Source organism: Diabrotica virgifera, chromosome 5, assembly GCF_917563875.1.
Source record: "Diabrotica virgifera virgifera chromosome 5, PGI_DIABVI_V3a".
Taxonomy (NCBI): domain Eukaryota; kingdom Metazoa; phylum Arthropoda; class Insecta; order Coleoptera; family Chrysomelidae; genus Diabrotica; species Diabrotica virgifera.
In genome coordinates, this window is record NC_065447.1 from 178,624,437 (window position 1) to 178,696,525 (window position 72,089).

General features: G+C 33.1%; 1 protein-coding gene across 1 annotated transcript; it reads right to left on the reverse strand.

Moving 5' to 3' along the window:
• Positions 1 to 43,004: 43,004 nt before the first annotated feature.
• On the reverse strand, positions 43,005 to 57,765 carry LOC114334098 (male accessory gland serine protease inhibitor-like). Its single transcript, XM_028284116.2, has 2 exons — positions 57,571 to 57,765; positions 43,005 to 43,254 (listed from the first exon to the last, which is right to left on the reverse strand). The coding sequence occupies exons 1-2, from the start codon at positions 57,653 to 57,655 to the stop codon at positions 43,034 to 43,036; spliced, it is 306 nt and encodes a 101-aa protein (XP_028139917.1). The 5' UTR covers positions 57,656 to 57,765; the 3' UTR covers positions 43,005 to 43,033.
• Between the last annotated feature and the right edge of the window lie 14,324 nt (positions 57,766 to 72,089).

A 72,089-nucleotide genomic window follows, 5' to 3' on the forward strand; every position in this document is an offset into this window, starting at 1 on the left:
AGGCAGCCAATCTCCTATTGAAATTGTTAAAGAATTCACATCTGATTTCCTTGGTCTCGTAAATTTGCTTACCGTCTCTTATCAATATATTCCAGACAGAGCCACAAAATATCGTTTTACAAGGCTAAAAACCCTACTGCTACGTTTTCTCGGTGAAGAAGCTACTACTGAGAGTGAACTCTCTTCAACTGAAACATAACATTCAACTCAATTTTACAGTGGAATGTTGATGGGCTTTTCCATCGCTTACCAATGCTCAATATCATTCAATCAGAACACTGTCCCGAAATTATATGTCTACAGGAAACTAATCCTGTATCTTCTAACCCATATTCGCAAATACATTTTACATGCTTTCGTAAAGACCGAACTAACACAGCTCGCGCAAGTGAGGGAGTTGCAATTTTAGTACCACTTATTTCGACTTTCCCGCAGTCGTTGGAGTTTCACTTATCTCAACAAAATGGTAGAATAGTCAACTTCATTTGGACTCCTTGGAAATGAAGATGCAGACTCAAGTGCGCGTAGTGCAGTGACTGGTGCGGATTCAGAAACGGTATTACAATATGCCCCTAAAGACTTGAAAGTGTTGTTAAAACAATATGTGTTAAATGACTGGCTCGATGAATGGCAAAACTCAAATTTAAAACTTAGACCAATTAAAGACACAGTAAAAAGAGTCAAAACAGTTTATAAAAGTTGTTATGAGCAAGCAGTTTTCAACCGCCTACGACTAAGCCATACCAGGCTTACTTACTCATATTTGTTCTCAAGATCTGAACCACCTATTTGTGAATCGTGTAACACACAAGTAACTGTCAAACATTGAATGCCAAAAATATACACAAGAACGTATTGATTTTAATATCGTATCAAATGTCTGTTCTGGGTGCCAATAATAAAGAACCAAAAATTTAATTGACTTTTTAAAAACAGTTGGTGTATTCAATAAAATATAACAAGTTTTTCTAGATAATGCATGTAACCTTACCATTGTACTATACTTATATTGTACCACATTTTTGTTTAACCTATGTATTGTTCCGTCGCTAATAACCATTAGGTGGATGCGACTTTTTCTTAATAAAAAAAAAAAATAATAATTATTCAGATATTACAGTATCTTATAAAATTGATAAGTAGAATTTTATTCTATATTTGAGTGTTCTATGCAGCAGCTTAATTTAACTTATTAAATTTCTTACCGTATTATGCAATTTGTAATTTTTTTAAATTTTGAAATATACTGTTATTGTTTTTGTTACACTATTTTTAAGTTATATTGATGATTTATATAATTTGAGTTAATTGTATTTGTTACTTGTCATTATTTTTATATTTGTTAGTTTTGTCTATAAAATTGTTAAATTTTCCATTACAATAAAGCATATTTCTATTGTATTCTATACTACCAAGTCAATTTCAAACCACCTAGTAACGTGCGGGACGAATTATACCCCAGGGGTCCTAGTGTATTCTTTTTGTGTAATTATATAAATTTATTGTTAAAATGATATAAAAATGGTTAAAACTATAGATTTCAAGGAAATATTGGAAATTTTATTCCACGTGCTTATGCAATATTTTTGTCCGTGAGTATATTTTCGAACTTTACTATTACTAACTCGTATTTCCCTGATACTAAGCGCACCACCTACTCATTAGTTACCTTTAATGAAGAATCAAATACAAACGAATGTGCATTGCTAATGCTAATTAGGATTTAGTACACACGTATTCCTTCTGACCCTTTCCCACGTCGACTCGCATTCCGAAGAACATGTTTCATTAAAAAGGGTTTGCGCAAAACGCTACCGGATACACCGTTTAATATTTGCAGAGCAACTTATGTGTGTGTTGTTAGAAAACTATTTTTATTTAATTTTAATCTTTTTATGGTTACACTGAAAAAATTAAGCAGCGGGAATTTTTCAAGCAAGCAAGCAAGCAATTTGATTTAACCCGACCTGTGAGAGATGTCCACCCTATCGAAAAAGTATATTCGGGTGTAACAATTCATTGGTGGGAGGTGTTTTAAACCCAAGTAAAAACAGGGATCACCCCACCTCGCTCCAATGTTCCAGGCTACCCCTTTTTCCCCTATAACACGCTGATGAGCGATAGGGGCACAACTATCGTAGCCAAATGCTCTTCACAATGGAATCCTGGGTAATAAGATTCCAATGTGGTGCCCTAATCGAATTCAAAACTGGGCCAGCGTGAAGCGCTCTATGCCTTTATCTTCTAGACACTTATCCGCGAACTAAAAATTGCTTGCTCGGGCCCCAAGTCATTGTACATAGCCCCGCTGGACTTGTATACGAGTATATAATAGCCAACGTATGTCAGTGTACCTTAACCCTTAACCACCGACATGCGGTATGTCATGCCTTGCCGAAAATATATATTTTTGTAAAACATGTTTTGTAAGAGATTTCTAGAACACCATAAATATGTGTACCTTCAAATACCTGCTCCCAACTGCTGCCATTTTTGGTATGGTATAGTCTTTCAGTTACGTTGACGAAAAGTTTTCTTGGGGTATCACGTACCGCTTGTCATGTATTCTTTCCAGCAAGTTCATCCAGTTGCTCTTCCTTCAAGTGGAAAACACTATTTTACCGGGTGTCCCAATAAGAATGGCTCTCAACCATATCTCAGGAACCGTTTATAATACAGCTTTGGGAAAAAAAAATTTATAACAAAAGTTGCCTCGAGAAAAGCCAGGAAATTATTTTCATATTTGTAAGTCCACCGCTAGAGGGCGTAATTGAATATCAAAAATTTAAAAATCAAAATTTTACAAAATTTACATAATGAAAGGGCACTGAAAATCCGATCATCGTATTCTTCGCAAAATTCTGCGAATATTTGATTTCACAAGTGTAACTCTACCTTTGCAAATAAGAGGTGGGGGTGAGTGGGAGCATTGTTATGAAAAATGGCTGTAAGTCCGGTTCTGCTTAATCGATTTTTGCAAACTTGATCTCGTTGAAAACAGATCTTTTTCGTTAATGTTAGAGTTGTAATTACGAAACAGCCCATTAAGTAATATGCCAGATAGGGGGCGCTATTTTATGTTTTTCCGAAATCTAGTTTTGTTTGGAAAATATTAAATACAAGTACGCACTTTTAACCGTGTATTAAAAAATTAGACCAAATTATCAACAGATTATCGAAAACCGCTTGTCGATATCTTTTTTCTATCTCTAGATATCTTAGGAAACGTATAAATTGTAAACAAACCGATAATGTCACCGGTAAACGAAGTTAAGGAAATCAAAGTGAAAACAGGTAGTGTGCGATGGAAACAAATTAGAGCGGGACACTTGCGGAGTGCCGACAGAAGTGAATATTTCTCATAGATTCAATTATATTCGGTTGGATTCAATTTGATTCCATTTAATTGGATTTAATTTTATTTATTATAATTATGCTTATAATTTAATATATTTAAAATATACCCAATTTAATACATAATATACAGGGTGAGGCAGATAAAGGGCCTATTAGAAATATCTCGAGAACTAAAAGTAAGAGAATCATGAAAATTGGAATAGAGGGGTTTTGAGGTATGAACTATTTAATGAAAAGATTTTGGTCTCTTTGCTACTTCCGGTTATACCGGATGTTGATTATAACTTCGTTTTTTTTAATGGGACACCCTAGATAATTTTACATTTCTAGATTCTGCTTAATGTCTTCTTTCTTAAAATATGAGGTTTTGTAATATTATACAGGGAAGTTTAAAATATAATTAAGGTTTTTTATAAATTTTGTAGCAAACTTCACACCCTGTAGAATTGTACTGATTTGATATGAAAAACTCCATTTATGTTCAAGTGATTTTTAATATAGTCTATTATTATTAAAAATTAATAATATAGCGAAATGTTAAATTTTAGTATACAGGGTTGGTTGAAACTCGGATTGAGTATTTTCTGAGTTTTCTTAAATAGAACACCCTGTATTTTTGTATTGTAATGAAATTATATTTTATAGTACTTTTCTATTTCTTAAGCATTCCCTATACCTAACTGCTTTAGTTTGTAAGTTATTCGTAGTTCTTTAAGTCAAACATTAATTGCAACAAAAATTACGTGAAATTTTATTAAGTTTGCCGTGAAAATATTTATTCATAAATAATTTTTCGAAAATAAACACATATTTCTCGACTGACCCTTAATTTATTAATACTGGTTGATATATCAAAATACCTACGTAGTTAAGATTGTTGGTGTGTTTAATATTAATAAAAACATAAAATTTTCTATCTACATACTTGGCTATGACTTTGACACTAAATATGCTTAAACTAAAATAGGCTTTGCTTAAACAATCTACTATTTTTGAAGTTCCAGTACCATTACTAATATGAATTTTTCTAATGAGGAACTGATTCAGATGTTTTTTTGTTCTAGGATAGCAGAACAAATGAAAATGTGCTAAGTACTAGCAATAAGAATTTATCATCAGCAATTCCATGATAAATGACAACCAAAAAGAGAAACTGTTCAAAATTTACTAGAGCGGTTTCAACGAACTGGACATTTAGATTACGAGAAATCTGATCTGATCGAACAAAAACTATTGTAAATGATTAAAATAATTAAATGTTAGTGTCACTGAGAATCTGCATATTAGTATGAACGTCCTCGTAATCTAAGTGTATATGGTTTGTTTTTAATGATTTAAGGATCATTCTAGATTAACGTGTATTTATTTTCAAAAAATTATTTATGATTGAATATTTTCACGGCTATCCTAATAAAATTTCACGTAATTTTTGTTGCAATTAATGTTTGGCTTAAAGAACTACGAATAACTTACAAATTAAAGCAGTTAGGTATTATAGTGAATGCTTAAGAAATAAAAAAGTACTATAAAATATCATTTCATTACAATACTAAAATACAGGGTGTTCCATTTAAGAAAACTCAGAAAATGATCATTCCGAGTTTCGACCCACCCTGTATACTAAAATTAAACAGTTCGCTATATGAATAATTTTTGATAATAAAAGATTATATTAAAAATCATTTGAACATAAATGGAGTTTTAAATAGCAAATCAGTACAATTCTACAGGGTGTGAAGTTTGCTACAAAATTTATAAAAAACCTTAATTATCTTTTAAACTACCCTGTATAATATTACAAAACCTCATATTTTAAGAAAGAAGACATCGAACAGAATCCAAAAATGTAAAAATATACAGGGTGTCCCATTAAAAAAAAACGAAGTTACAATCAACTTCCGGTATAACCGGAAGTAGCAAAGAGACCAAAATATTTTCATTAAATAGTTCATACCTCAAAACCCCGGTATTCGAATTTTCATAATTCTGTTACCTTTAGTTCTCGAGATGTTTCTAATAGGCCCTTTATCTGCCTCACCCTATATATGGTTTGTCAAACGTAGGAAAGAGTTTGAAAATCATACAATCGCCGAAATTTTTAAACTTTTTGCTACGTTTGACAAACTGTACTAGTGATTTTACCCATTAATTTTAGAATTAACAAACTTTCAAAAGAAGTTTTACCCCAAATTTGATAGTGAATTTAATTAATATTACAAAAAATAAATAGGATGTTTAAAAATACAATTTGAGGATAAGTAGGTTGAAAGGAATAATGTAATCAACAAATTTAAAAAAGTCACTTTTGTATAACGGCCTCCCTTTTAATGAGAGTATCTAATAATAAATGAATTCTTCCATGCATTATTTACGATTAAAATTTACACGAATAATTTACTATACTTCATCAGTAATTACATTTTTAAATTAAAAAATATCGGTTACATTATTAAGAAAAATAATAATTTAAAGATTTATGTATCTTTATATCTTATTAATCCTAATTTTAACGGGTAAAATCACTAGTATATAATATTATATATTAAATTAGGTATATATTATATATTTATATTAAATTATAGATATAATACATATATATATATATATATATATATATATATTAAAAAAATTAAATCTAATCGAATGGAATCTAATTGAATCAAACGAATATAATCGAATCTATAATAAGTATTCACTTCTGTCGGCATTCCGCAAGTGTCACGCTTTAATTTTTTTTCCACAGCACACTACTTGTTTCCACTTTGATTTCCGTAACTTCGTTTACAGGAGACATTATCAGTTATGTTTAAAAATTAACACGTTTCTTAAGATATCTCGAGATAGAAAAAAGGTATAGATATGCGGTTTTCGATATTCTGTTGATAATTTGGTCTAATTTTGTAATACAGGGTTAAAAGTGCATACTTGTATTTAATATTTTCCAAAGAAAACTAGATTTCTGAAAAACATAAAATAGCGCCCCCTAGCTGGCATATTACTTATTAGGCTGTTTCGTAATTATAACTCTTACATTAACGAAAAAGATCTGTTTTCAACGAGAACATGTTTACAAAAATCGATTAAGCAGAACCGGACTTACAGCCATTTTTCATAACAAGGTTCCCACTCACCCCCACCTCTTATTTGCAAAGGTAGAGTTACACTTGTGAAATCAAATATTCGCAGAATTTTGCGAAGAATACGATGATTGGATTTTTAGTGCCCTTTCATTATGTAAATTTTGTAAAATTTTGATTTTTAAATTTTTGACATTCAATTACGCCCTCTAGCGGTGGACTTACAAATATGAAAATAATTTCCAGGCTTTTCTCGAGGTAACTTTTGTTATAATTTTTTTTCCCCAAAGCTGTACTATAAACGGTTCCTGAGATATGGCCGAGAGCCATTCTTATTGGGACACCCGGTACAATTTTTGAGTTACTTACCAATACTGAAGTGTTTTTGTAATTCAGGTAATAAAGAATTTTGTAAGAGCCTCCACCATTTCTTTAATGTTGTGTATGCGTTCATAGTTTTCTTAAAAAAATAAAGTTTATTTTATTTGGGGCAGTATTTTATTCTACAGCAGTGTGAAAATTTATTCCGTAGTTGATGTAAAAAACAAACACAGTGATATAAGATAAATTTTATTAATGACAAAGAACAGTGGCGGCTCGTGGCTTTAGGGACAGGGTCGGCAAGGTTTTGTCTCCTCAGATAGGTATGCCATCTAATTAAAAGGCTTCAATTTCATAGAAGATTTTTGGTTTTTGTTTTTTTTTTATTTTTTTTTTGTTTTTTTTTTGGTAAACCTGTTTATAAATTAACTCTAGTCTATGTTGTTTCGAAGTAGCAAAATGGGTTATAACGTCATTGTAAAATTTATTATTGTTTTGGAGAGGTTTTAAAAGTTTTTTTCTATTGACATAATTTGAGACAAGTTTGACATTCTCTCTTGTTTCATGGTGTTTCGACAACACGTTTTGACTTTTTTGAGACAAGAGAAATCCATAGGGGTATATTTTATATTAATATAGAGGGAGCCTACCTTCCGCGCTTCCTGACGACAAGATCTCATGGACTGGTCTATACAGTGCTAGTCAAAAGTCCGTACCCCCCTCTTATCTTTTGAACGGTTATACCTATAATAGTCAAATTTGGAGGGAGGAAATAAACGGACGTAAGCTTCTTAAGTAGTCATGACAGGTGACGTAATAGTGACAGAGGACGTTACAGAGCCACTGTGACCGATAATTTTAAATGGGACCTTATGGCAAGTTATACCTCGTTTGAAAGGTATTCAAAATACCTATTCAGTCATACTAATTTTTTTGGGTGTAAGTTGATTTTGATTTTGGTGAATAAATTAAGTAAATATAATATTGTAGTTTCGCATTTAATTAATAAAAATTCAAATGTCCGTCTATGGTTTTTTTGTAAAAAAAGTTGACGTTTTTCAATTCCCTAGTAGTTATTACGACAACATCAACCTTTTTGACAAGTACTCATAGGCGGAATTTAGAATTTTTATTAATTAAATGCGAAACTACAATTTTATATTATTTCATGTATTCATCAAAATTAGCTTATACTCAAATGAAATTAGTATGTCTGAATAGGTCCTTTCAATACCTTTCAAACGATGTATCATTTGTCATAAGGTCCTATTTAAAATTATCTGTCACAGTGGCGCTGTAAAGTCATTTGTCACTATTACGTCACCTGTCATGACTAGTTAAGAAGCTTAGGTCCGTTTATTTCCCCCCTCCAAATGTCCCTATTATAGGTATAACCGTTCAATATATACGAGGGGGGTACGGACTTTTGACTAGCACTGTATTTACCTCTATGGAGAAATCCCGTTCACTTGAGGCAGAATTTGCCCACATTTGAGCACATTAATTTATAAAATTCGGGAACAGTTTGTTTGTTGTACCTAATGAATTGCAGTATATAAAATTAAACATATTTTGTAACTTATCCCACCTTCCGAAAATATTTAGATCAGCATATAAAACTGTTAATCCATTTTCTTTTATTTGAATAAAGAATGATGGATAATTTTTAATGAAGTTGTCTAATAGATATTTTGAAAATTACTTGTAAATAATAGTTGAGTTATCCTTCCGCTCAAAAAGGTCCGAAGCATTGTTTAAATAATCAAAATGTCAAAAAATTAAGAAAAACTTCGATTTTTTTCTTCGTTTTTTGATTTTAACTTTCAAAGTATTCACTTCTGAGAAAAGTTACACTAACATAAAAGTTGGGTAACTAAATTTCCTATAATATAGGACAGGAGCGGCCCGTCGGGGTAGGCAAGGTGGGCGCCGCCTACCCTCTTCAAATGTAGTACAATAATATAAATTATTAATATAAATTACTTATTTCAAAATTGTAATTTATAAATTTTGACACAATACCTACAATAAAATAGCAAAAATTATCCAAATTATTTGTAAAAATATCCAAAAAATTTTCTCCGTAGTTATAATTATTGTACGCTCCTTGTAGTATCAGTAGTACTGTATAAGATTCTATATTCTTCCTGGGTCAGGCACTTGAAAACGTAGCCTGAAATAGAACGACGCCAACACCGAATTAACGTGCGATCTCTCTCTCTCTCTCTGTTTACGCGAGCAGGCCTGCTGCAGGTCTCGCGTATTCTACGATTTTGAAAGGGCGCATAGGCACAGAGTCTTATAGCCGGACCTCCAAAATTTTATCAGTTGCTTCTCTTGTGTCTTGTGAAACTGTTTTAAATAATTTTGTTTTTTGATTTTGGCTGTTATTAGTAGGTTAAGTATTGAATAAAACTAGGTAGGACAAATTAAATTTGTTTATGAAAACTGAATAATAAACAGGTAAATTTGAGATCGGTCTATTGAAGGGCATTTTAATTTTATATTAATTTAGTAATAATTCACTAACGACAAATAAATCTGTGAACAGTTATTTGTCAGTCGTCCATTATATTTTACAGATATAGATAGAAGTGTTATTAGAATTTATAGATAATTAAAAATTTAAAGCGAGGTTAATTGTTAACTTATCAATTTATTCGAAGAGTAAATTATTATTTGATACAAAAATAAAATAAGTAATATTTGACGTTGTTGAAACGTAGGTGTGTTAGTTTTATTGGTGGAAAAACTTAAGTCATCGAATATGAATATTTTAAACGATGTAATATGCAGTTTGATCGAGACGCCTTATTCAAGGCGCCAAAATCAAGAAAGGTCAGAAATTGTTTCAATGGGCCGGCCTTTACCAAATTTAACAATTTTATCCACAGATAAGACAAAAGACAATCGACCATTTTCGAGATCGTTTAAAACAATATTGTATGAAAATCATAAATAGCTAAGCGGAAGTTATTTTAAAAATTCACTTTTCTGTTGGCCTTGTCTGTTGCTCTCAAATTTGAAGCAAAATGTTTGGGTGAGTCAGGGATATTCAGATTTGAAAAATTTATCAGCTAATGTAAAAAAACATGAATCTTCGAAAGAACATTTAAACAATTGCTTAGGTTTAAAACGGTTAGAAAAAAATAAACAAACTATTGACAGTGCTTTAGCTGGACAAATTTCTCTATCTAATAAAATATATAATGAAGAAATTGAAAAAGATTGAAGAAGTTGAAGAAATTGATGTTACAATTCTGTTAGTAAAACAAGAACCTGCATTTCGCGGTAGTGATGAGAGCCATAATTCTTTAAACATGAGTAATTTTAAAGAAATTTTTAATTTAGTAGTTAAACGCGATCAGGAAATCCAGGATCATGTTAAAAATAGAAGGGGTGTTCACGGGTTTGTCAAAAACAATACAAAATGATTAAATATATTGCCTTGCCGATTACGTAAAAAATGAAATTTCAACAGAAATTAATGAAAGTCAATTTTTTTCTATACTAGCGGACGATACTACTGATATAACCGAAAAATCACAGTGTACTTTAACAATCCGTTTTGTTAAAAAAGTTGGTCAGGTAACAGAAAGATTTTTAGGGTTTTTTGATGTTAGCGAGAATAGATCTGCAGACGCTCTATACAGTTTAATTTCAAACGTGCTTGAGCCATATGATTACAAAAATAAATTAATTGCTCAATTTTACGATGGTGCAAGTGTAATGGCTGGCTCTTTACACGGATTACAATCAAAAATTAAAGTAGGTGTTCCAAAAGCAATTGTGGCGCTCATAGATTACATTTAGTATTGCAAGACGGCTCAAAATGTATTACAAATTGTAGGATATTTTTTGTCGCCTACCCGAAGTATATGTGTAGCCTACCCGCATACTGAGGTCGCGAGCCGCCACTGATATAGGATTGGTTAAAAATTTTAAAAAGTGTCATCCTTGTTGAAATACAGCAATAATTACGAAAAAAACATAAAAAATAAGTTTTCTCATTTTATGTTTTTCAACCATTTATGCTAACACTTACGACCTTCATATTTTAACCAGAAAACCTTTATGATATAATAAAACAATACTGTAAATTTCATTAAGATCGATTCAAAACATTTTGCAAAATAAATTTTGCAATCTAGCTTTTGCAAAAAAAATTAATTTTTTAAAAATGTTCCAGTACTGACAATAAAGCAGATAGCAAGTTGAATTTTTTTACATATTTATAGAAGAAAGGTACAGTATTCTTCTATACGTAAAAATAAATTCAACTTGCTGTCTGCTTTATTTTCAGTTCTGCAACATTTTGAAAAAATTAATTTTTTTGCGAAAGCTGGATTGCAAAATTTATCTTTCAAAATCTATTGAACCGATCTTAATGAAATTCACAGTATTTTTTTATTATATGATATAGTTTTTCTGGATAAAATTATGAAGGTCTTAAGTTTAGCATAAACGGTTGAAAAACGTAAAATGCGAATACTGGTTTTTTATGATTTTTTCGCATTTACTGCTATTTTGCAACAAGGGTGACAATTTCAAAAAATTTTAGCTAATCCTGTATTGAATACTTTTAAAGTTATAATCAAAAAATGAAGAAAAAAATCAAATTTTCCTTTATTTTTTGACATTTTGATTATTTAAACAATGTTCCGGACCTTTTTGAATGGGAGGATAACTAAAATATTATTATATGAGTTATTTTCAAGCAATTTCTGCAAACAAATATGAGTCACCCCTCAACGTCCAAATTAAATCTTAACGTCCAAGTACGTGTTTTGTTGCCGTTTGCAGATCACCGCTGTGCTCGGCAGATTTAGTCTAAGAGCTAGTGAACCCTCCGACTAACGGTCGTCCTGTAAGGCTAAAATTTTTTCTAGTGATAATTCATAGCACACCAAGGCTAAAAACTGTGACCTGGCAGGCCTCAGCGGTGCACGTGTATCTACCAGGTGAATCGAAAAGTGCAAATTTAGGGGGTAAAATAAACTTTCTCCTGTAAGGTTTAAATTTAAGTATGTGTTTGAGTAAGTCATTTAGAAGAAATGTTTACAATGACAGGCGATTCTGAAGAGTATAAATAAGACCTTGCCAGGCGAGGGGAAAGATTAGGGGTTTTTCCTAAAATTATTCTTTGTGCATCGAACAAATTTTTTTTAGGTTTTTTGAATCATTTCAAACAGAAAACGTCTTTAGTAATTTTTCTCATAAGTTAATATTTTTTAAAGATTAAAAAGGGTTCAAGGCAGGTTTTGTTTATATTCGATTCAGAGTTGGACTACCATCTCCATATAGCAACTATTTCAGCATCCTTATGCATCATCAGTGAAGATTATGCAGTCACAACTCTGAAGGGAATATAAACATTCTGCCTCTTTTAAGGCAAAACATCGCGATGCAATGAACCCACCTTTTGAGACGCAAATCAACGACATCTCTCGTATTACGAGGAAAACAACGAAAAGCCCCAGATACAAAGTTTACTACTTTTTAAACAATTAGAATAATTGAAATAAAAATATAATAAACAATATTTTAAATCTAAGACTTTTCGTTAATAAACTGCTTTCTGGCTGCATCCCATATCTCCGGATTTTACAATATATAATCACGTAGAGACGACGAAAATAGCAGAAAGCAAATAGAGGACACTTAGGCCACGCATTTACCTTCTCTTCGTCTAGGAAAAGGACCGAAAGACAGTTTCTAAATACTCAAAAGCTGAGTAAAATGAAAAAGATTAGAAAGGGTTCAAGGCAGGTTTTGTTTATATTCGATTCAGAGTTGGACAACCATCTCCATATAGCAACTATTTCAGCATCCTTATGCATCATCAGTGAAGATTATGCAGTCACAACTCTGAAGGGAATATAAACATTCTGCCTCTTTTAAGGCAAAACATCGCGATGCAATGAACCCACCTTTTGAGACGCAAATCAGCGACATCTCTCGTATTACGAGGAAAACAACGAAAAGCCCCAGATACAAAGTTTACTACTTTTTAAACAATTAGAATAATTGAAATAAAAATATAATAAACAATATTTTAAATCTAAGACTTTTCGTTAATAAACTGCTTTCTGGCTGCATCCCATATCTCCGGATTTTACAATATATAATCACGTAGAGACGACGAAAATAGGAGAAAGCAAATAGAGGACACTTAGGCCACGCATTTACCTTCTCTTCGTCTAGGAAAAGGACCGAAAGACAGTTTCTAAATACTCAAAAACTGAGTAAAATGAAAAAGATTAAAAAGGGTTCAAGGCAGGTTTTGTTTATATTCGATTCAGAGTTGGACTACCATCTCCATATAGCAACTATTTCAGCATCCTTATGCATCATCAGTGAAGATTATGCAGTCACAACTCTGAAGGGAATATAAACATTCTGCCTCTTTTAAGGCAAAACATCGCGATGCAATGAACCCACCTTTTGAGACGCAAATCAGCGACATCTCTCGTATTACGAGGAAAACAACGAAAAGCCCCAGATACAAAGTTTACTACTTTTTAAACAATTAGAATAATTGAAATAAAAATATAATAAACAATATTTTAAATCTAAGACTTTTCGTTAATAAACTGCTTTCTGGCTGCATCCCATATCTCCGGATTTTACAATATATAATCACGTAGAGACGACGAAAATAGGAGAAAGCAAATAGAGGACACTTAGGCCACGCATTTACCTACTCTTCGTCTAGGAAAAGGACCGAAAGACAGTTTCTAAATACTCAAAAACTGAGTAAAATGAAAAAGATTAAAAAGGGTTCAAGGCAGGTTTTGTTTATATTGGATTCAGAGTTGGACTACATCTCCATATAGCAACTATTTCAGCATCCTTATGCATCATCAGTGAAGATTATGCAGTCACAACTCTGAAGGGAATATAAACATTCTGCCTCTTTTAAGGCAAAACATCGCGATGCAATGAACCCACCTTTTGAGACGCAAATCAGCGACATCTCTCGTATTACGAGGAAAACAACGAAAAGCCCCAGATACAAAGTTTACTACTTTTTAAACAATTGGAATAATTGAAATAAAAATATAATAAACAATATTTTAAATCTAAGACTTTTCGTTAATAAACTGCTTTCTGGCTGCATCCCATATCTCCGGATTTTACAATATATATAATCACGTAGAGACGACGAAAATAGGAGAAAGCAAATAGAGGACACTTAGGCCACGCATTTACCTTCTCTTCGTCTAGGAAAAGGACCGAAAGACAGTTTCTAAATACTCAAAAACTGAGTAAAATGAAAAAGATTAAAAAGGGTTCAAGGCAGGTTTTGTTTATATTCGATTCAGAGTTGGACTACCATCTCCATATAGCAACTATTTCAGCATCCTTATGCATCATCAGTGAAGATTATGCAGTCACAACTCTGAAGGGAATATAAACATTCTGCCTCTTTTAAGGCAAAACATCGCGATGCAATGAACCCACCTTTTGAGACGCAAATCAGCGACATCTCTCGTATTACGAGGAAAACAACGAAAAGCCCCAGATACAAAGTTTACTACTTTTTAAACAATTAGAACAATTGAAATAAAAATATAATAAACAATATTTTAAATCTAAGACTTTTCGTTAATAAACTGCTTTCTGGCTAATATTTTTTGTTATATGAGCGATTGAAAATTTTGAAAATTGAGAAATAGGCCATTTTTAACCCAAAATCGGACATTTATCTAAAAATTTCAATGTTTCCAAGATACGTAGATATTCTTTAAACATTGGCTGATGAAATCACGAAGAGTTTTTTTGCAATAAAATATCGAAAACCCCTTTGTTTTTTTAATTGCTAATCAAGTGAGGAAGTTTGACTTTGCATAAATTCATTATCGCGAGAATGGGCAAATTTCAAGAGAAATCCTCAGACAAGTCGATTTTTATTTTTGAATTAGGACTTTTTGGCATATCTATAATACTAGTGACGTCATCCATATGGGCGTGATGACGTAATCGATGATTTTTTAAATAAGAGTAGGGGTTGTGTGATAGCTCATTTGAAAGGTTATTTAATTCTCTATTCAGTAATATAATCATTAACATAATTATTGATACAGGGTGTACAAAAAATTTTTTTCTTCTATTTGTCAAATTTAATCAAAGTTAATTTAATAAAAAAAAATTTGTACACCCTGTATAAATAATTATGTTAATGTTTATATTAGTGAACAGAAAATTCAATAACTTTTCAAATGAGCTATCACACAACCCCTACTCTCATTTAAAAAAATCATCGATTACGTCATCACGCTCAGATGGATGACGTCACTAGTATTATATATATGCCAAAAAGTCCTAATTTAAAAATAAAAATCGACCTGCCTGAGGATTTCTCTTGAAATTTGCCCATTCTTGAGATAATGAATTTATGCAAACTCAAACGTCCTCACTTATACTACAGTGTCGCACCTGCTTGATTAGCAATTAAAAATACAAAGGGGTTTTCGATATTTTATTGCAAAAAACTCTTCGGGATTTCATCAATCAATGTTTAAAGAACATCTACGTATCTTGGCAACATTGAAATTTGTAGATAAATGTCCGATTTAGGGTTAAAAATGGCCGATTTCGCCATTTTCAAAATTTTCAATCGCTTATATAACAAAAACTATTAACTTAAGAGAAAAATCACTAAAGACGTTTTCTGTTTGGAATGGTTTAAAAAATCTAAAAAAAATTGGTTCGATGCAAAAAGAATAATTTTAGGAAAAACCCCTAATCTTTCCCTTCGCCAGGCAAGGTCTTATGCTCTTCAGAATCGCCTGTCATTGTACACATTTCTTCTGAATGACTTACTCAAAAACATACTTAAATTTAAACCTAACAGGAGAAAGTTTATTTTACCCCCTAAATTTGCACTTTTCGATTCACCTGGTAGATACACGTGCACCACTGAGGCCTGCCAGGTCATGGTTTTTAGCCTTGACGTGCTATGAATTATCACTAGAAAAATTTCTAGCCTTACAGGACGACCGTTAGTCGGAGGGTTCACTAGCTCTTGGACTAATTGTTTTTCTGCCGTACTTGTGATTCAAATAAATACGGGGAATGTATAATTGGTTGCCTATCGGCTAATATTCCATAGCGTCTTATTACAAGCAAATGCTCAACTGGGTACGGCTAGCCGAAGCGGGCCATGAATTCACAAAATCGCAGTCGATGGCTGGCTAGGATCCTTAATTTGAAAAGCGTTTTACGCACAGCGCACAGGGATCACTTAACGTATCAGATCGTTCGAATTCTTTTAAAAACAATGAATAAAATTTAGTCGGTATTATCTCACAGATATTTTTTTTATTTCACAGAAACGAATATCATCAACTCTGATTAACATATATATTTAAAAAAATCTATAATGTGTCCATAAATGTGTGGGTCGGCACTGCCGACCCTGCCGACCCTGACTAGCCGCCACTGACAAAGAAGAATAAGTAACAGTATGACCGCATGTCAGAGTCTGTGTTTTGAAATATTCACATGAATATATAGTTAAGGGTTAAATTTTACAAATTGAAAATATTAGAGTTAATAATAATATTTTGCAAAGGTTAGAGCCAAACTTATTTCTAAATTTTCAGAAACTTTAACAAATAAAACTTCTACACCGGTTTTTGTGCACATACGCTAAACTTTTCAATTTTCCAATATATATTCCATCAAATTCTTGCGGTAAAGTTGAACGTTGAATGTTCAGCAATAAGTATAGAGTATAAACCGATAAGTTTTCCAAATGGACCAGTTAGCGAAGTTATGAAGGCAAATTATACCTAAATACACGAAAACTTCTTTAAAACCAATCTGCTACAGTTACGTTTGTAAACTTCCTGTGGAGCCTTTATGTATACGGCCTTAACGAAACGTGTACCCGAAGATGATGTAAGATATTTAGTCGTAGCGATTATTCCAAAATAAAATATACCAAAATAGATTACAATCTCAATAGCTTAAAATAGATGTACGTTTTATTTCTACCAAAAATTTAAAAAGTTGTCAAAAATAAAAAATTAAATATTTGGTATTGTACTTAAACCATTATCGAAAATGGTTGGATATCGAAAATTTTGCATAATTTTAGAATAATATAATATGTAGAGAGCTGTAACATTCTTGTTATCTTTGAGAAAAATTTTTCACTTGTGTTCAAAATTTTTTTGATGGGTGAGAGGGGTGTGTAACCTTACAAACGTCACGTCTTTGTTATTTTATTTTTAGATAATTATTTTACTTAATTTACTTCTGTATTATCTTCTATTTAATATATCTCTTTTCATCTAACATCTAATTCATCATACTAAACGTACCCCGTATATTCTTACTCTGTAAGTATCTGTCTAAATACGGAACATGCCTACCTTTCTACAGTTCACGCTGTCATTTCAATTCTCAAAATGGTGGTGGTAATATTATAAAAGGTAATTACAGAGCTGATAATAGCTATCTATTTCCAAATCATATCTTCTCTTGGGGTAAGAATATTCATTATTATTTTTTCTTGTAATCACAGTTCAACATCTAACAGCTTTTTCTAATATTTTTTATATCTAACCTCCCATCTTACAGCATGTGTTCTGATATTTTAGTTTTAAATATATCTTTTTAACCTTTAACTACCCGCGCATCAAGTTATAACATAACTACACGCGTGGCGTACTTTATACGCCACAAGAAGATACACTTAAAAACAGCGAATTTGTTTATTTTTTGTTAAAAAAATACACTTAGTTATTTGTTATAAACCTTATTCGGCATCAGTGAATACTTGGAGTTCCTTCTCAGTAAGCCAATTGGGATTTATAACTGGAATCATGGAATAACTGGTTTCCATGATAAATAAAATAACTAATAAAAAATTTTTTGAAATGTGATTTTTGACAGGAGAAAAAGTATTGTTTATAAAGAAAAATATATTTTGTGCCATAATGACTAAAAAAAATTAAATATGTACTTATATTACGACTTATATTAATATAATCGTGACGTATATTGTCCACCACCGGAAACAACAAATAATAAACTGTAAATTACGATCTTCCCAGAACGCCGATTAAAACGAAACTAAAACCAAATTGCAAAGCACATTCCAGTGATAGGTTAGAGAGATATACCAGGTCAAAAATTAAATTTTTAAATATATTTGCAGTAGAATTCTTATATCTGGCGTACAAAATACGCCAGCGCGTGTAGTTAAAGGTTAACTTACATGTTATATGCTTTAAGTAATCAGATATTTAACTAGTCTCCTCATCTTAATTACATTTAATTTACGCCTTGCCATCTGCTACCCTTTAAATACTTTTTGGCAAAGGGCACCTTTCCTTCTTAATGTCAAAATTTATACACGTATTATTCTTCTAGTTTTTGGGATAAAGATCACCGTCCTCCCTCTGGGAGCTTCACGAATCCTCAAATCGCCGGCGATTTGAGGATGAACGAGGAAGAACGAGGGACATGTCATCCATACTGCAACCACCTCACCTAGACTGCAATGACCAACATCTATAGACCTGGTGGAGTACAGCCTTTAGAACCCCAGAACCAGTTGCAGAACCAACATCAGTACCATTCGACATCAAGAAGTTACCATCAGATACCAAAAGCCATAGGTATAATCCAGAATTGTTAGTTTTTGGCAAGGATTTGAATATATTTGATAAAGCATCTAATTAGTCATATTTTTATTATACCTTTATTAAACAATAAACATGATTAATTAAAAATACTGTTTTGTTTGCTTTCATTTTAAACTTTTATAATTCGTTTCTAAGATTAGGACAAGACGAACACACACCTGAGTGACTGAGCTAAGCTAAGGGTGTAGCGATGGCTATCTTGGATCTTCTTCTTCCTTCTTGTATGTAGGATTTAAAGCCTGTTTCTTCTTCAATATTATCCTCCTAAATTGTTTAGGTTATCGCACCACCTTTTTCATGGTCTGCCAATACTTCTTCGTCCATTTGGTGACTTTTCTCGTGCTATTCTTACTATCCTATCTTCTGCCATTCTACTAATGTGTTCGTTCCACTCCTGTTTCCGTTTTGTCGCCCATCCATTTATGTCTTCTATATTGCATGATCTTCTTATGTTTTCGCTCCTCCCCCTATCCAACAGACTTTTCCCTGATATTCGTCGGAGTATTTTCATCTCTGTTGTTTCTAGTAGTCGTCTCGTTTTAGATGTGTCAGGCCTTGTCTCCGCCGTGTATGTTAATATAGGTCTAATTGCTGTTTTATAGATTCTTGCTTTTGTGTCTTGCCTTAAGTGTTTGTTCTTCCAGATTGTGTCATTAAGAGATCCCGCCGCTTTACTTGCTTTTAAGCTTTGTTGTCGTAATTCCTCTTCAACATCTCCGTAACTGGTTATATCTATTCCCAGATATCTAAACCTTGCTTCCTGCTTTATTATTTTCTCATCAATTTCGATTTTACGTCGTAGTGGGTATTTAGATGTTGTCATACATTTGGTTTTTTCTGCTGATATTATCATATTGTATTTCTTGGCTGTTGTATTAAAGAAGTGTGTTAATCTTTGGAGATCGTCTTCTGTCTCGGCGATTAATGCGGCGTCGTCTGCATAACACAATACTTTGATTTCTTTATTCCCCATTCTCTAACCATGACCTTTACGTACTGCTTCTATTATTTTGTCCATTATTATATTAAAGAGCAGTGGGCTTAATGAGTCACCTTGTCTGACTCCACTTTGTACTGGTATAAACTGCGTTAGTTTTCCATTTATCTTTGCCTGTATTCGATTATGAAAGTAGATGTTTTCGATGGTTTGTATAATATTGATTGGTATGTTTCTTCTATACAGTAAATGTAAGACGTCTTTGACTTGGATGTGATCGAAAGCCTTTGTCAGGTCTATAAAACTTAGATATGCTGGTTTATTGTACTCAATGGCCTTTTCTGTGATTTGTCTCAGTACAAATACGGCGTCTACGCAGGATCTTCCGGATCTGAATCCTTGTTGTTCATCTGATAAAGTTGTTAGTTTATTGATTTTGTTGGTTAGGACTTTTGTGGTTAGCTTAAGTGCGGTTTTTAGTAGATTTATACCTCTATAATTGTTGGGGTCTTCTTGTCTCCTTTTTTGAACATTGGTATCATTATGCTGTTTCTCCATGCGTCTGGTATCTTGCAGTGCAATATTAGTTTTTGTATAAGTTTTTTCACCTCTAGGGTTATACTTTCTCCTCCGTATTTTAGAAGCTCGTTGGTTATTCCGTCTGGTCCTGGTGACTTCCTATTTTTGAGTGAATTTATGGCTACCCCTACTTCCTGAAAACTGATTTCAATTTCGTGTCTTAATTCAGGTAGGTTATTATTTTGATTATGATTTTCCTTTCCTTTAAACAGTTCCGTCAAGTATCTTTCCCATTCGTTTGCTGGTATGTTATTGTATTCCTTCAATTCTGCCCTTTCTTTCCGTTGGTTTCTTATGAATCTCCATATCTGTTTTTGTGTTCCGTAGAAGTCACTTTCCATCCTTTTTGTAAACTGTTTCCAGTGTTCATTTTTTGTTCTTCTTACCAATTGCTTTGTTTCGTTTCGTATTCTTCTATAGGTGTCTCTGGATTCTGGAGTGTTTGAGTTTTATACTTCATGTAGGCGTCTCTCTTCTCTTTACATTTCTCTTTTATTTCTTTTCTGAACCATGGTGTATTGCTGTTGTTTCTTTTGTTTAGTATGACTTTGCGTTTTCCTAGAGCTTCTGTTGCTGCCTCTTCAATATTGTTTTTAATTTTCTCCCAGCTCGCGTTTATATCTTCGATGTCGTCTATCTGCTTCAGCTGTATCTTCTGTGCTAGCCTCCTTTGGTACATTTCTTTGGTAGAATCGTTCCACAGTGATTCTACATTGAATTTTTCCTCGGTGATTTCCTGTGGAAAATGTTTTGGTGTTGGTTTCATTCTTATTTTTGCTAGGACTAATTTGTGTTCACTCCCTGCGTCTGCCGAGTTTAAAGTTCGAATATCTAGAATCTGCTCTGGGTGGATTTTTCTATTAGTGACTATAAAGTCAATCATAGATTTGTGCCCCCTGGAGTTTTCAAACGTATATTTATACTGAAGCTTATGGTCGAAAAATGTATTATTGATTCGCAGTTCGTTAAAAGCACAGAGATTAGCCATGAGTTCTCCATTTGAGTTGACATGGTTTTCATTGAATCTTTATTTTATTCCTGGAACTATTTTATTTCCGATTCGTGCATTAAAATCCCCCATAAGAATTAAGTGTTCTTCATGAGGTATGTCGTCCAGGATGGTTTGCAACTGTTCGTAGAATGCCTCTCGTTCCTTCTTAGGTTTGCAGTCCTCGGGGCTATAGATAGATATAACATTTAATTTTTGATAGTCCATTGTGATGTTCATATGTATTATTCTTTCGGAGATGTAACGGCAGTTATTTATGTTGTCTTTAAAATTTTTATGGACCAGTACACCTACGCCTGCTCGTGCTCGTTCTTCTTTTTTCACTCCACTACATGCTAAAATATATTGGTTATAGTCTCTTTGACCTTTACCTTTCTTCTTGGTTTCTTGGATTGCACGTTTATGTGTTTATGTGACACAGTCTATGTTTTTGTTTATCAGTTCTTCGATTATCCCTTGGTCTTTGTTGTTGAACGAAGTTATGTTCCATGTTGCTTATCTGATTGTTGGCTTCTTTTTCCTTCTCGTTTTCCTTTTCTTTGCGTGGTTCGTCATCTTAGGTTCCGTCGTGTTCCGAGGCTTTATATCGGTTCTTGAGCCTTGTTTTCTTTTATAATGGGTAGGATGCTAACCTGGCCCATCAACCCTCCTCTTTTTTCCGGGCTTGGGACCGGCTGTGAGTGTGAACGTGACTTCTGAGCTACTCAATCCACTCAGTCTTCGCGCTCACAACCCCCAGGCATAGTTGCTATCTTGGATGATTGAGGTAATATTTTCGAATATTATTTTAATTAGCTGGGGTAGTCCAGCGGGTAATATTTTCGAATATTATTTTAATTAGCTGGGGTAATCCATCGCCTTTTTTTTCCATTTTAGAGTATCAATTTTTACGTCACAACTTTAAAGGTACTAGCAAACCAAAATAATATCATGGACAGAACGTCAAAAACTAAGAGGTTCTGAGAAAGATGAATAAAGAAATGTAAGTCTTAAAAACAATCAAAACCAGAAAATTGAAATAAATATCTTGGAAATATTCAACTTGGAGAGAGATACAACTTGCTCCAATATATTATGCAGGAAAATATGAAAGGAAAAAGAAGCATAGGGAGACGCAGAATATCGTGGCTACACAACCTGAGAGAATTACATCAAATGAATTTTTCAGAGCAGCCGTCTGTAAAATCCGAATTCCTATGATGATTGCCGACCTCCGTCGCAGAGGTGGCACTTGAAGAAGATGAAGCAAACCATGACATATGCGAGTAGATAATGTGGAAGAAGAAAAATAGAAATAAAATTTCACAAGGAAAAAGTTTTCACTTGCCGTCTCACTTCCAACATGTGAACAAGTCATACCTAGCTCTCAGATGTTACCTAGGGCAAATTAGATAATATTTTAAACATCCAGGCTTAAGGTAGCATTTTAAACCAATGTTTCCTTGACGGGCTACTTTTACTGGGCTTTCACCCACATATTTTTGTATAATACTATCTTGGTTGTTAGCATGTACATTGCACGTAAGCATTGATGATGACTGGAAAACCAGTCGAAAACTAGTTATGTGATTTTGATGTGGCCCTTTTGAGGGTTTTTAAATAGTCCTTTTATACAGAATTTTACTGTTTTTTTTAAATAAAATAATTACATTGGTGACAGCAGTAAAGGGGTACACTCAAGGGGGAGAACTATCGCCCCTGCTTAGGTCTTTGGCCGTGAGTGACCTCCTTACTAAGTTGCATGATTCTCGTTTAACAACTTAAGTTTACGCAGCTGACCTAGTTTTTACAATTAGTGGCAACCATGAGTGCTCTTAGCGAAAATTAACGTTGATATTCAAAAGAGGCTTAAATGTCAACCCCAGCAAAACGACTTTGATACCATTCAAAAGGAGACGTAAATACAATCTACGAGTTCCAATTATGGATGTCATCACATTGGACTATTCCAAAGAAGGGTGTGACCCTAGATCAAAAACTCACCTGGAACAGTCATATTAGTGACAAGGCAGGTCCAACATGCCCTGATGACAAGTTGGATCTGCCGCAAGACATTTGGAAAGACTTATGGCCTAAAACTGAACATGACCCTCTGGTCAGATAAAACTATTATTAGACCTATGATCAAATACGCATCACTCGTATGGTGGCCAAAATTATAACAAAGAACAGCTGACTCCAAGCTGCACAACGTGCAGAGACTAGCTTGTCTAGGATTCATAGGGGCAATGTCAACATGCGCCACTGCAATTTTGGAGGCGATGTTGAATATTCCTCCCTTGCAGTTCTGAATAAGGAGGAAGGCAGTAGCCACCGCCTTAAAATTACGACAGACACAAATAGTTAAACCTGGAGATCTAGTGGGCCACCTAAAAATCTTGGAAAACATTTGATTGGATTCTATGGAACAGGACAACAGATGCCATGTCAGTAAAATTCGACTCGAAACACCCTTTGAGGTGCTCATAAAAAACGACCACATGGGTGAAAACGTTTAATCTAAACTGGAAAAAAGTTCTCTCGTATGGTATACAGATGTATTTAAGCTAGATAGAAGGGTAGAAGTGAGTCTTACTGAGCCCAATTTCAGGCTGTCCAAATCTCCGGAAACGCCCCAACTATCCTTCAAGCAGAAATACATGCGATAGATATTAGTACCCAAAAATTTCTCAACCGCAAGACAAAAGCATTTGTTTTATCAAAGAGCCAGGCCACAGTAAAGCCTATAAAGTCATTTACTTGTGAGTCAAAGTTGGTTTGGGTCTGTAAACGATTCCTCAGCAGGCGGAGAACAACAAAGTAATTTTAATGTGCTTGCCAAGTCACAAGAACATTTCAGGAAATGAGAAAGCTGACAGACTCGCAAAAGAAGAAGCTAATCCCTATTCCCAGATCCAGAACCCTTCTGTGGACTTTCAAAAAGCCACATCACAAAGGAACTCCGGAACTGGGAACTCAATGAACTACGACTATATTAGACTAACACACCAGTACAAAGGCAAGCAAAAAGGCTCATAAAGGTGTCACCTACTGCACCAAAGCGCCTTTTTGTAATGATTAAAACAAATATCAAAATCGTCACTTGCCTTCTCACTGGTCACTGCCCTCTGAGATATTATTTAAAAAATAATTAGCAAATCAGATAGTGCAAATTGTCGGTTCTGTGACAACAAAAAAGAAATGGTAAACAATATACTATGCAACTGCGTAACACTGTTCTGCAAACGACTAAAATTCCTAAATGAGGTAAGTTTAGCGCCCCCTAACATAGGAAGCAAGTCACCTATGAAGCTAATCAATTTCATCAGAAGTACAATTGCCCCATTCTAGATTTTAACTACATTAAGCTATGCATAAAAGATAGAAATAAGAAGAAAAAGATAACATAAGTTCAACTCAACATCAACCAAACCCCTGTAGAAAGAGTGAGGTAATATAAGTACCTCGGCGCCATAATAAATTAAGAATGGACCAGCAACCAAGAGACAAGAGAGAGCATATGAAGGGCTAGATCAACCTTTAACCGTATGGGGGCCTTTTTCAAGAGTCATGACTCTTTGTATAAAAGTAAGAAGGCTGAGATGCTACGTCTTCTCTCTTATTTTTTATGGTGTTGAATCATGGACCTTGAACAATGATATGTACCGAAATTGGAAGCATTTTAGATGTGGGTATATTGGAGAACTTTAAAAATCCCATGGACTGATCGGGTCACAAATGAGGAGGACCTCAGAAGAACGGGGAAGCAGCGAGAAGTACTAACTAATTACCATCAAATCTCGAAATTTGAAATACTTTGGACATATTATGCGAAATAAATCCAGATATGCCCTCCTACAAGCCATCCTGCAAGAAAAAATATTTGGAAAGCAAGGTTCAGGAAGAAGAAGAACATCCTCGTTAAAGAGCCTCAGAATCTGGTTTAGCACAACATCTCTGCAGCTTTTCCGCGTTGCTGCAGATAAAGTGAAGATTACCATGATTATCGCGAACATTCGTCACGAATAGGCACGGAGAGGCTACATGGCGTTATTAACGACCTCACATAATCTATATATCTATATTTATCATTGTTCAGATTTTCATTTACGATGAGACGTACCTAGCTACACCTGAGGGACAAAGCCAGTCGAAGTCTCAATAAATTATCACCCAATGATATAGTCAATTGTTCTCCTGTTATACATTGGTTGTTTAAATTTAAACGTAGTCCTCGTATATATTTATCATATAATGTCACTAATACTCACATACGCATAAGTCACTCATTGCTACCATCTTTTCAAGAAAGAACGTTAATAAACAAATTGACCAATTTAAAATTCATGCAGCGCTTTTGGTATTAAAGTTGAAAAAGACGCGTAGCCGCCAAGTCCCGGGACTACATAGGACGAAGGGATACACCGAAAGCTACGAATGTAAATTCGAATATTTCCTTTGAAGTGACTTAATAATAGCTGATTTATAATAATAATAAAGCTCATTTTAATCCATAAAAAGAGCACTAGTAAAGGGGAGCATTGAAGTGTCACTAATAAGTTAGTGAGATTCAGTCACTGCTAAAAACCAGAATCATGACAGCTATTATTGGGAAAGAATAAGTTCCCTTAAGGAGGAGGACTATCGCCCCTACTGAGGTCTTTGTTCATGTATGACCTCCTTGCTAAGTTGCAAAACCGACCGCTACGAATGTGAATTCGATATATCATTTAACACATTGCGTGCCACGTCGCTCATATATGAGAGACACAGATGTTTTGCCAGGGGCCATGTCGCTCATTTTTCACGTATGACTAACTTTCATGGCCGTGGATATCAGTGGCCCCTGAGAGTAGTATCCCAATTAAAGCGTGGCACGCAATATGTTAAAGCGTAACGGGTTTCATCCATTATATAAATGTCTGTATTTTTTGACCAAGCGGCCTTAAGAACGCTACTCGATGGTTAAACGACATAGTTGTGTACAGACTGCTTGCCTCCAACTCATTTCCGTCCAGATCTGTAGTTCTGCGCACATATGTAAGCTTCACAAACTAAAGCATCACACTTCCCTTCATTTTATCAAAGAATCTAATGATGCAGCTCGAAGGACCATCCTCCCTCTCTAATAAAAACGAAGATTTTTAAGAACGGCTGGAACTAAAGTATAAAAATGAACATGAAAAGATAGATGAAATGATAAAAAAATGCAAGCACGAAACATGGATTGGCAGAAAAGTGGTGAGCATATTTTGAGCACCGAATGTTGAGGATGCCATATGTAGATGAACAATCGCGTGCAATGCCGTTAATAAAGAAGAGGAGTTTCTCGTCCTCGCCGTTAGTAAGGAATTGACGTCTGTGTGAATGCGAATTAAAAATATTTTGAAACAAGCGTCGTATATATCATATATTATCTACTCACATATGCGTAAGTCAGTCATTGCTACCAATTTTCAAGAAAGAACGTAAATAAACAAATTGACCAATTTAAAATTCATGCAGCGCTTTTGGTATTAAAGTTGAAAAAGACGCGTGGCCGCCAAGTCCCGGGACTACATGGGACGAGGCGATACACCGAAAGCTACGAATGTAAATTCGAATATTTCCTTTGAAGCGACTTTGGCGTAAATTCTGGCATTCCAAAATTCAAGAGAGCGAAAGGAACAGACTCCGGAAGGAGTAGTCAATTTCCGTTCGGAGCCATTTACTATGTTGCAGAGGGACTTTCAAACTGCTGTCGATGCAAACTTGTTTTACCATTTTGAGACCAAGATTCCTTATAATTGATTAGAGAATGTAACTGGCTAATGAAACGTATAACTTCAAGTAAGCCTGTTGCAGTTTAGCCAAGTTTGTTAATGATATTAAATCATGAGGGTTACTGTATGCTCTATATTACGAGTATATTTCTGTTCGGGGTAAAAATAGCAATTAACCACAATTAAAAAAGATAGAAATTAATACACTAGTTTTGATCGTAAATAAACCACAATTTTACCAAAAAAAATTGATTTTATTAACGCTTCGATGTCCAAATTGGATGCCGTTGTCAAAACACAAAAAATATTAATGAATTAAACAAAAATATTGTTGCTTAGTAAAAAATTCTTCTAATAATTTATATCATCTGACTAATTTATATCGACAAATCAAACATATATATTATAAATTTTAAAGTAGAAGACCTTAAAATTATATTGCCAATATTTGTGAGTTGCATTCCTGGGACGCTTTTACTGAAAGATAGTTTATTCTATTACATGAAATCAACCTCAAATCAAAAATATCCATCACAAAAAAAATCATAACATACGATATGTCTTTAAAAAGACAACCATATGCAACGGTGACAGTGAAATTCTCGCGTTAGAGGTTCCAGAGTAAATCACAAGGGAACACCAGGAAAAACCTCCTGATACTATCTCGAAATCGTAAGTATTATATCTTACTTTGGTTTACTCTCAAAACTATTACTAAATTCAGACCTAAATGTACATAGGTATGTTATTTTAAATTAGAAATAATATTAATAATACATAGATATATAAATAATACTAAAATATAAATTATTTGGTATTTTCTTTCTATTGACTTCCTCTTTTAGTATGTGTAACCACATCCTACTGCATTCTACCGAGGAATTTGCGACACAATTGGTTTCATTTAGCATTATTAGGGTTGTTTTGACCGAGTTGTTAAAACACCAAAATTACATATATCAGCATCCAACAAAACGCTAATAGAAAATGACCTGAATAATCAGCTAAAGAATTCAACAAATGAAAACGATACAGAAATATGGAACACGTTTAAAGATCTCACCTGGAAAGTAATGGAAAAATATACAACACCGATGCAGAGGCACAAAAAACAACAATGGATGACTGATGAAATCCTGGAATTGATGGAGCAGAGAAGAAAACTGAAAGATAACAAAACAGAATACAAAGAAAAACAGAAACTAATTAAACAAAAGATAAAGGTAGCTAAAGAAAAATGGATGGAGGATAAATGCAAGGAGTTAGAAAAGTTGAATGAAAAACATGATACGTTTAACATGTTTAAAAAAGTTAGGGAAGTAGCTGGTCTTTATCATAAGAAAACTCCACATACTATAACCGATTCGTCGGGAAAAATAATAATAGACGAACACGAAATTCGAACTACCTGGTATAATTATATAAATGAACTGTATAATGATGATAGACCCGAAGAACTGGAGAATTTATATGAAGGTGAAGGAACAGAAATACTGAAATCAGAAATAGTACATGCTATAAAATTGGCAAAAAAAAGGAAAGCCGTTGGTCCCAATAACATACCTACAGAAATGTTAAAGCTCATAAATGAGGAAAACATTAGAATACTAGTGAAACTTTTCAATGATGTTTATTCGACTGGTGATATCCCTGAAGATTGGTTAAAGTCCGAATTCATAACCCTACCAAAAAAACAACGTCCAAAAAACTGTAGAGATTATAGAATGATAAGCCTTATGAGCCACACTTTGAAAATTTTCTACGTATCATTCATAGTAGAATCAGAGATAAATGTGAAGAAGACCAGGATGAAACACAATTTGGCTTCAGAAATGGACTGGGAACCCGGGACGCACTCTTTGCACTAAATGTGTTATTGCAGAAATGCCGGAGATCAAAGGAAATATGTCTTTGCTGTATTTATTGACTATGAGAAGGCCTTTGATCGAGTACAACATCACAAATTAATTAAAATATTAAAGGATAAAGGAGTTCATAGTCAAGATGTACGAATCATAGAAAAATTATACTGGCGTCAAACAGCGACAGCTTGCATAAATCGAAAATCAACAGAAATATGCAAAATACAAAGAGGTGTCAGACAGGGTTGTATACTGTCCCTACTGTTATTCAATTTATATTCAGATAGAATATTTAAGGAAGCGCTGCATAATTTGGAATGGGGTGTGAAAGTTAATGGAATTCTGATAAATACAATCAGATATGCAGACAATACAGTTATTTTAAGTAATGATATAAATGGATTACAACACCTTTTAAATGCCATTGATACAGTGGGAAGAGAGTTTGGCCTAAATATAAACTGTTCAAAAACAAAATACATGGTATTTAGCCGTTTGGCCCATCAAGATTCACGGTTATATGTTGATGGTCATATAATTCAAAGAGTACCCAGTTTTAAATATCTTGGTTGCCATATTACTGAACAACTAGATCCAGATAAAGAGATAATATGTAGAATCTAGTTAGCCCGCACGACATTTTTAAAAATGAGGTCATTCTTCTGTAATGATACCTTGCAATTTCAACTTCGAAAGCGCATGATTAAATGCTACATTTGGTCAGTCCTCTTGTATGGTGTCGAAGCATGGACATTAAAAATATCCACCATTAACCGTTTGGAGGCCTTTGAAATGTGGCTGCACAGACGTATACTGAAAATACCATGGACGGCTATGCTGACAAATGTGGCAGTCCTTAAGAGAGCAAATGCTACCCGCGAGCTGCTTGATAATATCAAATATAGAAAGATGGCCTATTTTGGACACGTAGTAAAGTGAGACCGGTATAATATTCTTCAACTTATTATGATGGGTAAAATCGAAGGACGCAGAGGAATTGGTAGAAAGCAGGCCTCTTGGTTGAAGAATATCCGGGAGTGGACAGGAATAAAGAAAGCAGAACACCTATTTAGAATAGCTCGAGACAGAGACAGTTTCGCCATGTTAATCGCCAACGTCAAGGGGACTTGATAGGGCACGTTAAGAAGAAGAGTTGTTTTACTATCTGTTTCTTTCAGGACTATACTTAAATATTTCCAATGAACTAATGTTCATTATCCCATGCGTGTTGACATATCTGAGTTCTATCAAATTCTCCATTTTTAAGTTTAAGTAATTTAAGTTTTTACAAAAAAATTATTATTATCAAAATTGAGGATATTAATAAAAAATCAAATAAACTCCTTACTAGAAAAACCTTTCAATGTTAACTAAAAGTAAGTTATAGGTAATTGAATGTATATTTCTTTCGTCGAGTACCCAAATCTAATTATTCAAGCTTAAATACCGGGAAAATGATGCATTTTGTAACATAAACTTATTAAACATTTGTAAAAGTTCATAGGAATAGCTATCAAATAAGCCCTCGAACAAGTTGATAGCATTAAAATTTATGCACCAAAAATGTTTCAAAATGTATCTTTTAAAAATTTTTTCAAAAAATGTTATTGTTGTTTTGTACATAACTCCGTTAATTTTTAAGATATCATCAAAATTGAAATTTTAAACGTTTCTATCTCGGTTATTGTTTACTCTACGGAAATAGTAAAATGGGTAAAGTACAGTAGAACCCCGATTATCCGTGCTCCTCGGGACCGGACGTTGGCACGGATAATTGAAAAGCACGGATAATCCGAACATTAATTTCTTATTGTAATACATATGTACGTATATCCATACATATATGTATGTATACACCGCTCTTAGGCATCAACGCCCTTCGGTAGGGATCTATGGAGGAGTATCACCAAGCCGGAAGCCCTTATCCCTTCCCGTACCGCTCCTCCATAGGCCGATCAGACGCCAGTTTATTCCAGACCAAGCCGTAGACTCTATTGAGTTTTATACTACGGCGTTGGCCTTTTATAAATTTCATGACCTAGCTGAGGCTCGAACCAGCGACCGCAAATCGCAAATCCACTAAACTTGTCGATCGACTGAGCCCCAGCTAACTGGACCGTCAAGACCGACTCCATACATATATCCCTACCATAAAAAGACAACAGAAAAAATAAATCTTTCATTATGTGTCTCCATCTCCGCATATAGAGTTTCCGTCGAGTGATTTACAGTGACACTATTTTGATAAAACCTCAAAAATGCAATTTAAGTAATATAAAATCATAACACGGATAATCCACAGCCCGGATAATCCGCACAGGGATAATCGGGGTTCTACTGTATTTGGAACAGAAAAAACTAAAATTTAGTTATATATCATTTTTACGTATATTGAGTATTCTTGGAGTTATTATCAAAAGAAATTGAAAAGTACGACAATTTTAATAATTCTGATTTTTTGAAATTATATTTTTTTTTTCAAAAATATGCATTCTAAACCGGTCAATAGCTCATAAATCAGCGATATCTGTTTTTCAATTTTTGCAAGGGGGGCAGCTCAACACGGGTCTAATGACGTTTAGTAGAAGTCTCTGTGATTTAGAGCTTCCGAAATATGATTTTTAAAATCGCCCCCGCTTTTAGCATTTTTTGGCTATTTTCCCCATTATTTCGCAATCATTGTTCTGTAAAAGACTAACTTTTCAATCTAATGGCACAAAAAGTAACATTAAAAATATTACTTCACATCCCACCAGATTGAAAACAATGGGAACCTTCTCTGATTACACCTCCGAGGCTTCTAAAGTTTGCAAGCCATAACGAATTCTGAGACTAAAGAAGATGACGCAATTTTACAATAATTTATAATTCACGTCCCATCTGCTCAGCGCGGTAAAGTTCCAACGAAATGGAAAAATGGTTATTCATTTTCGATTGTTCTGTAACTTTTCTCTACGCAGTTCTAGGTATATGCAATGATACATTTAGTAAGAAGAGAAACCAATTCCGAATTGTCTATTGTATATGGTTGTACGACTATATTATTTTTAGTCCTGTCGCCAGGGGGGGTACAACGGCCTCCTTAATTCAGATGGACTTACCCAAGTTTTTTTTTATATATTTTGACCCGCAGAATACGAATTTTTTGGGTAACAGTTGATCCGGATGTCGATAAGATTGTTATAGACAAAGAACTTGAGGAATTACATAACAGTGATTTCTCGCAAAACAAAACATCTTTTTGTATTTTTTGGGTCATTCTAGGCAAAAAATGTTCTGACAAGTTTTTTCATAGGATGCATAGTTTTCGAGATAACCGCGGTTGAACTTTCAAAAAATCGAAAAATTACAATTTTTGAACCCGAATAACTTTTGATTAAAAAATAAAGTAGCAATTCTGCTTACCGCATTTGAAAGTTTAAGTCAAATTATATCGGTTTTGATTATTTGCATTGCTAAAAATTTATTATTTTATTGTTAAACAAAGCTATAAACACCTAGTGCGTGAGTGATGTTTTCAATGATTTCTCATTTAAAATCTAACAAGTAGGTAGAGTAGATACAAGTGCAAGCGAGGCAATTTCTACGTAGCATGCGGTAAAACGCATGTATTAGGCACGGGAAACACTATGTGTTTATAGCTTTGTTTAACAATAAAAAAATTAATTTTTAGCAATGCAAATAATCAAAACCGATATAATTTGACTTAAACTTTCAAATGCGGTAAGCAGAATTGCTACTTTATTTTTTAATCAAAAGTTATTCGGGTTCAAAAATTGCAATTTTTCGATTTTTTTAAAGTTCAACCGCAGATATCTCGAAAACTATGCATTCTACGAAAAAATTTGTAGGAATATTTTTTGCTTAAAATGACCCAAAAAATACAATAAGATGTTTTGTTTTGCGAGAAATCGCTGTTATGTAGTTCCTCAAGTTCTTGGTCTATAACAATCTTATCGACATCCGGATCAACTGTTACCCAAAAAATTCGTATTCTACGGGTCAAAATATATAAAAAAAACTTGGGTAAGTCCATCTGAATTTAGGAGGCCGTTGTACCGCCCCTGGCGACAGGACTATTTAGCCAGATACGGTTTTTAAAAGTTTTATACTTTTATGGATTTTTTATTTTTTTACGATTATTTTTATGTTTCCAAGTATAACTTTTTTTTTTCTTTATTTAATGTAGACATTGCTGAATAAAAAAGAAAGCTTATTTCCTTTACTTTAAACTGGTGTACATATTGTAAAAGATTGTAAGGCTATTTTTAAACAAGTTATCTCTTGGATATCCAAGGGTATCCGTGAAAAATTTTTAAATTTTTTTTCCAATTAGGAGAATATAATAATTACATATTAGAACACAAGTTTTAATTCCAAATACATTTTTAATTTTCTTAATAACACTTTTCCATCTTGTGAAATATAGAGGTATATACTTTACCCTTGAGAGAAATTATGTAGCGAAATATAGTAGGTTATATGATGAGTTCTGGTTCGAATTTACTACAAATAGTCTGGAAACATTATAGGAGAATAGGCCATTTTTGGGAAAAGTTATTTACCAGCAATTTTATTGCTGAAATCGAATCCTATGATTGTAATATATTAATAATATAGGTATGCAAGTCCGCAGATAGTGTGCTACTTTTTTTATAAACAAAATGGCGCCCGAAAATCGTGTTTTTTTTTCAATATTTGCTCTATAACTCCAGAGATTTTAACTTTACACCAAATAAACTCAAATAAAAATTCACCATAATTAAATTCTGCATAGAGGCGTGCTTTTCTTGATTTACTTCGACGAAAATTTTCCCCGGAAAATGCGGGTTTCTCCAACAAAATCTTTAATTTTCAACTAAAATTTTAGATAAGTAATTGTTTATCAATAATTAAATAGCTTGGTAGTATAAAAGCTCTATTTGTATAGATTATAATTCCGGAAGCCAATGGAAATTGAGTGAACAGGTTAGCAACAATTGAATTGTTAATTAAAAATTTACGGTCGCCAAAATAACCCCAATAATTATGATATATAAGAATAACTATAATTTTTGAATAAAAAGACACTGTACCTATCTAATGTACTTTACAGAATTTAAATTGGACTATTTAGGCGGCCTCAGGAATATTTTAAAATTATAAACAATTTTTTGGCTTATAAACAAATAGAATATCTCGGGAAATGTTAAATTAAATTAAATTATAAAAACGCTATTGGAATAAAAGTGGCAGGATGCTTCTTGTAAAAGAAAAAACGTTTAATTGTGATAAGTGGTTTCTGAGAAACCACCGGTCAAATTTGACCGGCATTTACGGCAAATATATATATATATATATATATATGAATTAAATAAAAAGATTTCTCTGGTATACAGAAGAAATCTTTTCCGTAGCGGACGCGAAAATGTAAATTTCAAAGTCTTCATAAAAGACGATGAACGACAAAAGACGCCTCTTTGTGTCACAGATTTGTCTACAAAGCCACGTTATTCGCTACACATTCGTCAATAACGGAGAAAAACCGTGATATGAAAGGAAACGGCGATTGCATTTTATTTCACTTCGACCACCACCGATATTCTACACGACGTGTTTCGAGCTCATGTCAAGCTCTCGTCAGGAACATCTAGGTGGATGGTCGAGGTGTAAGAAAATGCTTTTGGCCTTTCTGGTAATAATAAAATAACCAGACTTCAGTACACTTGGTACGACATCTATATGAATTAAATGAAAAGATTTCTCTGGTATACAGAAGAAATCTTTTCCGTAGCGGACGCGAAAATGTAAATTTCAAAGTCTTCATAAAAGACGATGAACGACAAAAGACACCTCTTTGTGTCACAGATTTGTCTACAAAGCCACGTTATTCGCTACACATTCGTCAATAACGGAGAAAAACCGTGATATGAAAGGAAACGGCGATTGCATTTTATTTCACTTCGACCACCACCGATATTCTACACGACGTGTTTCGAGCTCATGTCAAGCTCTCGTCAGGAACATCTAGGTGGATGGTCGAGGTGTAAGAAAATGCTTTTGGCCTTTCTGGTAATAATAAAATAACCAGACTTCAGTACACTTGGTACGACATCTATATGAATTAAATGAAAAAATTTCTCTGGTATACAGAAGAAATCTTTTCCGTAGCGGACGCACCGTTATTGACGAATGTGTAGCGAATAACGTGGCTTTGTAGACAAATCTGTGACACAAAGAGGTGTCTTTTGTCGTTCATCGTCTTTTATGAAGACTTTGAAATTTACATTTTCGCGTCCGCTACGGAAAAGATTTCTTCTGTATACCAGAGAAATCTTTTCATTTAATTCATATAGATGTCGTACCAAGTGTACTGACGTCTGGTTATTTTATTATTACCAGAAAGGCCAAAAGCATTTTCTTACACCTCGACCATCCACCTAGATGTTCCTGACGAGAGCTTGACATGAGCTCGAAACACGTCGTGTAGAATATCGGTGGTGGTCGAAGTGAAATAAAATGCAATCGCCGTTTCCTTTCATATCACGGTTTTTCTCCGTTATTGACGAATGTGTAGCGAATAACGTGGCTTTGTAGACAAATCTGTGACACAAAGAGGTGTCTGTTGTCGTTCATCGTCTTTTATGAAGACTTTGAAATTTACATTTTCCAAAGATTTCTTCTGTATACCAGAGAAATCTTTTCATTTAATTCATATAGATGTCGTACCAAGTGTACTGAAGTCTGGTTATTTTATTATTACCAGAAAGGCTAAAAGCATTTTCTTACACCTCGACCATCCACCTAGATGTTCCTGACGAGAGCTTGACATGAGCTCGAAACACGTCGTGTAGAATATCGGTGGTGGTCGAAGTGAAATAAAATGCAATCGCCGTTTCCTTTCATATCACGGTTTTTCTCCGTTATTGACGAATGTGTAGCGAATAACGTGGCTTTGTAGACAAATCTGTGACACAAAGGGGTGTCTTTTGTCGTTCATCGTCTTTTATGAAGACTTTGAAATTTACATTTTCGCGTCCGCTACGGAAAAGATTTCTTCTGTATACCAGAGAAATCTTTTCATTTAATTCATATAGATGTCGTACCAAGTGTACTGAAGTCTGGTTATTTTATTATTACCAGAAAGGCCAAAAGCATTTTCTTACACCTCGACCATCCACCTAGATGTTCCTGACGAGAGCTTGACATGAGCTCGAAACACGTCGTGTAGAATATCGGTGGTGGTCGAAGTGAAATAAAATGCAATCGCCGTTTCCTTTCATATCACAGTTTTTCTCCGTTATTGACGAATGTGTAGCGAATAACGTGGCTTTGTAGACAAATCTGTGACACAAAGAGGTGTCTTTTGTCGTTCATCGTCTTTTATGAAGACTTTGAAATTTACATTTTCGCGTCCGCTACGGAAAAGATTTCTTCTGTATACCAGAGAAATCTTTTCATTTAATTCATATAGATGTCGTACCAAGTGTACTGAAGTCTGGTTATTTTATTATTACCAGAAAGGCCAAAAGCATTTTCTTACACCTCGACCATCCACCTAGATGTTCCTGACGAGAGCTTGACATGAGCTCGAAACACGTCGTGTAGAATATCGGTGGTGGTCGAAGTGAAATATATATATATATATATATATATATATATATATATATATATATATATATATATATATATATATATATATATATATATATATATATATATATATATATATAAATAGATGAAATAGAGAATGTGGAAAAATCCCCTTACGAACAATTCACACATCCACCATTTCGGGCTGGGAAAAATTTTTCGAATAGAATCAAAGATCCAAACACCAGTTCTTAGAAATGTGTTTCGCCCTCTTCAACCTCTCTGGGCTCGTTTTTTTGGGATTTTTCCACATTCTCTATTTCATCTATTTGATTTCGTACGAGTGGTCGTTAAACCAATAACCTTGGATCTTTGGTTCACTGAGTGTGTTTCAAAGATCTACATCTTATGTTTTTAAACATATATATATATATATATATATATATATATATATATATATATATATATATATATATATATATATATATATATATATATATATATATATATATAATTTTCATATCTTTAAAATGCTCATAGCATATATTATTATAATAAAAACCATCGATATTACGAGTGAAAATTGCCAAAAATAACAAAATTTCAATCAAAAATGAAGTTGCAAAAAATATGATCTAAAAGTTCAAAATCGGTAGACGTTAAAAAAATGTATTTTCTCGGCTTCGCATGGATGAATTTATTATTATAATTTTCGCATTATTAAATGTCAAATTTGCTTTTTAGTCCAGAGAAATAAGATTTTTCTCGTGACACATCCCCCTCCAGGCCGAAACCAAATTTTTTGAGTAGTATGGACATCTATATTAATAACCTATATGTTTCCTGCAGCCGATTTTGATGATATACATAGTTATAAACAAATTAAGATCAAAAAAAACTATTACTAAAAAGTCTATTACTAAAAAGTGAAACATTTTAAACAAATTTGAGAGTCATAAACTGATAAATCATATAAAAAGCTTCGATATGGCGTCAGCTGCATATGTCTATGCTTAATTGTTGCTTAGAAAATTGGAAAATAATTCATAAATTTTGAGATTTTATAAATGTTCATAACATATGTTAAAATTAAGTTAGAACTTTCTTATTACACAGAATGCTGAGACTTCTGGTGCTTAAATTATATTCTACATTTCAAATCAATTGGTCAAATAGTTTAAAAGTTATTTAATTTGTTTTTCCCAAATTAATGTTTTTTGCAACGCTATAAGTCAGAAAACGATGAGGTTATAGTAATACTTCGGACAGTTTATGAAAGAAGAAGATTTATGCTATTAACATAATTAAAAAAAATGACAAAAAATAATTTTAAATAGTGTAAAATTATTTTTCAAGAACATATCGATTTTTTGCTTATAAACAATTAGAATATCTTTTGAACCGTAACCTCTAGAAAAATTATTTTTCCATATTCAGAAAGACTGAATTTTTATACACATTTATAAAGAAAAACAATTGTCCTATGACAATTTGGGACGAAGTTAGCACCCTTCTTCTTTTAATTCACAACAGCTTTGTTTATAACAATTAAGAAACAGAATTAGCCGCATTTGAAAGAACATACATCAAAGTGTTAACCTACCAAGTATACAAAAGATTTCCTTTCAAGGAAATCGTCCACAAAGCTTAAAATTTTGGCCCTTAAAATCGGCCAGCGTTGAAACTTGGGTTAGCGATGAGAGGGGGTGAAGGAGCTGTTAACTGTATCTCTGGTTCTCGATTATTTATTTCGTTGTTTCTTTTTTTAATTTCTATGTACTTTTTACGTACATTACGAATAGGCGTTATTTAAATAAACTAATTGTTATATACACTATCAAATTTGTTTAAACAATTTTTTTCAATTTTTTAAATATTTGATGTAACTTTTATTGTAAAACGTACATATTAGTTACAGGGCGTAACAAAAATACAGGTCATAAATGAAATCACATATTCTGGGACCAAAAATAGATCGATTGGACCTAACTTACCTGAATACAAATGTGCACATAAAAAAAGTTATAGCCCTTTGAAGTTACAAAACGAAAATCGATTTTTTCCAATATATCGAAAACTATTAGAGATTTTTTTATTGAAAATGGACGTGTATCATTCTTGCGACAGGAACATCTTAAAGAAAAACTATAGTGAAATTTGTGCATCCCATAAAAATTTTATGGGGGTTTTGTTCCCTTAAACCCCCCAAACTTTTGTGTACGTTCCAGTTAAATTATAATTGTGGTACCATTAGTTAAACTCACTGTTTTAAAACTTTTTTGATTCTTTGCATTTTTTCGATAAGGCAGTTTTTATCGAGTTGCGGCTTCTTTTTAATATGTTTACATAAAGATTTTATGGGAGATTTTTTCCTTTACACCACCCCCCTCCAAATGTTTGTGTACGTTCCAATTAAACTATTACTGCTGTACCATTAGTTAAACACAATGTTTCTTAAACTTTTTTGTCTCTTAATATTTTTTCGATAAGACACCTTTTATCAAGATTTGGCTTATTTTTTAATATGGTTAAAAATATGCCTAAAAATGTAAATTACAAATAAATTTTCATACGATTACCAAGTCTCCATAATCGTACTTAACCATATTTAGAAATATGTAGTGGATTTGATTAATATTCAAAATATCTCAATAAACACTGACTTTTCGAAAAAGTACTGAGAGGCAAAAAAGTTTTAAAAACATTGTGTTTAACTAATGGTACCACAATAATAATTTAATTGGAACGTACACAAAAGTTTGGGGGGTTTAAAAGAACAAAACCCCCATAAAATTTTTATGGGGTCTCAAAATTTTACTATAATTTTTTTGTAAGATGCTCCTGCCATAAAAATACCACATGTCTATTTTCAATAAAAAATCTCTCGGAATTTTCGATATATTGCACAAAATCGATTTTCATTTTGTAACTTCAAAGGGCTGTAACTTTTTTTATGTGCATATTTATACAAAAGTAAGTTAGGTTCAATCGAACTATTTTTGGTCCCAGAATATGCGATTAAATTTATGACCTGTATTTTTGTACACCCTGTAACTATTATACATTAATCCTATTCAATTATTCCTAAATCTAGGAATAAAACTAGGTTTTATTTATTGATAAACATGCTACTAGTTATAAACGAAAAATGAAATGTAACAAAATTAGAGAGAGGATACAAAGAACAAAATTATTTTCAGAAATTTTCTACAATATTATAATAATTGTATCTTACAAGATTGAAAGTTATAATTTTAAGATTGCAAAAAAAACCAAAATTAAGATATTTCATATATTTTTTGGTATTATAACAAGACTATTAAAATAAAATTAAAGGAGATTTATTTAGGAATATTGTATTTTTATGAAAAACATAACAATTATCATTTACCCATTTAATATAAGTTATTGTAAAGTCAAGTGCATATGCAAAATATCGTAAAAGAATTTCCAAAAATTGTTTACACAATTTACATAGTTATTTAAATAACCACTTTATTAACAAAAAACATATCCGTAACGTACGCAAAGAGTACATGCAGATTAAAAAAAGAAACTCCAAAATAGATAATAGTGAAAGATAGAGGTTTTGGTTATCGAAGTCCATAAACTATTTATATCTCTGTACTAACAAGTACTCGGTGCAACCAGTTTTGCAAGAGCAGATAGTTTATTTTAATAAAATATCTGGTATAAAGAAGATCTTTTGATCGAATCGGTACTAACGGTTCTTAGCTTAATTTCCAACCCCAATCAATTACGTTTATCTCTTTTTTGGTGGTTCTGTAACTTCAGTTTTTCATTCATCTAATAGCGTGTTTACCAAAAAAATAAAACCTAGTTCATTTGAGATTTTCTTATTTCTATAGACCAATACTATTTTTAGAAACAATTGAATGGGATAATTTGTTTTTTCATACTTTAAATTATTATCTACTAAGTTTAATAAAAAACTATGTATTATTATATTATTCATAAATATACATGTTTTGTGATTAAAATTACTTCAAATATTATTAAAAAAAATTGAAAAAAAATTGTTTAAACAAATTTGATGGTGTATGTAACAATTTATTCATTTAAATAATGCATATTCGTACTGTACACAAAACGTACATATAAATTAAAAAAAGAAACGTCGAAATCCGTAGGCGAGAACAAGAGATACAGCTAACAGTTCCTTCTCCCTTCTCATCGATCTCCCAAGTTTCAAGGCCGGCCGATTTTAAGGGTCACATTTTGAAGCCTTGTGGACGATTTGTTTGAAAGTATATATTTTTTATATTTGGTACATTAAAACTCTGAAGTATGTTCTTTCAAATGTGACTGATTTGATTTGAAAATTGTTATAAAGAAAGCTGCTGTGACTAAAAAAAAGGGGGGCGGTCAACTTCGTCCCTAATTGTCCTAGGACAAGTTTTTCTTTTTTAAATTTGTATAAAAATTCAGTCTTTCTAAATATGAAAAAATAATTTTTCTACGGGTAATGGTTAAAAAGTTATTCTAATTGTTTATAAGCAAAAAATCGACATGTTCTTGCAAAATAATTTTGCGATACTTAGAATTATTTTTTGTCATTTTTTTTAATTAAATTATTAGCATAAATCTTCTTCTTTCATAAACTATCCAAAGTATTACTGTAATTTCATCATTTTCTTACTTATAGTGTTGAAAAAAAAATTAATTTGGGAAAAACAAATTAAATAACTTTTAAACTATTTGACCAATTATTATGAAATTTAGAATATAATTTAAGCACCAGAAGTTCCAGCATTCCGTATAATAAGAAGGTTCTAAGTTAATTTTTACATAAGTTATGAATATTTATAAAAACTCAAAATCTATTAATTATTCTGCAATTTTCTAAGCAACCAATAAGGATAGACATATTCAGCGGACGCCATATTTAAGTTTTTTATATGATTTATGAGTTTCTTACTTCCAAATTTGTTTAAAATGCTTAACCTTTTGGCAATAGACGAAAAAAGCGAAAATTTATCGTTTTTTAATCTTCATTTGTTTATAACTATGTATATCATCAAAATCGGCTACAGGAAACATATATATTATTATTATAGATGTCCACACTACTCAAAAAATTTGGTTTCGGCCTGGAGGGGGTTGTGTCACCAACATGATATTTTTTTTTCCTTATTTCTCTGAACTATTTGTTTTGTTATTATAAATTAATTTATTTATTATAAAAAAATTTTTTAATTTGTTTAAATAAAGATTGTTTAAATAATTATACAGCTTTCAAATGAGAATATTTGTGTTTTTAACGTTAAAAGTTACACTTGTAGTAAGTTTATCTAAAAAAGTCTACAACTGGAAAAATATTTAGTTTTCTTTTCTTATAAATAAGTTAATCTATTATAACAAAACAAAAGCAAGCTTGACATTTAATAATGCGTTAGTTCGATGGCTCTACTCGAGATACTTGGGAATAAAAAAAGAATGAAGAAAATTGCTCCATAGGAAGCCGAGAAAATGCATTTTTTACAGTCTACCGAGTTTGAACTTTGAGGGTTACATTTTCTACAACCTAATTTTTGATTGGAATTTTGCTATTTTTGGCAATTTTCACTCGTAATATCGATAGTTTTTATTATAATAATAAATGTTGTGAGCATTTTAAAAATATGAAAATTGGTGTGAAGAAAGAGGACAAAATAAAAAGGTGATAGTTCGAAAATTATGATCCTATTGTTTATATCTTTGCCGTAAATACCTGTCAAGTTTTACCGGTTGTATCTCAGAAACCATTTATCGCAATTAAACGTTTTTTCTTTTAAAAGAAGCGTCCTATCGCTTTTATTCCAATAACGTTTTCACGATTTAGTTTAATTTAATATTTCCCGAGATACTCTATTTGTTTATAAGCCAAAAAAATGTTTATAATTTTAAAATATTCCTGAGGCCGCTTAAATAGTCCAATTTAAATTCTGTAAAATATATTAGATAGGTACAGTGACTTTTTATGCAAAAATCGTAGTTATTCTTATGTATCACAATTATTTGGGTTATTATAGCGACCGTAAATTATTTTTAATTAACAATTCAATTGTTGCTAAACTTTTCATTCAATTTCCATCGGTTTCTGGAATTATAATCTATTCAAAAACAGCTTTTATATTACTAGGTTATTTAATTATTGATAAACAATTACTTATCTAAAATTTTAGTTGAAAATTAAAGATTTTGTAATAAAAAACCCGCATTTTCAGGGCAAAATTTTCGAGAAAAGCACGTCTCTATGCAGAATTTAATTACGGTGAATTTTTATTTGGGTGTTTTTGGTGTAAAGTTAAAATCTTTGGAGGTATCGAGCAAACATTGAAAAAACACGATTTTCGGGCGCCATTTTGTTTATAAAAAAAGTAGCACACTATCTGCGGACATTGCATACCTATCTTGTTAATATATACAATCATAAGATTCGATTCCAGCAATAAAATGGCTGGTAAATAACTTTTCCTTGTATTTTGCTAATTAGCCCAGAGTAAAATCTTTTAAACAAATTATGAGCATTTTATTGAGCATTTTATGAAGATATTGGCAGGTTGTCTTTGGAAAATTAAAATCTCCAGTAATGATAAGATTATCAATAGCTGATAGTTCTTCAAGTTTTGTGATAAAAGGTTAAAAAGATTTCTGGAATAACCAAAAAACTAAAAAAAAAATAGGTGGAAACAGTTGGGGTGGTATGGGGTTCTATTATAATAAACTTAAGGAATAATATAAGCAAGAAACGAAGAAAATAAAAAAGGCAGACTAATGAAAAATATATGTTAAATAAACAAAACTGGATAAAATACAGGGAAGGCGATTAAAGAATTAAGAGCAATGCATGCAGACCGGAAAACTGAAAAAAATAAAACAATCAGAATTTAAAATTTTTTTAAAACTTTTATTTAACTAATTGTTAGTAGGCCGAAATACTTCTTCACTAGAATTTTCACAAACGGGTCTAGCAACTTGGTTACATTCTTTCAAGGTGGGGAAATTGTTGTTGGTGGGGTTGCATCCTCCGTAGGTGTCACGTACACAAGCTTCTTCTCTGACGTCCCACCTCCATACAGGAATGAGGGCCATACAAGCAATTCCATTCGGGTGGTATTCGACAGGTCTATAGCAATCTGTAATTAAAACGTTACGCATAGTTTAAACTGTTGCTTCAAAATTGTGAACTAAATACGAATAAACCACTATCAATTTTAACAAAACTAAATTTTATTTTTTTTTATTCTCACGTTTTAATTTCAAACCTGGAAATAAAAAAAATCCTTAAAAGAATTGTGAATAAGTGACATTTTTGATTGACTTCTGTAAGTCCACCGAATGTATAACTCTGCCATTGCCTGGTTCCAATTCCAGGATGAGAAAGGAAGAGGGTTAATCCAGGGACTAACTACTATTCCTTCCTGTAAAAAAAACCAGCTATGAAAACAAAACTTGTGACTTGAATAAAAACGGATCTTTTAGGATGACAAGAGCGACGACAAATGACAATGAATATAGAAAACTGGAACGTACAAAGCCAATATAGGCCGGGAATCCTAACTCATGAGGTAAAAAAACTTGAATCCAGAAACATCTATAGTATTTTTTAGCTGAAGTGAACAGAAACACCAGTTCGGCACTGGCTCCATTGTCAAGGAAAATCTTATGGGCTCAGTCATAACATTTAAACGCGTTAACGAAAGGCTCTGTTATATCAGCCTAAAAGAAAAACTGCATAATTATTTGCTTATTGTTGCTGATGTACCAAAAAATGAAAAGAATAGCAAATAAAAGACAACGTCCTTGAAAAACTAGGGGACCTGACAAAAATTAATCACCCCAAAGAGGACATGCACATTGTTTTGGTAGATTTCAATGCAAATATTGGGAAGTAAGCAGCATACACACCAACAGGAGATAACCATAATCTCCACAGTGTCAGTATTGATAATGGACCAAGGCCAATAGACTTTACATCATCTTAGAACCTACTATGTAATAAATTCAAGATTGCTCGGAATTCTATCGATCATGTTCTGGTAGATTACAGCAGAAATAAAAGTCTTACGAAAAATAACAAGCCAAACTCTAAGAGACGTAGTAAGAAGTGAGAAAATACGAGCGAGATATGGTATAGAAGACATAAACATGTGGACCAAAAGAAGGAAAATAGAATGGAATCATCACATAGAAAGAATAGCAGAAAATAGAATAGTACGAATCGTAGAGACAAATTGCCAAATGGAAGAAGATCAATGGGACGACCGAGGAAAAGATGGTCACACAATGTAAATTGAGGCTAAAAACCGAAGTAAAACAGGCCTTGAGCCTACTTATAAAGTAGGAAGAAATAAAATGTTCTGGTAGATGCTAGGAGGGGTAGTAAATGCCTAGACGTAAGAAGTCTAAGAGAGGCGAATGGAGACATGAATTATTTTCTGATAAAAACAAATATAAAAAGAAGAATAGCGTCCCAAAAATTTCACAAGAATACTCCAGCATCATTTTGTAGTACCGAATTACTGCGGACAATGAGACAGAGCAGAAATTCCAAAGGAAATTCAACTACTTATACCAAAATCGCTTTAAATCGTAATACTTATAATATAAAGATGCAGCAGAAATAAACAAACCAAGACATGTTGTCATAATGTATATACATTGTAAATCCCAAATCATGATTTATAAAGTTTATATATTGTGAATCATATTTTGGGATTGCTCCTCGTAACATTTAACGTATCGTGGTTTGTTTATTTCCAGTGCATCTTTATTGTGATATTAGTATAGCGCTATCACAGATAGAGTAAGTATTACAAAAATACAGACTCTGATTGGATAAATATAAACTGATTCTGACAAGCGTATCAGATAAAAGACTAGGACAAAAAAACAGGACAACAAAGAAATGGTTCGATGGCGATTGTCTGAAATCCATAAAAGAAATAAACATAAATAGAAGGATTAGAATCTCGGCCATAAAATATCGTGATCAAAGAAAAGAAAAGAAAAGAAAAGAAAAGAGAAGAAAAGAAAAGAAAAGAAAAGAAAGGAAAAGAAAAGAAAAGAAAAGAAAAGAAAAGAAAAGAAAAGAAAAGAAAAGAAAAGAAAAGAAAAGAAAAGAAAAGAACAGAAAAGAAAAGAAAAGAAAAGAAAAGAAAAGAAAAGAAAAAGAAAAAAAAAGAAAAGAAATTAAAAGAAAAGAAAAAAGAAAATAAAATATAAAAAAGAAAATAAAAGGAAAAAAACAGAAAACAAAAGAAAATAACAGAAAAGAAACGAAAACAGAAGAAAAGAAAAAGAAAAGGAAAGAAAAGAAAATAAGAGAAAAGAAAAGAAAAGAAAAGAAAAGAAAAGAAAAGAAAAGAAAAGAAAAGAAAAGAAAAGAAAAGAGAAGAAAAGAAAAGAAAAGAAAAGAAAAGAAAAGAAAAGAAAAGAAAAGAAAAGAAAAGAAAAGAAAAGAACAGAAATGAAAAGAAAAGAAAAGAAAAGAAAAGAAAAGAAAAGAAAAGAAAAGAAAAGAAAAGAAAAGAAAAGAAAAGAAATGAAAAGAAAAGAAAAGAAAAGAAAAAAAAATAAAAGAAAAGAAAAGAAAAGAAAAGAAAAGAAAAGAAAAGAAAAGAAAAGAAAAGAAAAGAAAAGAAAAGAAAAGAAAAGAAAAGAAAAGAAAAGAAAAGAAAAGAAAGGACATGAGTGGAAAATAAAAGAAATATTTGCATGCTTCGTGCACTTGGAAACGGCACTTGATGAAAAAGCATGTGGAATTAATGCAGATGCTAAAATATATAGGAATGGATGACACAAGTAATCGTGTCATTAAAAATTTGTACTGGAATCAAACTGCTATGTAAATATTCTAGATAACTGAACCGAGGAAATCTCCATAAAACGAAAAGTCAGAAAAAGTTGAGACATTTTATCTCTAACTTTGTTCAATGTTTACTCGGACCGGTTATTTACCGGAATAAAAATCAATGGGGAAATACTTTTTAATGTAATTAGGTTGCAGTAATTCTGTCAGAAAATATTGAAGGTTTCAAAATTCTGCTTGATCGTATTCACGAAAAACGAGAAGAAATGGGCACTAAAAAAACTCAAACAAAGCCAAATTTTTATTCTTTAATCGTATTCCCATCCAGAGGCAGAGCTTCAAATAAATGAAGTCCAAGTTGAAAAAGTTCACAAAATGGCATATTTGGGAACTGTCGTGCTGAACCAACTAGATCCAGATATAGAAATAGAACGCAGCATAGCAATGACTGACATTACTTTTATGAAAATGAAGTCATTCCTTTGCAATAATTATCTCATATTAAAACTAAGACAAAGAATGAATAAGTTCTATGTTTGGTCTGTACTGGTCTGTACTCTTTTATGGTGCAGAATAAAAGAATCGATCACGAACAGAATTGAAGCATTGAAAAAGTGGATTCATAGATGCTTGTTGAATATATATTGGACAGCAAGAAAAATTAATAATAGGTACTAGATGGGGTCAACAAAATATAATATTTATTAACTACCGAGGAATAACGCTCCTAAATACCACCTATAAATTCCTTGCTAACATACCTAATGATAGAAAAAACCCAACACGTACACACAAAAAATCGTTGCGGACTTTTAGTACATTCTTTAACGGTTTTTGCTGTAAATTTTAAAGAACCGCTTGGATTGACATGAAATTTGGCATATGTCTAACATGTCAAAGTAAAAAAGTGGTATGGTGCCGATGTGTGCTTTTGCCATGGGGGTGAAAGAATATATGTCCAATATAAGTCCTTAAATGGATAAACTGACTAATTTTAAGCAACTTTTGTTCTATAGAGCTTTTCACCAAATCAATACTTTTCGAGTTATTTGCAAGTGAATATGTTAATTTTTCAACAAGATAACCTCGTTTTTAGACGGTTTTTCGCAAATAACTCAAAATGTAAGCATTTTGTCGAAAAAAATATTCTTAGCAAAACTATAGCGTATAAAAAAGTGAAAAAAACGGTGTATATATTATGTCTCTATACGTAGCAACAGCAAAGTTATAGCTAGTGAAAAAATAGGTTCATATTCTAAAATTCCAAATAGAATACTTCAATGTGAAATATCCAAATAATCAAGCATTCTTTTTCGGGAAAACACTCTACAACTTTTTTAAAATGTTTAAAAAAAAGCTTTATTTCCCTTTTTAAAAAAAAATTCTAGCATCAAATGTAAGCAAGTTACGCTCAAAATAAAGTTGGTCCCTTTTGTTTTGGCAAAAAAAAATCAGGAAAATCACCCCCAATTAGCAACTTAAATGAAATTAATCGTTACCGCTTCACAAGTTACTTTACTTATGTTGTGTTTATATTATCTGTAAGTTCCATCGATTCAAAGTGCTTATTTCTGAAATAAATTGGTTTTAAAATAAAATTTTTAAAAATATTAATTTTGAAAATTTTTTTTTTTTCAAAACAACTTAAAAATTGCTATGAGATACCAAAAATCTTAAACAATAAAAAAGTCGGCTTTACTTTTCTGAATATTTTTTTTTGTTTTTCTGTAAGACAAAAATTGGTTAAGATTCGATGTTTCTAAAATAGCATACACTCGTGATAAGTGACGCGTTCAAGCCCTTTTATAGTCGGTTCGCTAAACTCAGACGCAACTGGCTAGATATTTTAGTCGATATTTTTTTTGTTTTTTGCCAATTTTGCAAAAATTGGCAAAATTACTAAATATTTAGTGATTACTAACTATTTAAAAATTATTTTTTGCCAATTTTGCTAAAATTGGCAAAATTACCGACTAGAATATCTAGAAAGTTGCGTCTGAGTTTAGCGAACAGACTATAACTACAGCTCTTTCAAAAATAAGGACATTAAACCGATAAAACTTACAGATCATATGGTCAATACATACGCTAGTAAAAAACTTATGAAGTGGTAACAATTAAGTTTACTTGAAATGCTAATAATTAGGGGGTAAATTTCCCGATTTCTTATCAAAAAAACGACCAACTTTATTTTGAGCGTAACTTGTTTACTTTTGATGCTAATTTAAAAAAAAAAAACAAAAATAAGAATTTTTTAAACACTTTAAAAAAGTTAAAATGAGCTTTTCCCAAAAAAGTGCTTCGTTTTTTGGTTATGGCACGGTAAACTATTCGATTTGGAATTTGGCGAATATGAACCTATTTTTCACTAGCTATAATTCTGCTTTATACTAGGTTTAGTGACCTAATTTATACACCACGTTTTCACTCTTTTATGTGCTATATTTGTGATAAGAATTTTTTTTTCGACCAATTACTTGCTTTTTGAGTTATTTACGAAAAACCGTCTGAAAACGTGGTTATTTTGTAGAAAAATTAACATTATCACTCGCAAATAACCCGGAAAGTATTAACTTGGTGAAAAAAAAAGACTAAGTTTTCACTCTAATGGCATATAACATATCCCACCAGAATGAAAACAATGGGAACCTTCTCTGGTTACACCTCCGAGGCTTCTACAATTTGCAAGCCATACGGATGCTGAGACTAAGGAAGATGAGGGAATTCTACAATTTACAATTCACGTCACATCTGCTCAGCGCGGTAAAGTTCCAACGAGACTGGTTCCCTTCATACTCCACACAGAGTAAATGTAAATCAAAAATGAATAACCATTTTCAATTTCGTTGCAAAACGAAAATACAGCCGAACCATATTCCAGTCCAATCAGAGAGTGCTGCAAGCACCTCTACCGGTTTCGAAACTTATTAGTCTCTCATCAGGAAGCACATATGCTGCTCTCCCTGATCCAACCAAAACAAACCCCAGCGTGCAGTCCCGAATTGCAACGAACGAAATGGTATAGATGCCCTAGCGGCAACTGCTAGCAAAAGACTAAGTTTTCACTCTAATGGCATATAACATATCCCACCAGAATGAAAACAATGGGAACCTTCTCTGGTTACACCTCCGAGGCTTCTACAATTTGCAAGCCATACGGATGCTGAGACTAAGGAAGATGAGGGAATTCTACAATTTACAATTCACGTCACATCTGCTCAGCGCGGTAAAGTTCCAACGAGACTGGTTCCCTTCATACTCCACACAGAGTAAATGTAAATCAAAAATGAATAACCGTTTTCAATTTCGTTGCAAAACGAAAATACAGCCGAACCATATTCCAGTCCAATCAGAGAGTGCTGCAAGCACCTCTACCGGTTTCGAAACTTATTAGTCTCTCATCAGGAGGCACATATGCTGCTCTCCCTGATCCAACAAAAACAAACCCCAGCGTGCAGTCCCGAATTGCAACGAACGAAATGGTATAGATGCCCTAGCGGCAACTGCTAGCAAAAGACTAAGTTTTCACTCTAATGGCATATAACATATCCCACCAGAATGAAAACAATGGGAACCTTCTCTGGTTACACCTCCGAGGCTTCTACAATTTGCAAGCCATACGGATGCTGAGACTAAGGAAGATGAGGGAATTCTACAATTTACAATTCACGTCACATCTGCTCAGCGCGGTAAAGTTCCAACGAGACTGGTTCCCTTCATACTCCACACAGAGTAAATGTAAATCAAAAATGAATAACCATTTTCAATTTCGTTGCAAAACGAAAATACAGCCGAACCATATTCCAGTCCAATCAGAGAGTGCTGCAAGCACCTCTACCGGTTTCGAAACTTATTAGTCTCTCATCAGGAGGCACATATGCTGCTCTCCCTGATCCAACCAAAACAAACCCCAGCGTGCAGTCCCGAATTGCAACGAACGAAATGGTATAGATGCCCTAGCGGCAACTGCTAACAAAAGACTAAGTTTTCACTCTAATGGCATATAACATATCCCACCAGAATGAAAACAATGGGAACCTTCTCTGGTTACACCTCCGAGGCTTCTGCAATTTGCAAGCCATACGGATGCTGAGACTAAGGAAGATGAGGGAATTCTACAATTTACAATTCACGTCACATCTGCTCAGCGCGGTAAAGTTCCAACGAGACTGGTTCCATTGTTTTCATTCTGGTGGGATATGTTATATGCCATTAAAGTGAAAACTTAGTCTTTTGCTAGCAGTTGCCGCTAGGGCATCTATACCATTTCGTTCGTTGCAATTCGGGACTGCACGCTGGGGTTTGTTTTGGTTGGATCAGGGAGAGCAGCATATGTGCCTCCTGATGAGAGACTAATAAGTTTCGAAACCGGTAGAGGTGCTTGCAGCACTCTCTGATTGGACTGGAATATGGTTCGGCTGTATTTTCGTTTTGCAACGAAATTGAAAATGGTTATTCATTTTTGATTTACATTTACTCTGTGTGGAGTATGAAGGGAACCAGTCTCGTTGGAACTTTACCGCGCTGAGCAGATGTGACGTGAATTGTAAATTGTAGAAGTCCCTCATCTTCCTTAGTCTCAGCATCCGTATGGCTTGCAAATTGTAGAAGCCTCGGAGGTGTAACCAGAGAAGGTTACCATTGTTTTCATTCTGGTGGGATATGTTATATGCCATTAGAGTGAAAACTTAGTCTTTTGCTAGCAGTTGCCGCTAGGGCATCTATACCATTTCGTTCGTTGCAATTCGGGACTGCACGCTGGGGTTTGTTTTGGTTGGATCAGGGAGAGCAGCATATGTGCCTCCTGATGAGAGACTAATAAGTTTCGAAACCGGTAGAGGTGCTTGCAGCACTCTCTGATTGGACTGGAATATGGTTCGGCTGTATTTTCGTTGTGCAACGAAATTGAAAATGGTTATTCATTTTTGGTGAAAAAACTTTATAGAACAAAAGTTGCTTAGAATTAGTCATTTTATCCATTTCCGGACTTATTTCGAGTATATATTTTTCAGCACCAAAAGGGTGTAAAATTCACCGCTAGTGCAAAAGCACACATCGGCACAATATCACTTTTATTATTTGACTTGTTAGCTATGTGTATGCCAAATTTGATGTCAATCCAAGCGGTTCTTTAAAATCTAGAGGTTTTGAAATATTTTACCTTTAAAGAACGTACTATTTCAGCGGATTTAGACCGGGACGCTCTAGTATTGACCAGCTATTCAAAATAAGGCAGATAATGGGCAAATTCTGGGAGTTTGATCATAAGCTTCATCAGATGTTCATAGATTTTAAACAGGCATTTGATAAAGTATGCAGGGTTAGACATAAAAATACGGTATCTTACGGCTTAGAATATAAAGCAAAATAAATGGCAGAAGCAATGTCAGCCAAACAGAAATATGTATGTATTGGTTTAAAAATTAGATTTTGTGACCTATTGATGAAACTATTGAGTATTGACCTACGTAACGAAAATGGCAGTATGTAGTAAAAATGGGGATTTTACAAGAAGGCACACATTTCTAAAACAGTATTTCTTCGATAATGAGGATGGAAGAGGTACGCCACTGTGCTGATAAACAACGCAATTTTGTGTGCTCTGACATTTCATCCGAATTTCGGAAATATCGAGAATTATAAATTGTAAGAGTGAACTGTTAGTCCATTCTTTAACGGTAAAATATTGCAATACCTCTAAATTTTAAAGAACCGCTTGGATTGACATGAAATTTGGCATACACAAAGCTAACAAGTCAAAGAGAAAAAGTGATATTGTGCCGATATGTGCTTTTGTCCTGGGGGTGGTTTTCAGCCCCTCTTGGGGGTGAAAAAATATTCGTTCAAAGAAAGTCAGGAAATGGATAAACTGGCTAATTTTAAGTAACTTTTCTTCTATAAAGTTTTTTCACTAAGTCAATACTTTTCGAGTTATTTGGCAGTGAATATGTTCATTTTTTCAACAAAATAACCACGCTTTTAGACGGTTTTTCGTAAATAACTCAAATAGTAATTATTTTGCCAAAAAAACATTCTTAGCGAAAATATAGCCTGTAAAAATTTAAAAAAATGGTGTATATATCACGTCTCTACACCTAGTAGAAGCAGAGTTATAGCTAATGAAAAATAGGTTCATATTCGTCAAATTCCAAATGGAATATTTTAACGTGAAATAACCAAAAATTAAGCACATTTCGGGGAAAATTCATTACAACTTATTTAAAGTGTTTAAAAAAAGCTTCATTTTACTTTTTAAAAGAAATTTCTAACATCAAAATTAAACAAGTTACGCTCAAAATAAAGTTAGTCCCTTTTGGTTTTGGTAAAAAAATCGAGAATATCACCCCCTAATTAGTATCTTAAATGAACTTAATCGTTACGACTTCACAAGTTTCTTGACTCGTGTATATATTGTTTATACGATCTGTAAGTCTCATCGGCTCAGAGACCTTATTATTGAAAGGGCTGTAGTTAAAAGGGGTTGAACGAGTCACTGATCACGAATGTATGCACATTTAGAAACACCAAATCTTAATCAATTTTGTCTAACAGAAAAACAAAAAAATACATGATATTCAGAAAAGCAAATCTGACTTTTTTTGTTTTTCGAGATTTTTGGTATCTCTAACAATTTTTAAGTTATTTTGAAAAAAAGCATATTTTTCAAAATTTAAATTTTTAAAAATTTTATTTTGAAACCAAATTTTTTCAAAAATAAGCACTTTGAATCGATGAAACTTACAGATCATATAAACACAACATAAGTAAAATAATTTGTGGAGCGGTAACGATTAATTTCATTTAAGTTGCTAATTACTAATTAGGGGGTGGTCTTCCCGAATTTTTTTTGCAAAAACAAAAGGGACCAACTTTATTTTGAGCGTAACTTGCTTAAATTTAATGCTAGAAACTTTTTGTAAAAACAAAAATAAATATTTTTTTAAACACTTTAAAAAGTTATATTGGGTTTTCCCCAAAAAAGTGCTTAATTTTTTGGATATTTCACGTCGAAATATTCTATTTAAAATTTGGTGAATATGAATCTATTTTTCATTGACTATAACTCTGGTTCTACGAGATCCAGAGACCTAAAGCGTACACCGTTCTTTTTACTTTTTTATATTAAATATTTTTGCTAGGAACGTTTTTTTCGACAAAATACGTACTTTTTGAGTTATTTGCGAAGAATCGTCTAAAAATGTGGTTATTTTGTTGAAAAATGAACTTATTCACTCGCAAATAACTCGAAAAGTGTTGACTTGGCGAAAAAGCTCTATAGAACAAAAGTTACTTAAAATTAGTCAATTTATCCATTTCCGGACTTATTTTGAACATGTATTTTTTCACCCCCAATAGGGGGTGAAAGTCACCCCCAGGGCAAAAGCACACATCGGCACAATATCACTTTTTTTCTTTGACATGTAAGCTATACGTATGCCAAATTTCATGTCAATCCAAGCGGTTCTTTAAAATTTAGAGCAAAAACCGTGAAAGAATGAACTATGTGAGCAAATAATATAGGTACTACAACAAAGTGCTGAAAGTGTTAGTGACAGAATAGGACTAATAATATTCGAGGTAGGCTGAAATCAAAATAACGTGGCGTCTTATCTGTTGGTAGCGTTTATCTATCCGCAAGGTTGAATTGTAGATGATCGTTGGCGCTAGCAGATAGGCAACACATATTACACATGTAAATAGGCGTATCAGAGGAATACGGAATGGATGAAATGAGCGAGATTGTTAAAGAAGTAACAAACGGAATGAGAGAGATAGCAAATGAAATGAAAGAAATGAGAACTGAGCTTAAAGAATTAATAAAAATTGTCAAAGATTTGACAAGTGAATGGAAGCAGAGTTTGGAAGAAGTAAAAGAGATTAGGAGAGAAAATGAAGTAATGAAAACTAAAATCAGGGTGCTAGAATATAAACTTGAAACTATGGAAAAGAAAGAACGCCGAAATAACATTATTATCACCGGATTTGAAACTGCAGGTGATACTATAGAGCTAAAAGAAGATATAGAGAATAAGTTGCAATCTTTTCTTGGAACAAAGTGTGAGATAAAAGAGACAACGAAACTGAATAAGGGAATGTGCAAGTTAGAATTGAGTACATATGGTGATAAAGCAGACGTAATGAAAAATAAGAACAAGTTAAGACATATTAAAGGAAGAAAACTTTTTATTGATGATGACTATACGATCCAAGAAAGAGAGATTCAAAAACAACTAAGAGAATATGCAGATGAACAGAGACAAAAAGGTAATGTTGTAAAAGTTAAATACCAGAAGATCATTATAAATGATGAAATATGGAAATGGAATATAGTAACTGGCACAATTGAAAAAGAGAGCAACAGAGCTAATCCAAAAAACTAATAAAAGCAGAGGCGGACAAAACTATGACAAATTCGGTAATGAAAACGGAAAAAGAAATGGAACTGAAAGTTATAGATAAGAAAGGAGAGGTATGGAGAACAGCGACATGGAATGTTAGAGGAATAAGTGGAAAAGAGTTAGAATTAGTAGAAACCCATAGCAACACAAACTATGCTGCAATAGCCATTACTGAGACAAAAGAAAAGGGAGCTGGGACACAAATAATAGGAGATGGAAATCTATTAATATACAGTGGTGTAAAGGAAACTGAATGGGCCAGAGCCGGAGTAGCCTGTTTGATACCCAAAGATAAAGTAAAAGGTATAAGAAATTGGGAGTTCATCAATGAAGGACTATTGAAAGTATCAATGAATTGTAGTAAAAGCGATATTATAACTTTGATTGTAATATACGCACCTGGAGAAAGTGACAAAGCAAAGGACAAAAATCAATTTTGGGAACAACTACAGCAGACAGTAGAAGATTATGAGGGAACACTCATAATATTTGGAGACTTCAATGCTAGAGTGGGAAACGAAAACATGAAATGGCAAGGAGCTATAGGTAGGCACGGAGAAAACACAATTAATAAAAACGGAAAAAGATTGCTAGAGTTTTGTATAGATAATGATTTAGTTATAGCCAACACTTTCTTTGAACACAAAGAGATACACAAGGTAACAAGAGAAATGCTCCAGCGAAATGAAAAATCAATAATAGAGTTCATAATTGTTCCTCGAGAAAAAAGGAGTAAAGTTAAAGATGTCAGAGTGAAAAGAAGCTATGATATAGGTAGTGACTATGATATAGGTCGAGGACCGAAAACAGATACAAAACAAAAACTATAGCGGAAGAATAAGAACCTATAAACTGAGAAACTTGCAAACAAGAAATCAGTATATAGAAAAAACATCAAAACAGTTTGCAAGGATTGAAAAGAGAAGACAAAGTAAAAATGTGGAAGAAAAGTGGATCAGATTTAAGGCAATACTATTAGAAACAGCAGGGCAAGTTTGCGGGTATACCAGAAGAAATAACCATAAAAAGCAGACAAGCTGGTGGAACAACGATATTAAAAAAGAAGTCAGAGAAAAGAAAAGGCTATGGAAAATATACATACAAAAAAGAAATCAAGACGCATACGATAAATACATGGAACAGCGCAACAAAGTTAAAGTAAGGATAAAACAAGAAAAGCAGAATGCCTGGGAAGAATTTGGAAGAACTATGGAAGAAAATATTACCCAAAATAAAAAATTATTTTATAGAGTATTAAAGAATATGAGAAGTAAAACGGAAATTAAACTACAGCAGATAAAAGATAGAAATGGAAATATAATAACTGAGGATTAGCCCATTATAGAAAGGTGGAGAGAATATTTCAAGGAACTTTTAAACAATGAAAATACAACAGCAGAGAATCGCACACAGATAACAGATGAAACACCTGAAAGAGGGCAAGAAGTCGTTTATGAAACTAAAATAAAGATGGAAGAAGTTAAAGATGCACTAGAAAAACTAAAATTTGGTAAAGCATCAGGGATCGACGGAATATATGCTGAATTATTGAAATATCGTGGACAACAGGGTAAACAAGAATTACATGACCTACTAAATTTAGCGTGGACAAACAAAAAAATCCCAGAGGATTGGAACATTTCAATAATACTGCCTATGCACAAAAAGGGAGAGAGGAAAGAGTGCAGTAATTATAGGGGTATATCACTTCTCTGCTCGGCGTTGAAAATCTACAAAATTATCCTAGAAAAGAAACTACGAGAAGTAGTTGAGCCTCGACTGGCGGATATACAAAGTGGATTTAGACCATCACACAGCGTACAAGATCATATATTCACACTACAGAAAATTACTGAAAAAACACTGTTAAAAAACGATACACTGTACCTGGCTTTTTAGATATGAAAAAGGCGTTTGACATGGTCAATAGAGAAGAAATATGGCAAAGCCTGATATACAAGGAAGTAGATGAAGAACTTGTAAGTGTAATAAAGGGTTTGTATGTCAACACAAAAAACCAGGTCAGGACAAGTAACTTAATCTCCGGCGAATTTTCTAATAACGACGGGGTTAGACAAGGTGGAGTGTTGAGCCCACTGTTATTTATTTCCGTTATGGATGAAGTTATTAAAAAGTGTTGGAAAAAAACTAAAAAATGCGCTATAGGGTATAGAAATTTGCAACAAATAAAAATTAAAGCCTGTGCATTTGCTGATGACATTGTATTAGTTGCAAGAACTGAAAAGGCTCTCGCAGATAACATTAGAATCTGGGCTGCAGAACTAAAAAACTACAACTTAATAATAAATATGGAGAAAACTAAAGTAATGACAATAGCCAACAAAGAAGCAACTGTAAATATTGAAACCGAAGGGCAAAAAATCGAGCAAGTAGACCTCTTTAAGTATTTGGGAATAATGTTAAACAACAAAGGTACACAAGAAGATGGAATTGGAAACAGAATAAAATTGGCAACGAGAAATTATTATTCACTGTATAAAAATTTCCTAAACAAAAAAGAAATATCGAAGAAAACCAAAATGACAGTATATAAAACTATATATATGCCAATTACAATATATGGGGCAGAAAACTGGGTACTTAATGACAGACAAAGAAAAAGATTACAAGCTACAGAAATGAGATACTTAAAAAAGTGGTGGGAGCAAGAAGATTAGACAAAAGAAGAAACGAAGATATAAGACATGAATTACAGGTAAAATCGCTCAACGAAAAAGTTGAAGAAAAGAAGTTAAAATGGGCTGGACAAATGATAAGAATGAGTGGTGAGAGACAAGTGGAAATGACATGGGAGGCCAAAGCAGTGGGTAAAAGCACGAGGGGCAGACCAAGGAAAAGCTGGAACACTAGTGTAAACGAAATACTTAAGAAAAGAGGAACATCGTGGCAAGAACAAAAGTTTTAGCAGCAGATAGGAAGAAGTGGCGTAAAGGACGTCGCACACATCTTATGGAAAATATAATGTCGCTCAAATTCAATAAAATTTATACCAATAGATTCGTTTTAAACTAACGATCAAATCTTATCATTGCGCCAACTCTTAATTATGTGCGATGTGTGCAGAGAGTATTATATAAAGGAGGAATCCTCGACACCTAATGGTAAAAGTGGCAACCGATTATGTATGTATGTATTTCTTCGATAATGAGAATGCATAAAAAACCATAGCGATCTATTTGATATTAAAAAAATGTATTAACTATTAATTAAAAAAAAGTTACCTGAAGGTAAGTAGACTTCTTGGTCGTTGGCATACACACATGCAGTCAAAGCGACAACAGAAAATAAGAAATAGATGAATTTCATTTTTGTTTGTCGTGAGTTCGTTCAAGATACGAGATCAACTACAAAATGTTATCGATCAGCAACTTTCTTATATACCCGGTGATTTGACCTCTGTGCTTTGAGACAAGGAAATAAAAGGTACCAATTATATAATCTGTCACGTGATAATTTACTGTTTATATTCAAGATAATTCTAATTTGGGAATTTTTTGAACCTGATTATTGCTTAGCAACCATTAAATGATTTTCGGATGATAGAAGTTTTAGACTTTTTGGCTTTATGAGAGTTATAAAAATCTTCTTGTTCTTCCCCTTTCTTCTTCTTCTTCTTCAGGTGCCGTCCTCGTTCCGAAGTTTGGCTATCATCAAGGCTATGCGTATTTTTGATACCGTAGATCTAAATAATTGGCAGCTGCTGCACTTGTACCAATCTCTTAAATTCTTCAACCATGAATGTTTTCTTCTGCCAATGGATCTTTTACCTATTATTTTTCCCTGAATAATTAATTGTAGTAGCTGGTACTTTTGTCCCCTCATTATATGTCCCAAGTATTGCAGTTTGCGCTTTTTAATAGTAAGCGCAAGTTCTTTTTCTTTCTGCATCCTTCGCAACACTTCCATGTTTGTCACTCTCTCTGTCCACGATATTCTCAGTATCCTGCGGTACATCCACATCTCGAATGCTTCTATTTTCCTTGTATCGATCTTTTTCAGTGTCCAAGCTTCCATTCCATAGGAAAGAACTGACAGCACGTAACATCTCATCAGGCGAATTTTAAGATTTAAACTTAGCTCTCTTCCGCATAAAACTGTTTTCATTTTGGTAAAAGTAGCTCTAGGTTTTTCTATTCTGATCTTGATTTCTTCAGAGTTGTCGTTGTTTTCATTAATCACAGTTCCCAGGTAATTATATTTTCTAACACGCTCAATTCTTTGATCATGTACGGTTACGTCAGAAAAATTTTGTGGAGATTTCGACACCATCATTATTTTTGTTTTTTTATGTTAAGTGATAAACCGAACTTTTCGCTGCACTCTACTATTCTGTTTATCAGTGTTTGGAGATCTTCCGGGGTTTCTGCTATTAATACTGTGTCATCAGCGTATCTCAAATTGTTTATTAAAGTGCCATTTATTTTAACTCCTATATCTTGGTCAGCAAGGGCTCTGTTTATAATATCTTCTGAATATTAGTTAAACAAGGTTGGTGAAAGTTCCCCTTTAGATTTAAGCAATTCTGTTTGTATATTGGATTGATACCTCTATAGATATTGTCACTTTATCTTTTGCGTCGTCGCGTCGTCCGATACTTCTTCTGGAGATTGATGATATGATATAGCTCTTGCTATTTTGATCACATAATATGACTCCTAGTGCGGCAGATTCGTGCAAATATTATTAAGAATTGCACATTTAATGATACAAGCATATAATTTGGTTCACATATACTGCACATATAAAGGTATAAATTTAGATATGAGGCCATCTCAGATTTTGCCTTTTACAAAAATGGCGGTCATTCAAAATGGGCGACTATACATATGTGACTATTAGCACGATATCTTTTGAATGAAAAGTCAGATTTCAACCAAATTTGCTACATAGGTTCTTTTTGTGATTTACAAGATCGATATCGTGAACTGGATGAATCGGTTTACCAGAAGTTATGTTTTATCTGGTATCTTATGTAAAACTATTTTATATTATGTAAATAATTTATTTTCAAATTTTTCACCCTGTATATATTAATTTTTCAAAATGGTAATACCGCCATTGAAAAGAGCATAAGAATGTGTTTTAGGAAATATTTTGAACTTTTTAGTTATGTTAATTACCATTTAATAAATGCATAACATATCTTCACATGTACCTATGTGTTGTAGATTCGTGCAAATATTATAAGAATTATTGTGCATTTAATGGTAGAAGCATATAATGTGGACCACATATACTACACATATAAAAGTTCAAACTTAGATATGAGGCCATCTCAGATTTTGCCTTTTACAAAAATGGCGAGCATTCAAAATGGCGGCTGTAGATATGTGACTAATAGCACGATAACTTTTGAACGAAAAGTCCAATTTCAGCCAAATTTGGCACCAAGGTTCTTTTTTTGATGAGTAAGATCTAGGTTTTGAACTGGAAGAATCGGTTTACCAGAAGTTGTGTTTTTACGGTTTTTTATGTAAAAATATGTTGTTTTTTTTTTCAATTCTTCCACCCTGTATATATTAATTTTTCAAAAAGGTAATACCGCCATTGAAAAGAGTGTAAAAATATTTTTTAGGAAAGATTTGGAACTTTTTAGTTATTTTAATTACCTTTTAATAAATGCATAACGTATCTTCACATGTAGCAATGTGCGGCAGATTCATTTTGAATGCCCGCCATTTTTGTAAAAGACAAAATCTGAGATGGCCTCATATCTAAATTTTAATATTTGTATGTGTAGTGTATGTGGCAGAAATTATATGCTTTTAGCATTAAGTGCACAATAATTCTTATATTATTTGCACGAATCTGACGCACAAGGTTCATAGGTACATGTGAAGATACGTTATGCATTTATTAATTGGTAATAAACATTACTAAAAAGTTCAAAATATTTGCTAAAAAATATTTTTACGCTCTTTACAACGCCTGTATTACCTTTTTAAAAAATTAATATATACAGGGTGAAATAATTGGTAAAAAAACAACATGTTTTTACATAAAAATTAGGAAAAACACAACTTCTGGTAAATCGACTCTTTCAGTTCAAGACCTTAGTCTTATAAATCAAAAGAAAAACCTATATGCCAAATTTGGTTGAAATCAGACTTTTCGTTCAAAAGTTATCGTGCTATTAGTCACATATGTATAGTCGCCATTTTGAATGCCCGCCATTTTTGTAAAAGGTAAAATCTGAGATGGCCTTATATCTAAATTTGAACCTTGATGTGTTTAGTATGTGTGGTCCATATTATATGATTCTACGATTAAATTCACAATAATTCTTATAATATTTGCACGATTCTGCCACACATGGCACATGTGAAGATAAGTTATGCATTTATTAAATGCTAATTAACATAACTAAAAAGTTCAAAATATTTTCTACAAAATATTTTTACGCTCTTTTCAATTGCGGTATTACCTTTTTGAAAAATTAATATATACAGAGGGAAAAAATTGAAAAAAAAAAACATATTTTTACATAAACAACCAGTAAAAAACTTCTGGTAAACCAATTCTTTTGGTTCACCACATCCATCTTGTAAATCAAAGAAAGAATCTATATACCAAATTTGGTTGTAATCGGACTTTTCGTTTAAGAGTTATCGTACTATTAAACACATATGTATAGTCGCCATTTTGAATGCCCGCCATTTTTGTAAAAGGCAAAATCTGAGATGGCCTCATATCTAAATTTGAACCTCTATATGTGTAGTATATGTGTTCCAAATTTTATGCTTGTATCATTAAATGTGCAATTGTTTCACATATCGGCCGCACTATCCCTAGACAAGGCGAAAACGGCGGGTTCGTTGGAAAAAATATTCCCATGAGGTTTTTTTGCATAATCACATTCGTGAGACACCCCAGAATATGCTTCAAGAAGTCGCCCACGCAAAAAGTGGTCCAAATTTTTTTTAACAATTTTTTTTAATCAAACGGCAAAAATCTATATTTTAGGCTCGGAATTTTTTTTTAGATTTTTCGAACCATTCCGGACCAAAAAGGTCTATATAATTTTTCTCCAAAATTGATCGTGTTCGAGTTATAAGCAATTTAAAATTTTAAAAACGCGAAAATGGCCATTTTTATGACTTAATAACTCGATTAAAAATTATAATTATGAAAGTCGGAAAGTGACTAAATCAAATTTAAAGCTCCCCCTACATGATTCTGAAGAAATGTGTGCCATTAATTTATTACTAAGCTGTTATTTTTAATTATTAATAATGAGCGGTAAGATCGTATTTACGCGGCTGTAAATGTGAGTGCAAGTGGGATGCGCCATTGGACTGCCTGAATGGCATCTCTGCACTCATCATGGACGGCCGCCTAATACGTGCATGGCGCTCATTATTATTACTTAAAAATAATAGCTTAATAATCAAATAATAACAAAAATTTCTTCAGGATCTTGTAGCTTTAAACTTTGATTTAGTCACTTTCTGACTTTCAAAGTAGTAACTTTTAACCAAGTTATTAAGCCTTGAAAATCACCATTTTTCATTTTTTTTTTCAATTTTAAAATTATTTTAACTCGAAAACTATCAACTTTAAAGAAAAATTATAAGAGACGTTTTTTATCCAGAATGGTCCAAAAAACTTGTAAAAAATTTGTCCGGGCCGAAAATGTTGATATTTGCAACAAAAAATTGTTAAAAAAATGATTTGGACTAGTTTTCGCGTGGGCTACTTCTTGAATCTTATTCTGGAATGTCTCACGAATGTGATTATCAGAGTCAGGCAAATATGCAAGAGTGCATATGCATATGTATTTGCATATTTTTGTATTTTCTTTTGAATTTTATACACGGTGTCCCAAAAGTAGTGGAACGGTCGAATATTTCGCAAACTGAAATCGGATCGAAAAACTGAAAAATACATGTTCAGTAATTTTCAAAAATCTCTCCACTGACACCAAACATCAACCCCCACTACACCCCCTGGGGGTGGGGTGGGGGGTAACTTTAAAATCTTAAATAAAAACCCCCAGTTTTTCTTGCAGATTTTAATTCGTTACGTAAAAGTAAGCAACTTTTATTCAAGACATTTTTTCGAACTGTGGATAGATGGCGCTATAATTGGGAAAAACGATTTATCCTGATACCATAGGTAAATTATAGAAACGGTCTAGTATCTCACGAAATGCACTTCCAAATGAGAAACTAAAAAACAGATTTTTAATCTTTTTCGAAAACCTTTCGAATAACACCAAACGTGACCCTCCAACCCACCCCCTGGAGGTGGGGTGGGGGGTAACTTTAAAATCTTAAATAGCAACCCCCACTTTTTATTACAGATTCGTATCCGCCATGAACAACTAAGCACCATTTATTCGAAACATTTTTTAGAATTGTTAATAGATGGCGCTTTAATAGGAAAAATACGATTTATTAGCGCCATCTATCAAAAATTTTAAAAAATGTTTCGGATAAATGTTGCTTAATTTTTTATGACGAATACGAATCTGCAATAAAAAGTGGGGGTTGCTATTTAAGATTTTAAAGTTACCCCCCACCCCACCTCCAGAGGGTGGGTTGGAGGGTCATGTTTGGTGTTATTCGATAGGTTTTCGAAAAAGATTAAAAATCTGTTTTTTGGTTTCTCATTTGGAAGTGTATTTCGTGAGATATTAGACCGTTTCTATAATTTACCTATGGTATCAGAATAAATTGTTTTTCCCAATTATAGCGCCATCTATCCACAGTTCGAAAAAATGTCTTAAATAAAAGTTGCCTACTTTTACGTAAGAAATCCAAATTTGCAACAAAAACTGGGGGTTTCCATTTGAGATTTTAAAGTTACTCCCCACCCCACCTCCAGGGGGTGTAGTGGGGATTGGTGTTTGGTGTCATTGGATAGATTTTTAAAAATTATTGAAAACGTATTTTTCAGTTTTTCGATCCGATGTTTAGTTCGCGAAATATTCGACCGTTCCGCTACTTTTGGGACACCCTATATATACTGGTATATTTAAAAATAAAGTGCATACAGGGTGTTTCATTGGGAAACGGAAATACTTTAATGGTGAATAGAGGTCACCGATCCGGTTCTAGATATAGTACATTTTTTGCCCTATCGACTTTTATAACCGAGTTACAGGGTGTTTTATCGATATTGCCCATTTCTTTCCTAAGCCATAACTTTAGAACAACCCTGTATATTTTTTTGATATTTGGTACACACAGGTCTCACTCAAAACCCAAACGACCGACATACTAACCATAATAAAAATCCTGTATATTGAAATTTTGAAAATCTGTTTGCATATTTGAAAAGGGCACAAAAAAGTTAGTTTAATGGTTCACTTCAATTTTTCGGCCAGACAATTTTATGACTTTCATTTTGAAATTATATTAAATTTTTTAAAAATCAGATATTATTAACTTTTAGTTATAAATTATTAAAGTTAATGAATAAATACTCATTTTAAAATTAATTAACACTTATTTACCACATTGGAACGACCCAATTACTAATGACAAGAAAAATCCAGGTCCGAATTAACAAAAAAATATAAAGTAATTGTGACCTTGAAACAACACCCTGTATCTTGAAATTTTGAAAATTTGTTTGTGTATTTTAAAAGAGCATAAAAAACTGCGTTAAAAGGTGCATGTCAAATTTTTGCGCAGATAATTTAATTACGGCAATTTTGAAATCATATTGATTAATTCTGTCAAGGTCACAAGAAGCTACCAGAAAAGTGAAGAACAATCCCAATGTACCTTGTAGTTAGAAAATCGATTCGAAATATTTTAAAACGAGCAAGGAAATGCATCGAACACAATGGCGGACATTTTGAACAACTGGTATAGTTCAAATATTTTTAATTTATGTTAAATTGTTGATTTGTAACGAATTTTTGTTTTATTAGATATCGCAGTTTTTTTAATTCTTTACTAAATCATTCAAATATCCCAATTCTCGCAAGTCTAATTTTTAATAATGTGCATATAGCTACAAACCCAGAGAATCTATGAAGCCAGCGTAGTAAATAAGTATTAAGTAGTTTTAAAATAAGTTTTGATTCATTAACATTAAATTATTATTAAAAGTTAACAATACCTGGTTCTTAGTCTCAGAGTTCTTTAAAATTTCAATATAATTTCAAAATTGATGTAATTAAATCAACGGCGAAAAAATTAAAATAAGCCTTTAATCACAGTTTCCATGCTCTTTTAAAATGTGCAGACAAATTTTTAAAATTTCAATATACAGGGTGTTGGTTCAAGGTCACAATTACTTTGTATTTTTTTCTTAATCCGGACCTGGATTTTTCTTGTCATTAGTAATTGGGTCGTTCCAATGTGGTAAATAAGTATTGGTTATTTTTAAAATGAGTATTTATTCATTAACCTTAATAATTTATAACTAAAAGTTAATAATATCTGCTTTTTAATGTCAAAGTTCTTAAAAAATTCAATATAATTTCAAAATTAAAGTCATAAAATTGTCTGGCCGAAAAATTGAAGCGAACCATTAAACTTACTTTTTTGTGCTCTTTTCAAATATGCAAACAGATTTTCAAAATTTCAATATACAGGGTGTTATTTTAAGGTCACAATTACTTTATAATTTTTTGTTAATCCGGACCTGGATTTTTCTTATGGTTAGTATGTCGGTCGTTTAGGTTTTGAATGTGACATATGTGTACCAAATATCAAAAAAATATACAGGGTGGTTCATGGCTTAGGAAAAAAATGGGCAAAATCGATGAAACACCCTGTAACTCGGTTATAAAAGTCGGTAGGGCAAAAAGATGTACTATATCTAGAACCGGCTCGGTGACCTCTATTCACCATTAAAGTATTTCCGTTTCCCAATGAAACACCCTGTATAATAGGTTTTCAAAACAAAATTATTTGTTGATTTATGGTTCAAATACCTTCGCACCTGATATTTTCAAAATATGTAATATTATTCTTATCTTAATCCTTTAACAATTTCTAAATAGGTCCTGAAAATAGAAAGTAAAAATTCCCAGGAATTAGCCTATTTGTGCTTAGATAGATAGATAGAATTTTATTGTTTATAAAAACTTTACAGTTTCATCACAAGAAATTTAGTTCGCTACATGTACATAAATAACTTAGATATAAATAGCATTAAAAAAGTATAAAAATGCAAGTAAGTTCTAGAATACACACTTATACATATTAGACATACCTATTAGGGTGGTTCGAAAAAAACTTTTTTTCTTATAGGTCTGGATCCCGCGTATGAAAAAAAAGTTGATTAATAGCAAGCTGAAAATTTGTTAAGATCTTAAGGGTGTCTAGTCGGATAAACTTTGATATATGGGAACACTGGAACAGGGGCAGTTTTAATTGTGGAACATGTTAAAAATTTGAAACGGTCAGACCACGAAAACGGCACATTTATTTTGTCCGACAGAACAGACTTAAACTCTCCGAACAGAGATTAAACTCTCATGCAAAAATCAGACTGCTATTTATCAACTGTCATAATTCCTGTTATTTGACATATTCTACATGTTCCACTCATTAAAACGCCCATTTGGTGATAAATATCAGTCTGATTTTTGCATGAGAGTTTAATCTCTGTTCGGAGAGTTTAAGTCTGTTGTGTCGGACAAAATATATAATGTGCCATTTTCGTTGTCTGACCGTTCCAAATTTTTAACCTGTTCCACAATTAAAACTGCCCCTGTTCCACTGTTCCCATATATCAAAATTTATCCGACTAGACGCCCTTAAGCTATTAACAAATTTTCAGCTTGCTATTAATCAACTTTTTTTTCATACGCGGGATCCAGACCTATTATTTCAGATCGCTATAGTGCGCAAAAGTTGCCATTGGTATAGACTTGAAAAAAGCACTAATTATTATTTATTTATTAATTTGTCTTCCGGTCGCGCAATGTCATCGAAATTAGCAAAAATTGTGAAAAACCTTAATTTTTCAAATTTATTTTTAAACAGGCCAGATGGTTTTAATTGCGTTCCTATACCATGAATTAACTACTAAAAGTATGTAAAATCAATATAAATGCACTTATTATACATTTGTTTCATATCTTCCGGTCGCGCAACGTAATACAAAATGAGTAAAATTAGTAGTTTTTGCAAAATTTCAAAGTTTGACTGTTTAGTACAATTTCATCATACGACTTTTAGAGATGCTATAGTTTAATTCAATTAAAATAATATATTTAAAATCCAAGCATCTAAGATACATTTTCATGACTGGCCTTTTGGCTACGCCAGTGCCATTAACTTAGTTAAAAAAAAAAGATACATTTTGATATTCAAGTGGAATTAGGTCGCGCAGCTTCGTCAAAAACAGCAGACTACCGAGAGGCGAGGCGAAAATGACGAATGCCAGCGAAGCTCGCGCGGCCACAAATAAAGATACATGTAGGAAGACCTCTACAATGGAGTATTTGTCTTCTCCATTACAACGAACTGCCATTCCGCCACCTTTTCCTACACTTAGATAGAAATACAACAGGCACTATAGGATATCCGGACCGATTGTAAAGGCCCTACCTGATTGTGAAAGATTACCAGTTGTTGTTGCTTTTAATCGTAGGCATCTCTGAGCGGTGCAATAATGTGGTTCTAATATAGCCGTCTCTGGAACTGTGTCCACGCACTTTACTTGAAGCTACGGTCACTAGTTTAACGCATCTTTCAACTGCCTGTGTATGGCATGGCAAAGTATCTATACTCATAACAGGCTTGAAGTCATTGCTTACATACTGTTTTATCTCTTCATTAGTCAATGTTCTTAGCAGTAGAGGGGAGTCAGTGTACTGGTGTTCGATTTGATAATTTCGTAATACTATTTAGCTTCAAAGTTTAAGTTTGGTGGTTTAAAGATTCTGATAGAGTCACTTTCAGATATTTCTTGCTTTTCCTTCATGATACGCCTAAAGCCCAGCTCTCGGATATGGTTTTTGTCATCAGTAGTTACCATAGCCAAAAGTAAATTTTCGGGATGGGCAAAGTAAGTATTCCGTTGTAAAACGGGTTCAACAACTTGAAGAAGCTCTTCTGGTAATTACCTTGAATATTCAATGATTTTGTAATCATGTCTAGGCCCATCTGAGAATTTGTGGTTTATTTTTATATTATAGGCATATTATAACATTTGAGAATGAATGTGACAATCTCTCTCAGATTTTCAGAAGGGTTGGACACACTTATGTATAAACGCAAAACTCGGTTTGCAGTAGTAAGCCATCTTAAATGTGACGTTGGGATAGGATCATGTACCCACTACAAAGTCTTCTGAACAATGTCCTGACTTGATGACTTCGGATATCTCAATCAAGTACAATTATTGGTGCTTGCTAAGAATACGCTTGTCAACTTTTGAAATCTCACAATCAATAGGATTAAAATCAATAAGTCTTCTTTCACAATCAGGTAGGGCCTTTTCAATTGGTCCGGAATATTATTATACCGGAAGAAAAAGAAATTATTATAAGAGAAATGAAAAGAGTAGAAACATGGTGCTCGGAACACCAAATGGAAATTGAAAATAGAAAAGAAACAGAAGATGAACTAAAGGAGGAGGACAAAGAAGAGATGGCCATTATGGACGAAAATCCAGAATTTTGTGAAGAAATATTATGGACCGTGAACAAAACGAGGATGAAAGAAAATTAATATGTGGAGAAAACATGGAAAAGAAATAGAGAAAATTTTAAATAATTATGAAGATCTTATCAATGAAGAAAGCCGAGTTGCGAGAAATTATGAACATTCGTTTAAAGTCAAAAACTTGGAAAATTTTAAATCAAAAACATACCCAATCCCTTATAAATACAGGCAAAGCGTCGGACAGGAAATTGAGAAAATGATCAAAGACAAGGTGATAGAAAGATGTGACTCTCCATATGTCAACCCAATAGTATGCGTTAAAAAATCAAGTGGTGATTTGCGATTATGTTTAGATGCAAGAAACATTAACTCACACACAGTAGCTCAATACGAAGGGCCTTTAAACATCGAAGCCATATTTGGACGAATTACAGGATCACACATTTTTTCCAAAATCGACTTGAAACACCGTTTTTGGCTGATACCATTGGCAGAAAGTTGTCGAAATTATACAGCGTTTTCTATTGACGGAGTTGTGTACCGATTTAGGGTGGTACCATTTGGACTACAGAGTGCATGCGCTGCTTTGGTTCGCGCATTACACACGATTTTAAATAGGCATGGAAAATTTGTTGTACATTACATAGATGACCTATTAATTTTCTCACCGGATGTAGCAAGTCATTTACGACATAATAATACGGTTCTCGAAGAACTGGATCAAACGGGATTAAAATTAAATATCCAAAAGTGTCAGTTTTTCCAAAAAGAAGTACTGTATTTGGGTTTAAAATTAGACACAAAAGGAATTAGCCTAGCAGAAGATCGAATTCAAGTCATCAATAATTACCCTCAACCAACCAATTTAAAAACTTTGCGAGGTTTCTTAGGAATGGATAACTATTTCAAAAAACTAATACCAGATATATGCACAAAAGAAATTCGTTTGATAGCATTACTTAAGAAAACAGTCCGGTGGAAATGGGGAACTGAGCAAGAAACGGCTTTCAAAAATTTTAAAGTAGCCTTTTCCACAGCTGTAAGAGTACACCACCCAAGATACGACCAACCGTTTATTCTCCGGACCGACGCATCCATACAAAAATTCGCAGGGGTGTTACCACATATCCAGGAAGATGTAGAAGTGCCAATATGTTTTGTTTCTCGTGTCACCAAAACATATGAGAGAAAATACCGAACTACCGAACTAGAATTTGCCGGTGTGTTATTTTGTGTAAATAAATTACGTTTTTACCTTCTTGGGGCAAAATTCACGATTGAGACAGATCATGCAGCTTTGGTGCATATAATGAAAAATAGGCTGGTAAATAATAGACTTCATAGGGGTATTCTTTTACTTCAAGAGTATGATTTTAAATTTAGATATATCAAGGGAATTGAAAATATTTTGGCTGATGCTCTAACAAGAGCTGAACAATTCCGCAAAGAAGACCACAAAACTCTTCACGTAGGCATGAACAAAATGAGGGAAGAAGGGTTATTCTCTTTGGCTCAGATCAGGGAAAATCCGGAAGAATTGGATGTAAGAGAAAGGCGAAGAGCTGAACGAGAAGATAATTTGTTTTTTAAGAGGGTCGATGGCAGAGAATTATATGTAATCACGGAGCGGATGGCAAAGGAAGTTTTTATAAGGTTACACGGTGACAACGGACATATTGGAAGCAGGAAGACATGCCTTATGTTCAGGGAGAACTACATATGTCGACATGACTATACAATAGCCAAAGAAGTGACTCGGAATTGTGTGATATGCGAGAAGTGTAAAAGTAGGAATTTCAAAAATGAAAACGTCACAAAAAACGTCATAGTTCGAAAGAAACTTGATATTGTCGCCATTGATATGTTGAGCGATCTGATAATGACAACACAGAGGAATAAACACATCTCAGTTATGGTGGATATTTTTTCAAAATATGTCAAATTGTACCCATGTAGAACCACGAAGGGAGTCGAAATACTTCGAAAAATCGACGATTTTATAGGAACAGTGGGGAGACCAGACAACATCTTATTGGATAATGCGAAATATTTTAGAAATGAACGTTTAAAGGGGAGTTAAGAGAAAGAGGTGTGAATACGAAATTTATAAGCATCCGACATCCACAGAGTAACCCGTCGGAGCGTTTTATACAAGAAATCAATAAATTTCTACAAATTGCAGCTGGAGAATCCCATCGACATTGGGACAGAAAAGTGTTGGAAATTGAGACATATTTGAACTCTGCACCAAACACGGTTACCGGAGAGACGCCATTATATGTCATGAAAGGAACAATGCCTATAAGACCGTGGGAAGACCCCGCCCCCAGACAATATGAAGAAGTGATCGAGGCGGTTCAAAGAAGACTAAGAAGAAGTGGAGAAAAATATCTCCAAAGGCAAGAGAGGAACCGAAGGAGAAGGTCGATTATTTTCCAGAGAGGGGATAAAGTTTTAGTGGGGGCACTGAGGGCGTCGAATTTACAAAATGGTTTGTGTGCAAAATTGATGCCAGTATTTGGAGGTCCATATAGGGTAAATACGGAAAATGATATAGAAACAGGAAAGATACGGGGTATTTTTAACATTCACGACATTTATCGATATCATGAGTTTATTTCGATATCATATTGTAATAATTTGACCCTTGAAAAACTTTTTTCATTTTATAAAAAAAAATGATAAAGAGTTTTTTTGGCGACTCAAATGGCGGGGTGTTATTATGGGATTGAAAATTGAGGAGCAGAGATATTAAATGTACGATGAAATCAATATTTCAGAGATTATAGAAAGTAAAAATACTCCGAACTGGCACTTATTAGTGCTAAATGCCCTGGTCTAGCATGAGAGATCGAAGAGAAAAAGGAACAGACTGAAAAAAAAATACAACTGTTAGTACTTAGTCATCATTATCTTTGCCTTATCCCTATGCGGGGTCGGCTTCCCTAATTGCATTTATCCACACAACTCTACCTTGGGTCATAGCAATGTTAATCCCATTTACCAACATGTCCTGCCTTATCGTCTCCCCCCAGGTCTTCTTTGGTCTGCCTCTCCTACTCCTTCCAGGAATCTGCACTTCAGCTATTCTTCGTATTGGGTGATTAACGTCTCGACGTTGAACATGACCAAACCATCTCAACCTATGCTCTCTCATTTTGGCATCAATTGGTGCCACACCTAGACTTGCCCTGATATACTCATTCCTAATTTTATCCTTCTTTGTCACTCCACTCATCCATCTAAGCATTCTCATTTCCGCCACATGCATTCGTTGTTCCTCTTTCTTTTTCACTGCTTAACATTCAGTTCCATGCATCATAGCCGGTCTTATGGCTGTTTTATAGAATTTTCCTTTCAGTTTCATTGGAATTTTTCTGTCACACAACACACCACTCGCTTCTTTCCACTTCATCCATCCAGCCCTAATTCTACTGCATGCATCTCCATCTATTTCTCCATTACTCTGTAATTCCAATCCTAAGTACTTAAAACTATTGCTTTTCACAATCATTTCACCATAAAAAAATACCATTTTATTTGTAGTAACTCCATCTTTAAACGAACATTCCAAATACTCTGTTTTTGTCCTACTAAGTTTTAAACCTTTTTCCTCCAGAGCTTGTCTACACTGTTCCAGTTTTTATTCTAAGTCTCTTTCACTATTTCCTATTAACACTACACCATCAGCATACATTAGGCACCATAGAATACTACCCTGTAGTTTCGCTGTTATCTGATCCAAAACTCATGAGAATAAATAAGGACTAAGCACCGAGCCTTGCTGCAATCCTACTTTCACCTAAAATTTGTCAGCCTCTCCCACACCTGTCCTACCACTAGAAGTTACTCCCTCATACATATCTCTCACAATCTTTACATATTCGCCAAGGACTCCTTTCTTATTGAGTGCCCACCACAGAATCTCTCGAGGAACTCTATCATAATATGCTTTCTCAAGACCAATGAATACCATATGGGCGTTGGTCTCTTTATTCCTGTATTTTTCCACCAGTTGCCTTACAATGAAAATTGCATCTGTTGTTGATCTGCCCTGCATAAACCCAAATTGTTTATCGGATATTTCGGTTTCTTCACGTATCCGTCTATCAACTACCCTCTCCCATATTTTCATGGTGTGGCTAAGTAGTTTTATAGCCTTGTAG

Coding starts and splice junctions, on each gene's coding strand:
- LOC114334098 (XM_028284116.2), bottom strand. CDS start 57,655: ATGAAATTCATCTATTTCTTATTTTCTGTTGTCGCTTTGACTGCATGT. Junction 43,255..57,570: donor AGAAGTCTACTTACCTTCAG/GTAACTTTTTTT, acceptor TTTTAATTACAG/ATTGCTATAGACCTGTCGAA.